We start from the raw sequence: 72089 nt of genomic DNA on the forward strand, positions 1-72089 counted from the left end.
CCCCATGAATCACACTTATTCAGAGAAAACACACCTGCGGTAAAACATTGGAAAATTGTGACTTCTGAGGGTAACACCAGAACTATTTTTTTCTTCTTTTATTCTTTGTAATTAGTAGGGGGGGGGGAAAACCAACACATAGGAAGCTCATGTTAATGCTTATGCATTAACGAAAGGCTGAACAAGCAGCTTTTGTGCCGGTGCACTTCCAGTTGTAAATGCTCCATCATTTAAAATATTCACCACCAGGTTCTACGGTGAACTGTATGCACGGTGTCACACCTTGCTGTCAGAGGAGTTGAAACGACTGAGTGTTTAAATGAAGCTGAAATAATAGTATATGTTAGATGGTGAACTTGTTGAACTAAGCTTAACTCTCACGTGGGGAGGCCGAGGGACTAGCACACCAGACCCCCTGTCTGTCCATCTTGCACTACAACCCTGGCGAGGTTTAGGTCTTCAGCATAACCGCAACAGCCGGACCACTCGTTAGGGCAGTTAGAATCTGCCACAATTCACATTTCACTCTTCACTCATGACATCAACCAGGGGGAGACGCGGAGGCCACCGCACGGCTGAGCCTACTACCCGCTGACGGGCAGCCCCCCCCCTCACAGCGGCCCTGGGGGGATTCCCCGCGTCCCCACAGGCCCAGGCCTTCCCCTCACCCGACCCATCCCCTCTCCCATCGCCCCCAAAAGCCGCTACCGGCCCCGTTTGTTCACCCAGGGCCCCCAGCACCGCCAATCCGGGCCTCCCCCCCACCCCGGCCGGGCCGAGGGCAGGGATGCGGCCACCCCCCACCCCCCCTTCTCCCCCTCCCTCAGGGGGCCTGGCGGAGGAGGCCGCGCGCCCCGCCCCGCGCTGGTCAGCGCGCGCGGTGCAGCGCGCACTCTGATTGGCCAGCTAGGCAGTCACTCGGGTGCGCGCGAGGGGAGGGGGCGGGCTCTCAGCCGACACTACCGGGTTCCGTCGCCTGTTGCCGCGGCGGTTGGGCGTGCGTGCGTGCGTGCGTGCGTGCGTGGGCGGGGCGCGGCGCGGCGCGGCGCGCGGCCCGGCCGTTAGGCGGTGGGCGAGCGGCGCGTGCTGGCGGGGGCCCGCTCCCCCGCCCCGCCTCCCCCGCCGCGGCCCGTCACGTGACGCGGCCTTCGCGTTTACATTCGAAACGGGCGCCCCCGCGGCCCCCCGCCTGCTCCCCTCGCCGCGGTGACCGTTTCGGTTTCATTTCCGGGCGGCTGAGGGCGAGAAGCGGCGGCGCAGAGCCTCCCCGCAGTGCCCCCCCCCCGCCGCCGCGGCCCTCCCCTCCGCCCCTCGCACAGCCCCACCCCCTCGGGCTCGCAGTGAACCGAGATTCCCCTTCCCCTCCCCCGCCCGGCACACACACCCCTCCGCCTCTTCCCCCTCCTGCGCCGAGAGGGAGAGAGAAAGGGAAGGGAAGGGAAGGGAGGCGGCGCCGGGCCTGGGTCTCCCGCACCGAGCTGCCGCGGCACAACATGGAGGAGCTGGTGGTGGAGGTGCGGGGCTCCAACGGGGCCTTCTACAAGGTACCGGGTGCTTGCGGCTGGGTCGGGCTGGGCCTCAGGGGAGGGAGTGGGGCCTGGGACGGGAGGAGGAGGAGGCGGCGGCGGTGGCGGCTCCTCCTCCTCCTACCCGCTCGGAGGGAAAGCGGAGGCCCCGGGGCAGGAAGGAGAAGAGGAGGAGGAGGAAGAGGGGGGCAGGGGTGGAGGCTGTGGCGGGTCCCTCTGGGTGTCTGGGGAGAGGGAGCCTAGCCCTAGGGGTAAGAGGAGCCGGGGGCCGCCGCCGTCGCCACAGGGCTGAGGGAACTCGAGGCCCGGTGAGGAGGGAGAGAGGGAAGACGAGAGAGGGCCCCGGCGTCCGAGGAGGCCTCGGGCCTTCCCCCTATTGTGGGAAGGGGCGGCCCTCGCGCTGCCGGTGTGGGAGAGGAGGCGACGAGAGCCCTGGGCCGCCTTCTCCTTGGCCCTGGAGCGAGGATCAGGGCTGGGGATGGGGCATTAATTGCTAAATCCTCAGCTTTCGTTGCTACTTAAGGAAAGTCTGTCTCGCTCTCTAGGTTTCCAGGAGAGCTGCACTGCTAGTGCACGGCATTTAAGGCGGGGGAGGAGGGGGGGGGGGGGGCTTGTTAAATATACGTTCATGATAAAATGCTGTCGTGGATTCCTGCTGTTAATGCCGTGGCAGGGACACTGCCTACTGATATTAAAGAGAGCATTGGTTGACCAAATATATATGTGCTGAGTTGCTAAATACATTTAATTATCAAATGTACTTCTTACTGAAACTTACTGGCATTCCACGTTTGTTTCCAAGCCCTTGTGCTGGTGCTGAATAAAGCCATCGCTGAGCCTTAAATGTATATACTGAATGCTTAATATTTTCACTGATACTGTCTAGTATTGCTGTGGCTTTGGTGGGTTGGGTTGTATTAATCAGCATGTTAATAGGGTATAATTTGTGGGTTTACCCTCTTCACAGAAAAATAAAATTTGGACACATTGGTTTTGGGCCTACTATCATTGACATGTTATCAACACATGAGAAAGTCATGTATCAGTTTCTGCAAATATACCATCGTTTAAATGTTCCTGGTACTTTAAAAATTGGGCCTAGTTATTGTGCGACATCCAATATTTATGTTAGCAATGAACAGGTAGAATTTCACACTCTGATGTTAGTGTGGTAGGGCATGTTGATATCCAAATGATACAGTTCCAACAGCTGTGAGTGTTTCTAAGAAAAAAGATCTCTTAAAAGCTTATTTTTGAAATGTGATAATTTCTTGTCCTGGAAAAAAATATTTCTTTAAAAAAAAAGTATGTATGAAACGGGTCTGTAAATATGGTAAATAAGCATCCTGTGGGTTTGCAGTGTTGTGGCCAAAGTCCTAGATCTGTATATTCCTTGCTTGAATTAAGTTATTTAGCACTTTCAAAGATACAGTACTCACTTGGAAAGAAACAGAAGCCATAAGAGAACTTTTATGAGGCTTTTATCCCATTATAGGATAGTATGTACACGATCATGCAAAATAGATGATGATAAAAATGTCATTGTGCATTCTTTAGTGACAAATATTATCAAAGAAACCTGGGAGAATTGAAAGCTGCTGTAACTTTCTTGATTACGTTCAGTTTTGACGACATGGATACCTGCACCCCTTTTTTGTCCATAACATACAACATTTCTGGCTGTAGTTTAGGTGAAAATTTCATTAGAGCATATGTTCATGTGAGCTTCTTCATTAATCATGATTTAGTGTATCCAAGTTATAGCACAGACATTGTCTCCAAGTTGCATATTGTGTTTGCCTTTTAAGTTCTAGAAACTTAAACATAGGAATGTTTTTGTCTCCTCTTAATCTCTAACCAAGAGGACTTTGTTAATTTATCTAAGGGGACAAATGGGGCACACAGATTTATTGGTCTTCACCTGTATTACCTGTCTAGGTGGAGCATCACACTAAGATAAATGCAGCAACTTTTAAACTAAAAAAATTTTGAAAACCAGCCAATAAACCCTCATGCAGCTATGTTCAATGTAAATCAGGAATAGCCTGCATTACTTGAATTTGAGGTACAATTTTTTGTTCCATCATAATGTCCAAGTATCACTCTGTTACTAAGTAATTTAAATGTTTTCTCGTGAGTTTTATGCCGTTTTTGGAGATGGAGAATTTGTTTATAAAATGAATTGGTTGACCCAATATAACAATAAGTGTATGATGTCAAGTGCAAATTTAATTGCGAGATGATTTTATTTTTTTCCTTTAAAAAGTTTCTTTAAGCAGCCTCCTGGGAAATGTTTTACAACAGTAACACTGCAAACAAATCAAAACCAAACAATTGTTTAATTCAGTCTCATGGTTTACTGATAACTTGTGGTAATTTCTTTGGCTTTGGATCATTCTGAAGATCTTCATCAGAATATGTAATTGTTTTGGAAAAATACGCCTCTATCTTGCTATTAAGACTTGGAGGGAGGAATATGAGGCTACTAGGGTCATGAAGGGACTGAGTGCACAGGTAGGCCCCTGACTGCCACTTCAGGTTTTCATATCCTTGTCGCTCCCCTTGAGGACCTTATAAATTCAAGTCCCTAAACAGTTTCATTTCTGAGTCTACCCAGCAGCATCTTGATCTTGACAGTACAAAACTGGTGCCTAATTGTCACCTAAGCCCTACTGAGAGTAATAAACCAGTCTGCTCTGCTTGTATTACCTGTGGGACTCCATCCAGAACGCGTTCCTGAGATACATCTAGAGGGATCGTGTTCCACACAAACCATAGGAGGTGGTTTGAGGATGCATTCATACTCAACTGCAAGATTTGAATTAAAATTTCATACTGGCCAGGTGCACTATGTTTCACAGAATACTGGCATGTGTTGGTGTGATTGCTGTAGTGGAGACTCCGTCTTTCTGAATGGTATTAAAATACTGCTTGGTGAATACTTCATACTTTCATGAATTTTTTCTTCTTGGCTAAGATGAATTATTCCATGGAAAGTGCAGTCAGTGAGCATGATTCAGGGATCATTGACAACCTGGAGATGCTTAGTCATGATTTGGTATGTTGCTGGGCCCAGAATCCTTGGAAAGAAAGGATTAGATTGTTACTTATTTTAAGATGACTTGTCCAACAGGGCACCAGAACTGTGAATTCTAAGGAGAGGGAACTGCCTCTTTGCAGCTCACAGCTAAGTAACTGAATCTTGAAGATGTGTGTTATTAGGGCATATCTTTTCACATCTTGTCTTGTATAGATGTAGTAAATCAGGTTTTGAAGTTCTTATCACATTCTCAGAGGATTAATAGACAGTCCTTTGTCTAATCTTTCCGGGACTAGCTTTAGATGTTATTTTCCTCTAAAGGGGAACATGCTGGATGCCTTTCCAGCATGGGATTGATTTTTCTTTTCCAGTTTCTTTTCACAGGGAGTGATTCTCTCTTGTATCCTCTGCTAAAGATGGAAAGCATCCTGTTTATGGGGCAGATAGTTTCGAAATGATGTTTGCTGTTAACATCTGTATGTTGTCTGTAACCAATTTTTGCCACTTCTAGCTCTATAACCTTGTTAAAAATCTTCCACTTTTTATCCCAGTAGTTTCAGCACTTTGCCATTGTTTTATTGATACTTTTTATAGTGTCTATAAAAGTATTGATACTTTTATAGATACTTGACGTTTTTTTGTTGAAGCTGCAATTGACAAAATCATTCATCTTTCTTAGTTCTTTATTACTTCAGGTCTCACTAACAACTGTTCCTTTGGCCTTCTGTTACATTCCGTATCAATTTTTTCTTTTCTTTCATTGTTCCATATAGACATACCCTCAACAAGTATCTCCAGTCTCTTTGTACAAGCCTGCCTACTCAGTCCTTCTGAGGATGATAGCCTGTACCTTTTTCCCTTGTTCAGTTGCCATTTCTGTGATTATTCTTGCCCTGTTCTGTTTCTATGGCCTGTCTTTCTCAGAATTGATTAGCCTTGTCAGTTCCCTTTTGACTTGCTCCTTCCAGCAGGTATGAAATGGTAACAGAACTGTTAGGCAAACAGTAGATGCACATTTGCATCAACATAGATTTTTTTTTTTTTAAATCTTAAAAAGCGTATTTTCCCTACTTTTACTCGTTACAGTTAATCCTCCTTTATTAAAATGGTTGACAATGCTCACATGTGATGATGTGAGCAGACTTTAAAAAAAGCAACAAAACTTCATGGCAGCTGGAGCCTTTATTTGTTCATTTGAAGTGTCTGTCATCCCATTTAGCACAAAAATAACAAATATACTGGTGTTTCCAATAAATCTTATTTTGTATCAAATAATTTGTAAAACCTAGACTGTCTTAAGAATATAACCCTTCTTAGAATGTGAACACTCATGTGTTTGAGAAATGCCATGACATGTCAATGTTGGATTATAAACTTTTTAAATTAATTATGTCTGAAGCAAGGAGAGAAATGTTCATTGCTTATGTAACTGAAAGTCAAATTTGATCTAGAAAACTTAGCACATTTGATTTCTCCCCCTCTCCAATCAGAGAGCAAGAATCAACTTTAGCTATTCTGTTCACAGAAGTAAAAGCAAACCTTTTTCACTGATTTCTTTTTGTGTACTCTTATTTGGTATCTCTGCTCTTAGTGATAACCCAGCTGCTGTAGTCTTTCACTGTCCTGTTCCCTCATTTTACTTCCACCTAGTTTCACTGTGGTCTTGATACTTTTCGTCTATGTGTTCTCATTCATCACAGCCAGTCTTCTTCCCTTCTTGGGCGTGCATTTCAAACTTGCATATATGGACCTTTATGTTTCAATTTGCATGCCCAACTTAGACTCTTTATTGCAGAAAAGACTGATGAATGCTTATTGTACTTTTCATAATACTTTGTGTGAAATCAGTGCCTCTTCTCTGCCTTTACTGACATCTGGAACTGGCTTGTCCTGTGTCTGAACTTGGCTTATGGTGTTAAATGTCTCATTTCTTTTTAGCATTGCATATAATTTTACACATATCACAGAATAAAAAAAACCAAAAACAAACAGTTCTGATAAGCTTTAATTTTGGTTTTCCAAAGGCATTAATGGTTAAGTATTAATTTTTTAAATTAAAATCTAGAAATGTTTCAAAACATTTCTATTTGTACTTAGAAGTGTACAAATACATAGTGCTGTGGAGTCCAAATACGTTTTACTTACTACAGATCTGATTAAATATTTATTCCAGAGGAAAATTGATAAAATGCTATGATACAGACTATGGAGAACTCATGTGAAAAATACCTCTGACATTTTTCTGTGTCACAAGAAACTGAAGAACAAGGAAAGCCACCTTTCTATGAGTAGATGGGATTAGACAACCAAATATTTAGGCCATTTATATATTTTGTCTTAATTGTTTTTTAAGTGTGAATCTCACATGGAGATAGGCAGAAGTGTTTTATATATTGCATGTTTGAAATTAGGTATTTGGTAAGGCACCATTCATTTGTAATTAATTAAAAATTCATTACAGTGAATTTTTGTAGTTTTGTAAGGCTGAAAATTAAAAAGCAGACAACAGTGTTATGACATGAACTTCTTTGGCGAGGCTGCAGTGAAACCCAGGCATTCCATCTGCTTCTATGGTTGAGTGATCTGAACTTGGTATAAGCTAAAGAAATGATGTCAGTGTTATAATTTTCACCAGCAATGTCTGTATTGAAGTTACCTGTGTATGGCCAACAGTTATCCTTAATGTTCCAGGTTTGGGTTCTTTCAGGTCTCTGAGTAGGGAGGGACCAAAGCAGTGTTGAAGACCTGTTTAAGGAGAGAATAGCTCAATACTACCTAAACTAGCTGTGTCCCAAGTTTTACTTTTTCCAAATGACAAAAGTACTCGACTGTTTAAAGGTTTTAGGCTAGTCTTCAACTTCATAACTTACATCTATCTATGTCACCATCTGGTTTACTTATCAATGGTAGGTTTTAGCATTAGTACCACTAGCTCTGTATATTGCTGTAGTCACGAGAATTCTACTCAGATGACTTGGATGTTAGGAGGTATCAGATCTGAATGAATTATAGTCTTGCTCTTTGCTTGTGTGCTTGTGTATTTTTCTCTAACTTTTAAGACCGTCTTTTGGTGTTTTCAACACCATAGGGGGGATAAATTCCTCTCCAGAAGTGTCTTTCATAGAAGTGATTTTTTTACTCTCTTATGAATATGAGAAAATTAAGTATCAACAAATTGTTTCTCAGGGCATTGTCTTGTGTTACTCTTACCTGTTTTCCTCACAGTGTTCTTCTTTGGATTTGCTTTATAAAATAATCTCTGCTTTTGCATACTCAAGTGTTGCTAATAATACTAAGTCCTGTTCTTTTCCATTTGGTGGCGTGGAGGAGTCATACCAAATACTTGGAAGTAGTTAGAGTATTTTTCAGGTATAAAAGGCATCTATTTCTGCTACATCTATAAGAATAGGTGCTTCAGAGTTACATGTGACAAATGTTGGAAGCAATGTGGGTGGAGCCTTTGAAGGTGATTTGTGTAATGTTGCAAAGTGAGTCAGGACTACCATAGTATTTGTCAATTGCATGTCCAGTTCTTGAATAATTTTACAGAAGACACAGCAATATGAAACATTACATCTGTATCTGGAATGATCAACCGGGAATTCTGTTGCCTCTTTATATAAATAGCATTTCTGTACTGCTATCAACATGATCCTGAGATGTGGTCTTAAATCTGCTTTGTATCAAGTTATTAAAAAATATCAACTATGCTTGTAATCCCCTTGGAAGAAGTATCTTGGAATTTTGAAATATGTAATTAGGTAAATACTATTAGAGACTTTTTTAAATCTCCTTTGGATACTAGCGATAATTAAGTTCCTGGTAACCTCCTTCTTAAAGTATTGAGAGGCAAGGAAGGTATAAAACCATTTTTTGCTGTTTTCATTGTGGCTTTGCTTTGATTTCTGTTGAAGGTGGCATTGGTTACTTTCAGATTAACTAGCATTGCACTGCTGTCTTGTACCGAATGTTTGAGTAACAACACTTGTGCACATGTACTACTTAATTTTAATATAACCAGTTCTCGGAGCTCTGTATCAGTCATCAGGTATTGCTCTTTGTTACTGAGATACTGCTGCAACTCAGGAAATACTTTGAAATACTTTACAAAGGAAAAATATCACAAGAATTGTTTAAAACCATTTAGGTTCCATATGAGAAAGAAACTCTTGCCTTCTTAGATGAGCTGTTCTTGTCTTGGAAACTTGAAGTGTGAGGGCAAGTTCCACAGTTCATTAACTAATTCTTCTTCAAAGTGGTAGTTACTACTAAATTATTTTCAATTTGCTGATAATTTTTTAATCTACTAAGATGGATCTCCATTGGTAGATCAGAATTTTTTGCTCAGTCTTGCTCATGGGCTTTCATCTACCTACCTTGCAAGGACATAGAATATATGGACAAATATTAGTGGAATACTCAGCAGTTCACCAACGTTTATCCATTTCAGACATTCATAGAGATTTTTTTTAAAAAAAGGAAACAAACACACACCCTCCCAATATTTTAATCCCTGGTTGTCCCATGACCTCCATCATTTGAGGCTATGAAAAATATTTTCATTGGTAAATCTCAAAGCTCTTTGAGTATTGACCTTGCTGTTCTGTAGATGGAGGGGGATGTTTGGGCTCAAAACTGAAAACTGATCCAACATCAGTCAGTTGAGTATGTGAGGCAGGAAAAGCCTCCTTGGTGCTCTGTACTTGGCTTTGTGGTTGTATGGGAGACTTTGTACAACTGCTACCCATCCCAGAAGAAAAGTGAAGGGGATTGCAGGGCATTTGTCTTAAGTTTGTGCACTACGGAAATGTGATGAAGTAAAGAAGGGGAAAACTGTGCTGAAATGAATACAGATATGAATACAGATGAGTTCTGCTAGAGTGATACTCATACTTGCCCTGAGGTAGAAGAGAGGATTTTTTTATTTTAAGGAGTACTGTTGTGGTCTAAATAATACACCTGTCAAAAGACAAAGTGTGATTATAAAATCAAACATTTTAAACTTTTATTATAAAATTATTCAGAATGATCTTGTCATTTGTTAGTAACATCTCACATTACTTCTAAAAAAAGTAGGAAGAATGGGTGTATAGCTTGGGCATTCTGTCAGTGTATCAGTACACTGGCAGTCCTGACCCCAAGGAAGTTATCAGCTTTCAGTATGCATTTTATACAAGTCTATTGCAAAATTTAAAAGGCTGACTTGAAAGCATTCTTAAATTTTGAATTTCATCAATATCTGTGAAAGGAGGACATTGTACAGGTGCAAAATTATTTTTTAAAATATCCCTAAGCATACCATAATTATACCTCTTTTTCTACCCAGGCATTTGTAAAGGATGTGCATGAAGATTCTATAACAGTTGCATTTGAAAACAAGTAAGTGTATTGCTGTTATACCTACAAATGATAGAGTATCAGCCTTGCATTTGATTAACCTAAATATAACTTAATAATGTAGAGTAGCATCTTTTAGCTGCTCTAAGCTTGCTGCTAGCATGTTTTAGAATTATGTTTGATATTTACTGTGTTGTGACATTTCTATATAAATGCTTTTAATTGTTAAAATATTTTAAAGTACAAAACTATAGTAACATGGATTTTGTTGGAAGATAAGCATGTTGTTGAATTTATGTGACGACAACCCATGTTTGCATGAATCAGCAGTGGTACTATGATTGCCTTTTTCTCATATGAATGTCTTATTTTAGATTTAGCAGATTACATTATTACAAAATTTGTTTTATAGATAAGTGATAAGTACCAGTTTGTTAAGCTAGAAGTGAAGTGATGATCCTTTCCTATCATTTAGGGACATAAAAAGTTAACCTTCCGTTATACCATTTAGTTCAGGTTTCATTTTTATCAGGAAGGAAATAAAGCACTACTATATACTTTTTCCTGTATATCTTTGTTATGGCATCATCTGTTGTATTCTGGAAATTGTTTTCTAGTTTCTTTAAAAATAGTCTTTTCTTGTCATGCACGTTTTATCTAGTCTCTATTAAAGAAACTTAAAATTAAAACTATTTACACTGAATCCCGATCAAGTTTTCAGAATTTATAGTAGAACCGGAGAAGAAGAAACAGGCGTGTTTTGAAGGAAGTGTGCAACTGTTTTATGAAATGTGTTTTAACCTGTGTTTCTAATGTTGGGGTTAAAACCTTTAACTGTAAATAGAATAAAAACTGCTAGAAGATTTCAAAACAGTGCAGGTAGCATCAGGGATAAATTTAAGATCTTAATGGTCACTTAGGTGTGTTTCTTCTTATACAGTGGATCACATTATCTTTAATATGTATATGCACAAAAGCTCCACAAAATTTGAAAATGTAAAATTAATGGATTGAAAGTGTTTCTGATATCTATTCACAAAGAAGGTGAGAATGTTTAGGCCATTCACTGTATTTTACTTGTAGCTGGCAACCAGAGAGACAGATACCATTCCATGATGTGAGGTTTCCACCACCTGCAGGCTATAATAAAGATATAAACGAAAGTGATGAAGTAGAGGTACGTATGCTCCACTAACAATGTTTGTCTGAAGTGAGGGAAGACAGGGTGAAAAATATCAGCCAAGCCAGTGGAAGGTTTGCTTACATGTTGTGTGCTGTCACCTTTTTTGATTCCAAGTACTGCATAAAGCATGGTGTCCAGCATGTCATCAAAAAGAGATTTTAGCAGTTGTAAACCATACAGCTGTATGGGAGTTCCATGTACTATGACCTGCATACTGGTTTACAAACATAATTGGTGTTTCTTGGATTGTAGCACAGTTCTTTATCAGAACTGAATTAATCTAGAAATAGGTGCTGGATTGTAGCTCTTCAGTTGTAGGCTAATAATGTCTATATTACTGAAACTTCAAGCTGGAAGAGATAATTTGCATTATATGTGTGTGTACATAAAATATAAAAATATGTGTACATGTAAATACTTACATATATGTAGAGAGACTGGCTTTTATATAGCACATTCCTAAAAGTTCCTTATTTTATAATTTTTTTTATAATTACTTTTCAAAAAGAACTTTCAAGATTTACATTTTGCTTGCATGCCATTTAAGTTTCTTTTGATTTGAAAGAGAAGAAAATGGCAAACTTCTTTGGTGTGGATGTGTCTGGTATCATATATGTGCTAAACAAGTGTAGATACATGTCCTCTCCCTTCCACCCACTGGTAGAGACTCATTAGACCTACACACAATTAGAAATACTGTTGATTAAATATTAGCAGATGTAAAAAGCTCAATTACCTCTCTTCTGACTGTATGGAAAATTGAAGCAACTAATGCCAGTATACTGGGTCCTTTTTTTATTTATCTGTACAATCTTATATGCATGATTTTATATCCTACCTGTATTTGCAATAGCTGTTACATCCTTGCTATGTAGTGCTTAGATTAGAGACTTTAGGTACCAATATATTTTGCTGATTTTGTTCGTATAGCAGAGTTCCTGATCATAATCGTTACTGTCAGTTTTTGTGGTGTCTTTGGAGAATGCTACAGATATGTAATGTGTATGTATTTTGTTCAGGTTTATTCCAGGGCAAATGAAAAAGAACCCTGCTGTTGGTGGTTGGCTAAAGTGAGAATGATAAAGGGTGAGGTAGGAATATGCATATATATATACATTTTTTATATTTATTTATACTTTCTTTTTCTTATGTTGTTTTCTATATTGATGTGCACGGTGTTTTTAACTTGTTCCCCTTCATTTTAAAAGAGTTTCTTGATTAGGACTGTGGCAATTACCATTAACCTCAGTCTGAAAAGTTAAAATTTTATTTGTACAGTTAATAAAAGCGCCTTTCACTTAATAGCATAATGCTCACTCTTGTCATAAAATGTGTAGCTTGGATGATTTTATTATTTTTATATCAGTTCTACGTAATAGAATATGCAGCCTGTGATGCTACATACAACGAAATTGTCACAATTGAGCGTTTGAGATCTGTGAACCCCAATAAACCCGCAACAAAAGATACTTTTCATAAAATCAAACTGGCAGTTCCGGAAGATTTAAGGCAAATGTAAGTACAAGCATTTCTTTATATCTTGTTTTAAAATGTGGGTAACTTACTGATTCTGAAACAAGAAGGAATAAAAATTGCTTTTTACTGCTCTAAATTAACTTTTAAAGTTATAATATAAGAATGTAAACAATACAAATGTGGACATGCTCATACTTCAGAAATAGAAAAGATGACTTCTGAAATGCAGTTTAGTCCTGGAGGAGGAAATAATTTCTTCAAGGATATAAGGTTTGTGTGCAGTATAGATTAAGATTTTTATTCTTACAGTTGTTCAGTGATGTGCACAGATTAATCTGTGCACATTCTTTGTCAACATTGATAATTTTCAAGTGGTCACTCTTTCACTGATAGAGTATTTGACACTGTGCAAGTTGGTATTTAATGACAAAAGAAAAATCTGCCTTATTGTAGGGTATAAGGTGTTTTGATGATGGCTGAGGGAACAGTTGTGTAATAATCAAACCTCCTGTAGTATGATACAGAAACAGCTAGTCGTCTTCTAGAACACGGACATGTCGTTCTCATGTAAATATAATCCTAAAACTCAGATTAAAACAGAGTCCTCTTTTTTTTTTTTAGCTTCAGATCACTTTCTGCTTTTTTGATAGATATTATTGCCTCAATAAGCTATAAATTTAGGAATAAGCTATAAAAATTCACATTAAACTAAATTTCTGAAGTTAATTTATAGTACACAAGTTCACTAAGTAGCAGGTGGACAGAAGACACCTGGAGATGCAAAATACAGCACGAGATGAGCATAAGGTCATTAGAATGTTCCAGTGGTTACGGTCAAGTCACCCATCATACTAGTTACTGTAATGATTATAGCTTTTGATGTGGTATTGCTTAACTGCTTTGCCCTTTCTGAAATGCTTCTAGTCCTACTCATGTGAAGACAAGGAAAATGAGTAAATGATGTCAAGAGAATAAAATAACACCTGCATTAAAGAGGAGGACTTGGATATATTTATTTAGATTCTTTGTATTAAGAAATCAGTCTTTTTGGCTGTGAACCATAAATGCAGCAGTTACTGTTTTTAACTTTGTAGTGGTTTTATTCCTAGGTGTGCCAAAGAATCTGCACATAAAGACTTCAAAAAGGCAGTTGGAGCTTTTTCTGTAACATATGATTCTGAAAACCACCAGCTTATTATTTTGGTAAGTACAAATGTCTAACCATACCATTGGCAGTGGTTTGCTTCAAAAGTTTGTGTGTAAACCATTGTGTTTTCTTTATTAATAATTTAGTCAATCAATGATGTAACAACAAAGCGGGCAAATATGCTGATTGATATGCACTTTCGGAGTCTTCGTACCAAGTTATCCCTGATACTGAGAAATGAAGAAGCTAGCAAACAGCTGGAGGTATGTTGTTGTTTTTCCATTAAGTATTTTGAGTTTAAAAAAAAATGAAAAGAAAACCCAACCCAAAACCAACCTCTTGCATTTCTTAGGTGGTAGGACTTGGCATTGGAATGAAAGTAATTATTATGTACTGATGCTATTCTTGGTGTTAAAAAGAGGCAGATGGAGATGTAACCCAACAAAGTAGTTACAGTTAAAGAGCCTGTTATTGCAAAGACTCATTTTTATCTAATCCCATTTTATTCAGCAGGATTTTGTGTGGGATTAAATACAAATATATATATATATATACACACACATTTCTTTCATAGTTTGAAGCATAAAATAATTAGCCATTGTTGCACAAATAGTGCCACATATTTGATAGCTTTGAATTACTGTTTTTAAAAATAAATAGGAGTGAATATGGCATGGTACTGAGATGGACTAGAACTTGCAAAACAACACAGTGAAAATGAGAGATGGAAGGGGAGAGACTCATATTGGTAGGATCTATGAAGGAATGGGTTTGCCTATAGATAAAATGTTAGGAAATCATCTTACAGCAGATACAGCTTCTGATATTCCTGTGACTGGAGAGTGGGTGTTGACTGGCAAGAAGCTTGACTCATACTTGTCCATGGGAGAAGAAAAAAAAAGAGTAGGCTAGAAAATGAGGGGATCTTTATACAGTAGAATTAACATTTATTCATGGGTTTTCTCCTATCTACAAATCAGAAAAAATAGCAACGTTTTGAAAAATTCTTTTAGATTCACTGTCAAGAACTGGAGGTACCCCTCAAACTGTTGTAGTTCAATTTTACATAGGCTTATACCAGCTCTGTTACTTTAGAACCAGGTTTCATTCTCCCTCACCCCAAGGGTTAAATCTGTTTGACTGTAGTTTGCAGTGGGATCTGGTGTAGTAGTTCAGGCCTCTTGTATCCAGTAGGTGTACTCACTGTTAAAAGGTCTCTCTTCTGTTCTCTTCTTGGTCTTTTGATTGCTGTATTTCAGAGCTGTAATCCAAGTTTGTTTGGGTCTTGATTTTTCTCAAAACCAAGAAAGGACCAGTTTCTTATTGGTGTTCCTTCTTGAGTACCCCACTGTAGCTCTTCAGTAATCCATTCTTCTCTGTCTGCCTCCAGAACTGACAATTGTGTGGGCAGTTTACCTCTTGAAGTGCAAAGTATTATTTTGGAGGTGGGAAGAACAACAGCCTCTCTAGAGCTAATTCTCTTTACATGCCCCCACAAATGCATGCACCAACAGCTGTTGTCATTGATTCCTTTCCCAAACTAATCTTGGATTCTTGCTGTTGTAAGGCTGAGCAAGTCCTGTGAAGGACTTGCGAACTTGATTTGGTTCTCACTAGAAAACCATTACTGGTCTTCAGTTGCTACCTGAGCAGTACTTAAGTGAAGGTCGCGAGATAAATATATATGATTGTGGTTTGCATGACAAGAATTGGCTGGTGTTTTTCATGTTGACACTTCAGGAATCAACTTCAAACCTGAAAAGAAAAGCTTCAGATAGTAAAGATCATACTAATGATTTCTGCTGAGACACTGACATACAAACAGACTGCACATGTCCATCTGCAGAAGAAATATTTAGTGAATGCTTTGGGCTTTACTGCATTAACAGTTCACTTTTTTCATCAGATAAACTCTTTTCTGTGTCTTATACTCTCTGAACTTTAGATGTCTGCCACTTTTTTCCTTCTAGCAGTTTTACCATTCCTGCTCTGAGCCATAATCACTAGACCAGCTTCTCTTTTTGTTTGGTTGTTTTTTTCTTTCCATTTGTTGTACCTTCTTTCTTTTCTGCATATTAGCTTCTTGACTTGCATGACTCTACTTCTCAAATGCGGCTTTTAGAACATCAAATAAAATGACCAATTACTTTTTGTGTTCTTTAACAGTAGTTGTGTCTTAGTTGTTATTCTGACATACTAAAAAGCCTTTTAACAAGTGTAAAAAGAATTTACAAGTCTACTTCTGTATTCTGGTTTGTATTTTATTCTATCTAAATGCAATTCAGTCATGACCTCTAAGTAGGTCTTAATACATTATTTGCATAGTTGTTTCTTACTAATTTATTGTAAGGACGTAGAATACAGAATTTCCTATGTTTAAATAAAATACGTCTTGTATACGTAATTTACGGAAAGGTTAATATTTTAGTACAAGCAATGTAACTACAGTTTGACTGTCATAGCCAAGGTGCCTAGTGATGGCGTAGCTTCATCTTTTCTACATGTTGTAGATAGTTGTGTTAATACCTGATCATTGACTTGATTATCCTGTTCTCTACTCTCATGTGGCAGTCCATAACAGATGTCAACTAGTAAATCAGTGTTTGGATTATCTGTTAGAATGTGCATCTGTAAGCATTTAAAATAATAGTTGATTTCTGAGTTGTCTGTAATCTAGTTAATAAAGTGCTTGATAGAGATCTCTGAGTATATGAAGTACTTCATCACACTTGGATCTACTGTAGCTGATGCTCTGTGACAGTGATTTAGCAGACAGGATCTTTATCAACAGCTTGGAGCAGGAGCAGGTCAGATAACAGTAGCAGTTTAGCTGGGACAGAGCAGGGCTTACCATGGGCACTTTCTTGATGTTTTCTCAAACTCCGTAGGGTCTCGTGTTCCTGATGTTAAACTGCTAATTTAAAGTGTGCTTGTGTGTCTTCACAGTAGTTACAGCTTTGAGATGCTGAAGCATGTACAGGATTACGTATCTTGGCTCTGGAAAGATAATATACAGCTTTATCTTCCTCCTTCCTTGCAAAACACTCTTTCCATTTTACTTAATAGATTATCACAGTTGGAAATTCTCTTATCTTGCCTCAATGCATTAAACTTTCCTGTGTTCTGTTATGCTCAGATGCTTGAGGGTAGTGTCCACGTTTTTATGTAGGAATTTTACTCACTAGGGTATATAATGACTTTTTTACACATTTTATATTTGCTCTTCTCCGTAGATTTAAGTACTATAACTTCCTTTAAATATGACAGCTTCATTACCATAAATAATATAGATTTTGTTCTGTATGTTTATATCTTACTGATTTCTCTCCATATGTTTCTTCTAGTTCTCAGGGTGACCAAATTTAGTGCTATCTTCCTGCTTCATATAGCACAAGCATCCTGTAAGAAAACTGTGTTGAAAGTATGAAGAGGCTGTGTAGGAGAAACTTACCAGTCATTGTTTTAGTCTTTTTAAACATGTGGTTTTGTTTTTGAAAAAAATGTGTCCACTTATCTTTAACAGGTTCTGAACTGCATGCAATTCGGTATTTCCCAAGTGTTTTTCCTTGCACTCATGGGGTTTGTTCATGCTAATAATCTGAGCCACCTGGGATTGACAGAGGCTGTTCATATCAATGCAGCTTTGTATGGGTGTTGATGTAATTTAGGTTTCCTGTGTGTTTGAGTATTTCCAGCACCATCCAATGCCCCAGTGTGCTACAAGATACTTTTCAAAAAAAGCTTTCTTCTGTTCCCAGCTCCCTTCTGCATGCTTGCTGTGTAGTGGAAGCTTTGTACAATTAAGAAAATATTGAAACTGTGTTTTACATGTGGGCATGTATATGCATACTTGTGCATCAAGTCAGAGCTGACTAACATACTTCTCTTGGAAGCTCAGGACTGCTTTAGGAAATAATTTACTATGGTTATTGGAGTTATAGTTTGTTTTTTTCCTCCATTTCGTATATTTTTTGCAAGTTTTATCCAGGTTTCTAGCGATACCTTTTTCCCAGTTATTTTGAAAATCCCCTTCCAGATCCAAAAGTTGGTTGTTTTTTTGCTGTTTTTTCTTTTTCTTTCTTGGTATCTTATTTGATATAGGAGATCCTTATTAAGATTCGGTAAGCCATTTCGTGTTGTTTTGTTACACCATAGCAGTTGTATGCAAAGGTGATGAAAATTGCAAAACAGTAACCAGGTGTTTTCATTCAAGAGTAACTGAGCCTCAAATGTGTCATTGAAAGTCGTTTTTTGTAATAGTATAGTCTTTAGTCATCGTTACTGCCCTGCTGAAGCAAGGAATTTTGTCTTGATAGCATGTGACAGTCTCAAGTTCTGAGATTCACATTTCTACCAAGACAAAAGGGTCATTCCTGGATGAAATTCTTAATGTACTTGTTCTCTAAATTCAAGCAATGTATTGAAGTTATACCTTAATTTTGTGTTATCTTGCATAGGCATGGATTCTTCATTTTATTATTTTAAGTGCAGTAGATATCCATAGTTACTGTTTTCTGTATAAATTTTGTGTTCAGCAATTGAGTTATTGCTGTTTCCCTCACCTGTTGAAATGAGTGCAGTTTTTTTCTCGAAAATCATAGGGTTTGCTTTAATCATCACAACTTCTATTTGACTAAGTTGCACAAATACTGTCTTACATAGTAACACTTGATAGTTGTAAGATATTCAGTGGTAATTCAAAACAGGTGTCAACGCAGCTAGTGGCTAGTCTTATGTTAGTATTTAAAAGGTGACATTAGGACTTCGAAATAAGACTCTTCAGTGTTTTTGAAGTGAAAATGAATGTGTTAAAAGGACTGATTAAAATAAAAAGGAGGCTAAGTACCCAATTAAGGAATTGGCTCTAAATTTATCTTGGTTTCTTTGTTTGGTGTACTAAAAATCAAGGTAAGATATCATTGTATTTTTCTCCAGAGTTCTAGACAACTTGCATCACGATTTCATGAACAGTTTGTTGTACGTGAAGACCTAATGGGTTTGGCCATTGGCACTCATGGTGCTAATATTCAGCAAGCCAGAAAAGTCCCTGGTGTGACTGCTATTGATCTTGATGAAGATACTTGCACATTCCATATTTATGGAGAGGTAAGTTTCCTTCTTTAGCCTTTTAAAAAAACAACCAACCAACACCAAAAAAATGTGGGGAAAATGGATCTTGTTTCTCATGCATGTGTCTGTTTTAGGATCAAGATGCAGTGAAAAAGGCAAGAAGTTACCTTGAATTTGCTGAAGATGTCATACAAGTCCCAAGAAATTTAGTAGGTATGTCAATTCTGAAGGGTAACTGCAATAGTAAGGAAAAATGCCTTCCAAGAATTGTTTCTTACTTTCGGAAGGTTGGCAGGGTAAAAGTCTGAAGCAGTTCTCTTTGTGTTGGGATTTGGGACTTCTTTGTTTGGTTTTCCAGCTCCATGCAGAATTTTTACAGACATGTTGTCCTTGAGTACACTGTAAGAAATTACCTCCTGGTTTGCAGTTCACAGGTATCTTAAACTAGAAGCAATGTACAGATGTTTAAATACAAAGTAGAATAGCTTCTGGATTGAGCCAAAGAAGTGACTTCTGCCAGAGGTGTCCAGAGATCAGTGTGGCTATCAACAGATGAATCTGAAGTCTCATATTTTCCTAGTAGATTTTAAATTATTTCTTCAACTTGTATTTGTCTCTTTTCCTGTCCTTTTGCATCTGAAACACATTTTGTTTAGAAGCAGCATGGGGGGCCAAACTGAATCCGTAGTTAAGGTACCCAGTGATCAAGCAAATACCATAAAGACAATAGATTTCCATTATCAAACACGCTGAAAAAAGTCCTCAAGTGTGCATGCAGCCCTTGTGCATGGGGCGAAATGTTTTAATGAGCTTTTGATGCTACAAAGCAACATAAAAATATATGGCTTAATTCAGTAGATAAGAAAGGAACAGGGGGACATACTATGCAGTATGACATACCTCTAAACCAAATAATGTTAATTGGTTGTCAAGCAGTGTGTATGAAAGCTAGTGTTGAAGCAGTGTGAAATTCTGCAATGGGACAAGTATTTACAAATGTGGCACCTCATCTCTGGAATTAGTTTAAAAACAGTAGTTTTCCATTCTCCACTCCCTCCTGATTCTACTGATAAGTAAAAATTATAAGATGTCATCATTATTTCAACTTGAGGTTTTAATTTCTTTGTTTCTGTTTTTTGTTTAGAACTTTTCAATTATTTCTGGTCTGGCAGGTTTTAATTTCTATTCTGCTTCTTGGCCTGCATCCTTTAGAATATAAAATTGGCTGAACCATATGTTACATCCCAAATAAGCTATGTTTGATAATTTGCTTTCTTAAAGTTCTAATAATTTCCCAGAAAATGAAATAATTTGCTTTTAAAAGGCAGAAGGCTTTTTCCTTTTACTATATTCTTGATACGTGGAATTTTTTTTCTGAAGAAAATGCAAACATCTGTCTTTTTCTACTTAATTATTCTTAAAAAAAAATTAGACCAAGGAAAACCAGAACAACAACAGAAAAACCCCACCGAAGGTGTTGCTTTCTTTTAAAGGCTATATGGAAATTTTTAAGCTGAAACATAGGTTACGAATATATGCATACAGTCCTTAGTTATTTTTAAAGATTTTTATGTATCTTGCCAAATTCTAACTAAAACCGAATACTTAAAAAGAGGTATTTCTTTCATTTGGACAACCAATGTAAGGTTTGTTCTTTTTCCCTTTTTTTTTTTGTGTTTGGATTACCTGAGATTTTTAAATCACTACCAAGACTCTTTTACATTTATTAGTAAGCTGCTGTTACATTTCCAGTGATTTATAATAGAATAAAGTACTTGGAAGAAGCTTTTGACTCTCAGAACAGTCTTTGTTATCAAGGAAGAACTTATTGGCTATCTTTTGTTATTTTTTTTTACAAGCATGTAGCAATTAAAAATTCACGGTAGAAAAATTTAAACACAGAAATGAAAATTTATTTAGTTTTGAAAAACAGGAACGTGTAATTAAAAGTAGATTTTAATTTGCTCTTCATGGACTAATTTTATCAGCAAAACAATAGCTGTCATGGACTCAGTATTATTTACTTTTATTTCAGTGATGTGCCTGGGGAAAAAAATATGCTGCAAGTTTTCCAGCAGTTCTCTGTAAAAAAACCCTCAAAAAAAAAAAAAAACCAACCCAACAAACAAACCCTCCCCCCAAACCTCAAAAAACCCCCACAAAAACCCAAAACAAAAAAAAAGCCAACCCCAACAACAGCAAAACTTCATTACATGCAGAAAATCATGTTTTACATGACTCTTTCAAGCTTTTCTTCAATGCAGTGACTGGAGGATATGGCCTTTCCTCATTACCCCCAGGCAGCTCAGTTTTCCTTGTAATTTTCAGACCACAGGTTATTTTGCTGAGGTTAGGGAGAACTAAACTTTTCATTTTCATTGTCTTAAATCAGAATGCCTGGTTCCTGAGATCAGTGTATGCATTACTGGCATCCTACATATAATTTATTTCCATTTTTGGTTTTGACTTTTTAATTAATTTGAAAACAGCTTATATCATCTCTAAAAAAGCTCAGTTTTGGTGAAGAGAATTTTACATCTGGCTCAAAAGCTATCTTCAGTAGTATGAGAAGACATCGTCAACTACAATTTTTTGTGAATGAACTAAGTTTTGCTTTGTTCTTTGCCTAAAAGGTAGTTAGTTACAGGAAATGTTCTGACACTCTAAAAGGGTGTTTTGATTTTGTTTTAAATGCAGCCAGCAATGTTTATTTGTAAATCACAGACTTTATTTTACACCTGCCAAAGTAAAGCCAAATAAGCATGCAAGATACTGAATATTTCTGTAATTGAGATGTGTAATTTAAAATAATTTTATACAAAGGTAAGGCACTTGTGATTGAATTTCCTTTGTTCTCTTACAGAAGCCTTGAAAAAGAAGGAAGCTATACTCAGTAACAAACTTTCCTAATAAAGTACCTCTCTTCCTGTATGCTGCAGTGGTTGCTTTGGAACATTACCAAAGTTAACACCCCAAGCTTACTTGGACGTTTTAGTTCATGGCTCGTTAACTAAATCTTTGTTGTGGAGTATTAAGTCATTTAAGTTCTTGCACTGGTACTAAATACTCTTGTTTAATTAAAGTATAATAATACTCTCAGGTTTGGGGGAAAACACTAAAAGTAGAATGTTCTATATGTTCTTTCCGTAGGAAAAGTAATAGGAAAAAATGGCAAACTGATTCAAGAGATAGTGGACAAATCTGGTGTTGTAAGAGTGAGAATTGAGGCTGAAAATGACAAAAATATTCCACAAGAAGAGGTATGTTTTCAGTTAATATGATTTCTCTGTGTGTTAATTGGTGGTTATATTCTACCCAGTGATGAATTCTTCCTTGTGTTTTCATAGTGGTAAAATAAAGGTTTGATTAATATGTGTTTTTCTGATAGTATCTATATTTCCCCTTTAATGCTGAGGAGCATTTTCTTATAAACTTGGCTTGTTATCTGTGTTTGAAAAATGTTTTGTGAAATTTTTTGGTAATGCACCTTAGAGATTTCATTTTATTCATGTTCGAAGCAGTGACACCGATTCCCACCGCTTGCTAAGCTGTAAATCAGTATATATGAAACTCACTGTTGCCATTCATTAATTTGCTTTGAGTTTGATCTCTTAGGATTTTTATCTGGTTTAAATTTTTATTAGTAATTTCTTATATTGTAATGAAAAGCTTGTGCTTTATGTGTAAACCTCTCTTTTTTTAAATACTACCTAAATGCACAGTAACCTGTAAATCGTAACCTAAAGAAAAAACGGGCATGAACAATGTGAAACTCCAGGTTTGCACAGAAAGCAATCAGCCTTGTAAAGAGCCTTAATGAAGTCTTGAACTTTGTAATTTGAGGTGCTTTTATGTGGGGCTGTGTTGAGGGGAAAGGTTGCAAGTTTGTAAGGAAAGCTTCAGGCATGAAGCTTTTAACATCTCAATGCAAAAAGATTCCCTACAATTTCAAATGTGAATGTGCTTGTAGAAAACTGAACCGTCTCTAATTTACCTGGAAGTCTAAGTATGTGCCAGGTAAGGAACCTTTGCTACTTTGAGTAAGATACAAAATGCATTTCTGCAACCTTTACATTATTGCTTGAGTAGTGATTTCGTCTATTGTATTATCACTATAAAACTACTAAAGACCCACAATCCAATTTTTATCTTTCTGTAAATGATGGCTAAGCAATTGTATCGGGTGTTTTTTACTACTTTACTAGTCTTACGTATATCTGAAAAGTTAAAATACTCAGTGTTTAAAGGATTCACTCCTATGTCATATTTCCATTTCAAATGTTAAGTTCTTGCAGCATAATTCTTGAACTAGCTTAATAAATAAGAGGGTGCTATTATTGTTGCAGGCTAAAATTTTCAACATTTTTAATGTTGGCCTACAGAACAATAGAAGGGTAAAAGAGTAAGTAGTCATGGCGGCAATTAGTATGTCAAGTTTTCTTTTTTTCTTCTGACTTGAAAAAGCTTATTTGTTGACATTCTTCAATCCAAAATGCAGCTTTTAAAGATTAACTTGAAAGCCTTTTTTACCTGCCAAGCTCTGCATTTATGCTCTGTGTTACTTGTTAATGACATTGCTAACACTGGCATTGCTTTCGCTGCTTCATGTGTTAGTTGTGTCGTACCAGGAGCAACACAGAAACCTGAGGTGCTATCTTGGCAGGTAGGAGTTAGTTCTTGTAAGTTTATTTGTATTTCACATTTGAAATAAATGTGTGTTAATCTTCCCGTGTATGAACTTGGATATTACAGCCCTTCTTTTTGTAAAGAACAGTCAGTTTCACATTTTAATACATCATTGGGTTCTTATGACTGAGATGTTAGAATACTGCCCGTAAACTTCAGGTGCAATTTCATAACTCCTGTAATACTATAACAGGATCTTTAGGTTTTTTATCTTTTAAAAATGAGATGTTTGTTATAGTAGTATATATTATTTTTATCTCTGAATTTCTTATGTGCATAGGTCTGCTCAGTATTCACAACTGAAACTAAGTTGAAGATTGGTACTTTTGTTTTAAGGTAGAAATAGGTTCAATAAATAAGCACTTCGATGCTTTTGTATGGTTGAAATTACTTGACATCATTACCAGCTCATATTCTTAATAGTTGGCTTTGCTATACCTAAAATCCACTGCTAAAAGCAACAAGCCATTTCCTTAAATGCATTTAAGTTAGTTGCCTTGTGATCTTTTAATAATAGATACTATGTTCTAGTTAATGCCAGTTTAGTAGAAATTTCATTGTTCTTTATCAGGTTGCATTAAATATTTATGAAACTTAAAATACCCCAGATAATAAAACACTTCAGTCAGTGATGCCTGTGGCTAAAGGATTTCTTAGCATTAGGTTTCTTAGCATTAGAGGACTGTGTAATTTTTTTCCTTCTATTTAATGCACATGTGTAAGAACGAACAAAAGTTGTTTGTGTGTAAAAGAAAAAAAAAAGGGGAAAAAAAAAAACCCAGAGACACGTTATAGACTTGCCACTGTTAGGGAACCTCAGCATGTATTAAACCTGTGCCTGTATTTTTAAAGACATTTGTGTCTCAAATCACTTCACTTCTGAAAAAACCCTTCCCTTGGAATGCAGTCCTGTAAAGGGTATTTGTGCAGTGAAAATTAAAGGTGTCTTTAGAGGTCATGATGATTTACCAAAAAAAAAATTTAAATTAATTCAGTAGGTGTAGCCAAGTTCTGGGTCTGCAATGGCAGAGGTTTCAGCAGCTGAGTGTTTATTAGACTTCCAGGTTGACTTATGTAGTCCACAGAGAAGCTTACACTGCCATGGTGAGGCTGCAGCTGGTACAAGTAGTTTAAAGTCAAGTGGTTTAAAGGTAGCTCATCGGATCTGCGTGGGCTGCAATCACACCTCTGAAATTCGACTTGGACCTATTTTAGTGTCAGAAATTCTAGTGTGGAAATTATCCTTGCATCTGCTAAAGTTTAGTTGTTTTCAGCACTCAGGGGGGCCTTTTAGGTAGATTTCTTAGCCTGCCTTGGCCACCTAGGTTAGTCTTTAGATATTTTATCTCCAAGTGTCATAATTTCAGGCATTAGAATTTCCAGCTTTACATTTTTCAGTTATTGCATCACTTAAACAAAATGCTTGAAAGGTAAAAGAAATGTAAGTTAGCAATCATTACCTGAAGTACTATTTCTTGAATATGTTTTTGTTTGCCTTTTACAAATCAAGAACTCCTTGTTTTATGACACGGTGTTAATTTGATCTACTTTTTTTTAAAAGATCAAAGGTTTCTTTATTGACATGTAACCTGAAAGTAACCTCATGTGAGAGAGTAGATGTGTGATCGGCAAAGGTGGTATTAATATTGAAGGGAGGAAACCTGAAGTGTTTTTAATTTACTCTTTGTACTTATTCATAGAAAAAAATTGACATTGTGATGCATACAGTCTAAATTTTCTTATTAAAGCTCTGCATAAAGGGAAGTGATCTACGTGATCTAGTCAACATCAGAATTTAAATATGCTGTTGTCCCATTTTTTTAAATTATGCTTGTCCATGTTGTAAAAACGGTTTTCAAGTTTTACAGTGATGTTTCATTCTCTTCAGTAGCTGATGCTTAATCAGTAACCGTAGGACTTTTGTTATTATGTTTTAGGGAATGGTACCATTTGTGTTTGTGGGAACCAAGGATAGCATCACTAATGCAACTGTTCTTCTGGATTATCATCTTAATTATTTAAAGGTGAGGAAAACGATGCTGCTTGACCCCTGAAATTTTGCTAGCATTACTTAAGATTGTAACAATAAGGTGATGATCAAAATCTGTTTGGGCCCCAAAGGCTGTTGAAAAATTTCTTTTCAGTCTAAAAAGACTTCTTGTAAAAGCCATGTTTTATTAAAGAATCATTTATCTGAAGGATAGGATGAAAAAATAATTTTATTCAGAATGCAGAATACAAAGGAATGAGCAATTTTTTGAAAATCTATCTCAAAAAATGCTGACAACTTTGTATATAAGGAATAGTCAGTCCCTCACACAACTGCAAAGCAAGCAGCATTCTATGCAGAGATATTGTATATGGTGGGCGTTTTACTCTAAAACTCTAAACTTCTTTTTCTGTAGTTAATTGACATTTCATACTTGAGGATGTTCTGTGGGCGATTCAGCTTTGGGTTGTGTTTGTCTCTTGGCTCCGTAAGTTCTCCAGCAGTCTGCAGTGTTGGTTGACTGTTATAGGGAGCAAAAAACGCTCTGCATTATTGCTTATAGTTACTTTTGCTGATGGTTATTATGGCCAGGTGCTCAGTCTTTGATGGCAGGGCCAGATGCTAACAGTAGGGACTGCTTTGAGTTCATTTAATTAAATAATGTTCTTGCATCTCTTGAAACCTCCAGACCATTCAGAATTTGCTACATGTTCAGTCTGTGGAGTAGCTGTCACTGAATCTTCTAGAATGCTAAAATTTCTGTATACCTAAAAGAAACTTCTCAGTACAGGTATGAGAGGAGTTTGAAGAAATGACTTGTTCCCTTACCTACTCAATAGCTGTACCTTGTAATTCTGCTTGTGGAGCACTTGGATTTATCCATGTTTTGGAGCAGAGATACAGCAGCTCTGCAGCTGTTGGGTAGTAGAGGTAGAGAAAGGACCACGTGAAAACTAGTACTAAAAATCAAGCTTCTTTCTTGCATGCTCACTGTTATTTCAGAAGATATTTTTGGTTTTACTTTGGCCACCTTAAATGGGTATTTGCATGTGAGTTGTTACTTAAATGGGTACTGCCATGTGGAAGGTGCTTAACAGCCCGGCAATTTTTTTTAGTTTCTTCAGTTCATTGTCAGTTAGGGTCACTACCTCTTAGTACTGTCCTTCTAATCTTTCTGAACAGAAGGGCACGTACAACAGTGTTCATCAGTCTGTATAACAGCTAGAGGATAGATTCTTACCTTGGAGGTTTTGATCTCAGCCTTCTCATCCCATTTAATGTACACACAAAATGTCATCATCTTAGTGGCCTGTTGCCTTATGGTTCAGTTCCAGAATAATGGCCTCTAGTTCACGAACGAGAAGTGGAACTGACTCGTTCCTTTAAGATTTTCTGTCTTTCTATGCCTCCAGGCAAAGTTTAATAAGGAAACTTTTTGTAAAAGATACCCAATAGGGCATTGACATCGAATGTGCTACATGAACTCAAAGTAGTGAATTTCTCTATAAAAGAAGAAAGCAGACTTGCCTGGAGTGACTGTTATGTAGTGAAGTTTCAGGATCCTGAGAGGAAGAAGAAATACTAGTATGAGGATCACAGCCCCAGACTACAGGCGAGTGGACTTTGGCCTGTTCAGGGTTTTGCTTGAAGGAATCCCATGGGATGCATTCCTGTAAAGAAAACAGGTCCAGGAGATCTGGCTGATATTTAAAGAGTTGCCTTCTCCAAGCTCAAGAATAGTCCCAACCTGATATGCAGGCAGTCACACAAAAATAGCAGGAGGCCTGCATGGATGAACAAGGACCTTCTGACAAAATTGAAACACGAAAAGGAATCATTTGAGGGGTGGAAGTAAGGACAGGTGATACAGGAGGAATATAAAGACATGATCTGACTGTGCAGGGGTGAGTTTGGGAAAGCTGAAGTCCATCAAGAGTTGAAAATGGCAAGGCATGTGAAGGGCGGCAAGAAGGGCTTCTTACAGGTATGTTGGCAGCAAGGAACACTACAGAAAATGCAGGTCTGCAGCTGAACAGAGTAGGGAACTTGATCACAAAGTGAAAGGATGAGGTGCTGGATGTCATTGTCACTTTGTTTTTTTCATGGATACGTCCTAAGAGATTCCAGACCCCTGAAACTAATGGGAGAGTCTGGAGCAATGAAGACTGACATGTCCTAAAGGAAGATTGAGTTAGGAAACATCTGAAAAGAAAAAAGGGACATACACAAATCAGCAGGACCTGATGGGATGCATCCCTGAGTGCTGAGGCATCTTGTCAAAGTCTGGGGTGACCTACAGAGATCCCTTCCAATATCACACTGAAACTTCCATAAACAGCTTTTTCCCTGAATTTTTTTTTAGGGAAAAAAAGATGGTTGCAACTTTTTGATGATAGCTAGACAACATCTCAAACTGACAAAAGTACTCTTCTGCATTATAATGAAGTAGAATTTAACAGCAGTATAACCTCTAGTCCTTTCTATGAAGCCATACTATTACATCATAATTGTTTAATAATTTCGATACTTGCAACATGCAGCAGTATAAGAAGCCTGGGTTGGAATCTAAAATGCTTAAATTATGCTATGAATGGATGATATTATTGTTTTCAAAAATAATGTTAATTTCTCTGTTTAAAGAATGTTTAGCTTCCTTAACTATTCTTCACTATTAAATGTGAGATCTTTAAATGTATCTCCTGAAAACAGTTGATCTGAGAGATCTATTTAAACAAACCTAAACTTGCCAACTGTGCCACAGGGAGAACTGTATTGGTAACAGATTTGAACATTCATAAGGTTTTTTTCAGTAAACAAATTATTCTCAAAGCTGAGTTACTATTTCAGTTTAAATAGATTATTAGCTACAATACTTAAGCATTCTTCCTTTCTGAGAACTGCATGTCTCTATCTTCAGATGATTAAATAGTGCTTACATATGACTTGCTATGCTTGTGTTTGTGTAGGAAGTGGACCAGCTGCGTTTGGAAAGATTGCAAATTGATGAGCAGCTTCGACAGATTGGAGCTACTTCTAGGCCACCACCAAATCGTACAGATAAGGAAAAAGGGTACATGACTGATGATGGTCCAGGACTCGGACGTGGTAGTCGACCTTACAGAAACAGAGGGCACAGCAGGCGTGGTCCAGGCTATGCTTCAGGTAGGTAACTAGAAGTACACTTACTTTAAAGAGTGACCTATTGGTCTTTTGATTTCTTGAAAAAGACTAGACTTGGAAACAGCTGTTAAAACAGAAATCCAGTTAACATTGAATATTAGTATTTGAAGATTAGTGAGCTGTATGCTGTAGAAAATGCTTTGAAGTAAAATGTAGTGCTATGTAATCTAAACTTATTTCCATGCAGTTCCTATCTCTTACAGCATGCTTATGTCTTCTACATTATGAACTCTTTAGGGCGAGGTTTGTTATTTTATCTATATTTTGAACAATTCCTAATAATAAAGCCTCAGTTTTCGTTTGAGCCTGTAAGAGACTACTTTAATATAAACACTTATAGGTGAAAATACTGCATAGCTAAATTTGCAGAAAGGCTGTCGTTTTCATATTGAATTGAACCACTGTGTTTTCACTGGAAGAGCATAGTCACCAAAATATAATGTAATTCTTTAAAACTGTGTGTAACTCATTAATGAATAGTTTTCAGGGTTGTGCTTCTTCAGAGCAATCTCTTCCTTTATTATCCATAATGTAGATCAGCTGGTGTTTGTCCTGACTGAAAGGCCTGTAGTAGGAGTTTGATAAGACAGTCTTAGCTTACATTCTACATAATACAAAATTGATGTTTTTCTGCTGAAGCCCTTTTACCATTTTTAGAATATGTGAGCTCACTTGCTAGTAAGAGGGCTACTGGGAAAAGAACCAGCTTTTATTAGTGAAGGTGATCTGTTAACTGGAAAAATTGTAATGGCCAGTTATTTTGGATATGGTACGTGTCTAGCATTCTAACTTTTTTCTCTGTTTTTGTCGTGTGTGTTACAGATTCTGTCATGATGGAATTTTTTTCTTTTCAGAGAGGAGTTGCAGTGGTGAGGGGAGATAGGACAGGTTATGTTCAGAACTTCCAGTTTTAGAAATAGAAAGTCTAGTTTATTAGACTTTCTAAGTTTTATCAGACTGATTACATTCGCATAGTAGATTCAATAATATGTGGATAGGCTGATAACACTGAGTAACTATAAACCTGTGGTGCCCTTAAATAATTAACCTTAAACACGCTTCTAACTCTTATGTCTGCCTTGACTTTTTGAAGAAGTTTTATACACATTTCTGTATTACATAAATTACAGAGGCTGGGAGACAAAAAAAATCCCAGAACTGTTTGTTAACACAAAAAAACCCAAAAGAAAACTTTAAAAGATACACTCTTTTCATTCTATTATAGTATTTTCATGCTACACTACACTGGCATGTTTGGATTCTTTTTTTTATCCTCCTGATAGGAACTAATTCTGAAGCATCAAATGCTTCTGAAACAGAATCTGATCACAGAGATGAACTTAGTGACTGGTCAGCAGCCCCAGCAGAAGAGGAGCGAGACAACTACCTTCGTAGAGGAGATGGGCGAAGACGTGGAGGTGGCGCAAGAGGACAAGGAGGGAGGGGTCGTGGAGGATTCAAAGGTAAATGTAGGCTTAATTTTGAAAGAGAGGTCAGTGTTAGAATTCATAAGCAAACTCACTTCTGTCAGCTTCTTGTTTTATCATCTTCTCCAGCATCCTAGCCATCCTGGTTGGCTTTCCTGAATTCTCTCCACTTTGTCAGTCTCTTGAGGATTTTATTACAGGTGTGTTGCACATTGAGCAGGGGGAAATATTCCCTTCTCACCGGCTGGCCACACTCCTACTAACACAGCCCATTATTCAGTTGGCTGTCATTGTTGCAAGAGCACACTCATGCCTTACTCAAGTTGTTGTCCACCAGGACAGCTCCTTTTGTGTGGAGCTGCGGCATACACAGTCAGTCCACAGGGTGTGCTACTGCATGGGGTTATGCTGCTGAAGCTGTGGGACTTGAGATTCATCTTTAAAGCTAGTGAGTTTTGTGTCAGCCTGTTCCTTCAGCTTGTTGAGGTCCTTGTGATGAGCAGCCCTGACCCTCCAGTATATCAAACCATTTCCCACAGTTTGGTGTCATCTGCAGAATTGCTGAGGAGGCATCCCATGCCAGTGTCTGTACATTATATAAAGCCTCTCTGCTATATAAATAAATTGGGATAGCATTCTCAGTCATTTGCTTTCCTAGTGTGCATCCTGACTCAAGTTTCTGGGCTGTGCCATCACACATGGAGGTCAAGGGATCAAATTCTAGTTTGTTAGTGGATGTAGCAAAATCCTTTATAATCTGTTACTCATTCATCTGTCCATATTCCCACCTTCTTGTATTTGTTTTTCATGCACCAGCATTATATAAGGTTGTTAATTCTTGCAGGAAATGATGAACAGTCACGAACAGATAACCGTCAGCGTAACTCAAGAGATGCAAAAGGGAGAACAGCAGATGGATCTCTTGAGGTAATTTTTCTTTTATTGGAAGTCTGCACTGTTTAAAATTGCATTGTGTCGTACACTGACTTTAGAGTTCAAAACTGCAAGCGACACAGTAGCCTTCTGGTTCCTTATATCCTAATTCCCTAATTAGTTCTATGAGAGTTCTGTGTCATTTTGTAACATATGCAGAAATCTCAATATATCAAGCTGTGTTAAGACGCAACTTTATAATGTTAGCTTAGCTCTCAGTTTGGTTGGAACTCTTATCATGAGTCCCAGGGATTTACTAACTGGCTTGATTTCAGTGTTTGTTCTTACTAGGTTTTTGTTTTTAGCTTTTCTTTCTTGCTGCGTTGTGTGTTGTTATCTGTCACCTCTGTACCCGAGGGAGGAGAATCCTTAAGGCTTTATAGAAAGAGAAAGTGTGTTGTAGCCAGAATCTACAGAGTAACAAAGATTAAACTTCAGAAACTACCTTCACCACTAAATGAAACATTTGCAATTGAAGGCTATGCAATCTAGAAAGTAAGTTAAAAATGCACCTCGAGAAACTCTTCAAGTCATACTTTGAAATATTCTATAACCTTAAATATTTTATAGCCTTTTATAAGCTATTTCTACAATTTTTTTCAAATATGTTTTGTTGCATAAAGTTATTCAGGTTATTTTAAAGATATATGTGAAGTTTCCCCACATGGAAACCATTCTTGCTTCGAATGGTAACATGCAAACCTTTTACCATCTATTATCACACAGGATGAGTTATGTTGGGAGGAAGAAATAATTAGCAGCTGGAAGCTGCTGCCTTCTGTGTGGTGCTACCAGGAGTCATGGTTCCAGGGGAGAATGAGATGACTCTTGGTTTGGCCTGTTTAAGAAAGGAAGGGGAAAAAATGGAACAAGTGACCAAATGCTTAGTTTTTCCAGTTGGAGTGCTGAACTTGAAGGTGTAGTACCTGAATACACATCAGAAATGCAAATAATTAACATGTAAAAAAAAAAAAATTATGGCCACAAAACTCCTGTAGTTAATCTAATTAACATACAAAGTTTGAAGTGGAGAACTGTGGTGCTGAAAGAGAAACTAAGGCACTTAAGTCATGATTTTTTTTTTTCCTGTTGCTCTCCGATTTGGATGAGATAATTTTCTATATGAAAATATGTACTTGCATATTGTTGAAACCTGACTTAAAATTAAGACCTGAATTAAAAATTGTAAACATTTTTCATAATTTAGGCTTAACCCCTTTACAAACATTAGAATTTTGCCTTCAGAATGTTTTTTTGATTTTTTTTTTTTTTTTTTTTTTTGTGACCACTTAAAAAGGCACAGAAACCTTTTTGGTGGGTTAAATGAAACTTCAAATTCTAAAGGTTGCTGAGTAGATCTTTTTTTGAGTGTTAGTATCATTTCATGGCAGCTTTTCTATGTTTTTTTTTTTTATGTTTGTATATTACAAGTAGAAAGCTGAATTACGGAAAGTGAAATGATGTTTCAAAGTTCCATCTGCTCTTAGTTTTTCAACTTTCTCTTAACAAAGGAAAACAATTTTTTTACTTTCCAAGGCTAGGTAGATGGGAGGTTGGTTGTTTTTATTTTTAGTCACGAGTGTGTGACATTTTTGAACCGGAAAGGATTCTGTTTCAGCTGGGCACATTTAACAAAGCTGTAAGGGTATGGCACTATTTGTGTCTTCTGACTGTTTAATAAATAGCGCTCCTCCCAGGCTGGTAAGGTAGTGAATACGTAAGGGGTGGATGAAAGGAAGAGAATGCTTTATATAACTCTGACTTGTTCCAGATCAGAATTGACTGCAATAATGAAAGGAGTGTCCACACTAAAACATTACAGAATACCTCCAGTGAAGGTAGTCGGCTGCGCACGGGTAAAGAACGTAATCAGAAGAAAGAGAAAACGGACAGCGCAGATGGTCAACAGCCGCTGGTGAATGGAGTACCCTAAACTGCATAATTCTAAAGTCATACTTCCTATACTGTTTCAGTAATTCCTATTCCATGTTAGAGAAACTTGTTAGGCCAAAGACAAATAGTAGGCAAGATGGCGCAGGGCATGAAATGAACATATGTTCTCTGTTAGCCTTTTTTAACATCAACAGTATGCAGTTGTTTTCAGAATAAGAAGTTACACAAATATTTGCATAAAAATACCTGAATTTCCGAAAATTGCTTTCAAGTACATATTGCAGTTCCAACAATGAAAGATTCTTTTCTGTTTGTTTTAAAAATACTGAGCTGTGCATTGGTAAACTTTCTGTTCAGTTGTACCATTTTAACACATCGGGTCAAATTCACTGCTCAATTTCAATTTTCAGAATAAATAGTGTTTGCAGTAATCAAATTGGCTTCTGTTTTCAATCTAACTTACAAGTTCTTCATGAAATGCTATGTCGTTTTATGTCCTGTGTCAGTTCACATTCTGGTCCACCTTTTTCAATATTTTAGTGGACCCTGAAATATGTGTGATGTAACAGTTGTCATTTTCATTAGCAAAAAAGTTGTATGATCTGTGCCTTTTTTATATCTTGGCAGGTAGGAATATTATATTTGGATGCAGAAATCAGGGAAGATGAGTTGGTAACACTAAATGTAAAATATATGTAGCAATCCTTGTCAGACATTAGTACTTTATAGACAAGTGCATGCTTTCCATAATTTTTTCCTTACATAAACATTGAGTTAGGCAGTTATAAGAATAGGAAATTTATTTTGCACTGAAGATTTGGCAAATAGTGTTATTGAAAAAGGGGTGTAATTTTTTTCTTTGTAGGCAGTACAGAAGCTTTTTTTTTAAAAAAAAAAAAATTAAAAAAAAACCTTTCCGTTGAGGAAAACTAAAAAAACTCATTGTTACTGAGGGAACAAGTGTAACGTGTTCACAAGCTAGTAATGTGTGCCTGCTATTTGGCCAGATGACCAGTTCAAAGCGCTGATGTTTTTCATCCTCCCCAAATTTTTTTACTTGATTATTTTAATTCGGGGTCTATCTCAGGAGAGGTAGGAAGAAAATCACCATGTGTAATGCCCTGGAAAGTACAGATTATAATCGTTGGGAGATCCTGGAGGTAGAACAAAAATTCATATTTTGAGGTACAAGGTCTGAATTACCAGCCAACCTGAAGGTGTCGCAGAATCTGATCCAAAGTACAGCTGTACACCAGGGAAGGGTGGGAAGCGGTGGGAGGAACTGTGCTTTCATTTATTTCTGATCACACATTAAACTTACTGGGCAAAACTGTATAAGGACCTTCATTTTAAACCATTTTTATTCAGATTACTCCAGAAGGAGAGCCACTGTTTATGTACAGAGTTGTACAAACTTGACCTTGCCTCTGATGTATTTTGTGAGTTTTGTTTCCTTGCTTTTTTCATTCTTTTTTTTCCTTGCATACAGGTGAGCATACTAAAAACGGCAACGAACTGCACATGATTTAACAAATATAAAAATGTCTTAAAAAGTATTGCCAAACATTAATGTTGATTTCTAGTTATTTATTTTGGGAATGTATAGTATTTGAAAACAGAAATTGGTACCTTGCACACATCATCTGTAAGCTGTTTGGTTTAAAATACTGTAGATAATTAACCAAGGTAGACTGACCTTGTAATGTAACTGCTCTTGGGCAATATTCTCTGTACATATTAGCTACAACAGATTGGATTTTATGTTGACATTTGTTTGGTTATAGTGCAATATATTTTGTATGCAAGCAGTTTCAATAAAGTTTGATCTTCCTCTGCTAACTGATGTTGATGCAATCCTTATAAATGATTGCTTTTAAAAATCTCACCTTACAAAAATGTAGAGATGAAGTATTTCTTTGTTTAGACTTTAGCTGTAGCCATTGTTTATTTACACGTTTTAGAAGACGTCTAAAATAATACCGGTTTTCAAAAATATGGCACATAATGCTCAAGAAAACGCAATCTCATTATGAAATGGTACAGTACCTGTTGAGTTGTCACAGTACATGCACTGTATTTCTTGCATTCAGTGGTTGAGTTCACTAAGGTGCTAACTAGGTTAAATGTGAAATTACTAAACTACAGTCTGACTAATTAGCTGCATTCCATTTTCAAGTGCATTTTGGGGTTATGACCTTTTTCAGTATTTGTGTGCTTAACATGTATCCCTTTCAATTCAAATTCCAGTGTTTTTAAATGTTATTAAATTTCAACAAATTAAACTGTGAATCTAAATGTACAATTTTATTTTGAAAAGTCATGTTGTTACAAAACTTGAAAGTGCAACGAATGTCTGATGCTTGAGTCCAGGTCCATCCTCTTGGTAACTTAAAAAGTATGGTCTAATGAATTAAAATTATTTTTAAAATAAAGTTCTTTAAAAAGAGTGAGAGGTATTTGTGAATGATGGCAAAGTCTAAATTCAGTAGGGTTAAGATTAAACTACGAATTAACAAATGCTTATGAAAACAGAAAGTTTCTGTTTCTTTACTAAATGCATTTTTGTTAATGATGGTGGGAAGTCAAGATTTTTGAAGTTAGTATAAAACTTTATCAAAGAAAAAAGTCCTTTTACACAGCTTTTTTGAAGCATAGATAAAAATCTCTGAGCATTCATGAGTTCAAGAAGCAAATAGGTTTAGTTTCTTGAATACAGAAATTATTTAAATTACTTATAGATGAGCTTTTTCAGCTCTTTTTGTCTCTAAAATCAAATATTGTGTACCATGCTTCCTTTCAACAATCCAGAAACAAAATTAAATACTGCATGATACTGAGTGTAGACTCTGTGTTCTTTGTAGGAGCACTTACTCTGAAATACAACTTATTTTCCTGAATTGCAGTTTCTCTGCAGAACCCTTCAGTATTGAATATTAAAAGAGAATAGATTGATTAGCTCCCAGTGAGTTTTCCTCAGTCACCTCAGGAGCTCTGCTCTGTAGTGCTGGTGAACAGTGTTCTGTGTTACTTTGTAATGGTGTTCTCCAAGAGGAAAGGTGGGTCCTTTTTTCTTTATCCTGTGTCTTGTTAAAGATTTTGTCTGTTTCCAGAAACAGCAAGACTTGCAGTGGAACACCTGTGTTGAGGGGTGGGAGGAGATGTCGATACTGGCTCTGGTGGCTACTTCAAACAATTTTTTAAAAAGTGACAAGGCTTAGTTTGATGTAGTTTTTGTGGTAGTGTGTAATAAGCTTGTTCATTGTCCACTTGAACTTGTAACCGTACTCGTTTCATCCTAAAAAACACTAGTCAAGGAGCCTTCCACCTGTATTTATCCATGAAAATCGGTGACTAGAAGAACAACATTTAATACCTTAACAGTGTAAGACAGCTTTTATATATATATTATGAAAAGTGAGGTTAGTTCCTCTAAGTGTTCTGAATAGGTTGCAGTTTGTTCTGCAGGGTTCTCTTTGCCAGAGTTTCACGAGGCTTCAGCACATTGTAGCTTTCACATCACATTTTTTTTTAATGCTGTTTTCACAGTGAAAGGGTTAGATTTACTACAATAGCTTTTTACTCTTCAGCAGTGTGAGTCTCTTAGAGCGGCCTGTGGATCTTTTCCCTGCATTAGGGGATGGGTCTTTTTTCTACTTCACATTTTTTTGATGTATCTCGCATCTGCCACTCCTGCTTTTTGTGATTATGAAGATCATCTGTCTCGAGCAAGCAGTGTTGGAGGTAAATAATTAATAATAAATATTAATTAGTTGCCACTATTACTTTTTTATGTTTAAAAATGTCTTTACAGTAGGCTTCAAAGTAGTAATTTTTGTGTGCTTTGAGTGCTGTATAGAAGTGGATAATAAAAAAAGCAGAGATGATTGTTTTGTGTTTCTACTGAGGGTTCAACAGGACAAGTCTTTCTTAAATGTTTGCACTGAATATAAGAAACTGGTTTCCAATAAAAGGTTTAATTTAAAGCAAAAAAAAAAAAATCCCATGGGTGTAGTCTGTACAAATAACTAGGACCTTGACTGTTGCAGAAATGGTATAGCAAAAATTGGGGTGGTTTGGGATGCTGGAGGTGCTTTTTTTGGCTAGTGGACTCAGGGTGAGCCTTAGGTGTAGACTACAGCTGCAGCAAGGAGAGTCAGCAGTTCTAAATTTAATAAAAAGAAAATCAAGTGGTCAGTTTAAAATGTGGAGTCAGTGTTCTTGGATTCTTAGCAGTCTGACAAGTCCCATATTGGTGCATCAGAAACTCATCACCCTATCTGCAGTGTTCCATGAGAGAAGTCAACATGGAAAATCTTAATTGCGTGTGAAATCACATGCTTCAGGAAACGAAGAATGTTTGTTCTGCATTAGACATTTCTAAGTATCTCCTGCACTATTGAGAGTGGCTGTGTCTAGTCTGATTATAGAACGAAACAATGGAATTGAGGATACTGTATATCGTTGCTTATATTAGCAAGCTAATGCTGCATACAAATTAGGTAAGAGTCACCTTTTAATCTCATTACTCAATTAACTGAAATAAAAAACCCACAACATTTGCATGTGAATATACAACTTTTTTCAAGATCAGTTACCTGTTCAGATGGCTGTTGTAGCATGTGGTTTTTTTCTAAAACATAACAAATAGCTTTAGGCAGCTCAGCTCTGGAGTACTGATTTGGGGGCATCTGCATTTACCTCAAGTTTCTGTATTTTTTTTAAAACACTTCCTAGTTTATTCAAAGAGCCTTTCCTTAATAAAAGGAATGGAAATGTTGAAAAGATTTATATCAGATTTTTGCTTCAAGTGTTGTATATATTTGAATCTGTGGGATGATCCTGTTACCTAATTAATTCACATTTAATGGATGATTGGGAAGCTCTAACTTAATCACTCTGGCCAAACTTTGTCTGTTTTGATTATATTTTGATGTCTTGAGGCATCTGTTACCTGGTCTGCCCCGTTTGGTGGTTCTGTGTTACACACTGAAGTGTGGTTGATAAATAGCATAAACTAGGTTTTTAACTTAGTGAATTAGAAGACTAAGAGGCTTTGCAACAGTCTTTGGGGGAGCTGATTTTTTTCAAACTGTGTATACGGCTTTTTTCTGGCTCCCCTGTTGATGCAGTTTGATCACATCTGTACATCTGTTTACTGAGATGCGTCCTAGTAACGGAGCCCGTGGTGATGCGCTTGGATTCCGCATTGTTGTGCGTAACCAACAAGCCCGTCGTTGCAGTAACCTGCTCAGCTGTAGCCTTCCTGTTCTGACAGCAGCAGGCAAGTCAGCAAAGCAAGTATGTAATGGGGAAAACTGGAATTGTCTCTATCTCCCTTGTTTTCCTTCTCCCGGGAAGTGGTTTCCTCTTCCCAATTTGTCCTGGATGGCATTAGATTTTAATAGGTATCTTGGAAAACATGATTCCTATCAAGAAATAATTTCACATTTAACTGCCAAAGCAATGTCTCTGTGGGACAGAAGGTGTCTGTATGTTACTCTACAGAGCAGGTACCTTCTAACCTCCGGAAGGCTTTGCTCATTTAGCAGCAGGAGGGCGGGGAGAACAGACCCTTCAAAGGCTAATACCTGTATGAAATGCAGTCTTGCTTTTCCCTGTATAGCACTTCAGAATATAGGGTTCTCCTCCCTTACCAATACTAACAAAATCTCGAGGCTTAAGCTGTTCTAGTATATGTGGTAAAAAGTGAAAAAGACCTTTTTTAGGGTATCAACAGGAGCAGCAGGCAAAGTGAAATATAGCACCTGGCAAAGTAATATTCAGGGATTGGTTGGAGGCAGTAAACCTAGCTTAAACCTCATGTTAAATCACTATGAATGACTCGGGGATTTCTAAAAGTATTTTTATCTATAATAATTTTGAACCACCTTTTTGAAACGTTTTTGTCAAAAGCATCTCACAGACTGATTGTGAAAAGCTTGAAGAGTTCAGTGAGCTAAACTAGAATTCAGTAGTAAGCTTCTAACAACTTGTAGTTCTTCAGTCCTGATCCTGCTCATTAAACACGGATTAAAATTTTTAGCTAAAAGTTATCTTTTTAAGGTGTCAGGTGTCCAGCTCTAGGACACTTCAGAAAGATCATTTTTTAACTAGCCTCTGTTAAAAAGAGGCCTCCCTTTAAGCTCTCTTTAAATGACAAATTTCTTCAGAATTGCTTATTGCAAAAAAAATATTTCACTGTTTGGCCTGCTCCTTACTGAAAAAAAAAAAAAAAAGGCAGTGCTGCTCTGTGCAGCAATCTGCTGTCATGTTTGTTCTAATCCATAAATATGAAGTTAAGATCAATTTTTTTTTTCATGCATAACCACATACCTGTTATTACATTTGGTTTTATTGCAGTAATGCTGCTAATTGGCACCCATCTAGCGTGGAACTATGTGGTACTCGTACTGCTTTGTACCGTCAATTCAAGTGAGTATTGGAAGTAGAAAAGCATTTTCACAAAAGCAGCGAGTACTTTTACTAGCAAGAAGTTAAGTTTACAATTTTGTTGTCTTGGTAATGATTGAAAAATACTGAAAAATATTGCAAACAGATAATTACTCCAGATGGGACTGATCAGTCCTGACAAATACAGCAGGGTATGTTTTTTCCACTAACTATAGTTCCCATTTCCCTCTGTGCATCTGTATGTGAAACACATGCTGCTTGTTTTATCCCTGGCAGTGTATCTTGCTTTTATTTTACCTTTAATTATAGATTATTCGTTTTTTTTCCCCACTTTGACTTTTTATTTTTTCCCATGTACAGTTAATGGTGTTTTTAAAATCTGTTGAGACTTGATGTATTTGCTTACTACAGCAGGTGGCTCAAAACAATAAGCAAAGATTTTTGGCTGATAACTTGCACTCACACCAGAAGTTAAATTTGGTCACATGACACATGTAAAGGATCAGCCCACACATTAATCATGATTTGATCCAATGCATTGAGAAACCAAACTGCAGAGACTTACCTTTACAGATCCTGGTGAACTGTCAGCTGTCGGTTGCTGTGTCGTTGTAAAAAGCAGCTGCACTATCTGGATGAGAAAGTAATTCTGTCTAAAAAAAAAAAAAAAAAAAAAAAAAGGCAAAAACATTTTTCCAGGGTGTAGATGTTTGTGAGCTCTAACGTAGATGTAAATGTGATTCATAAATATGTGACGCAGCTTGTATTGCTCGGCAGTGCCCATTAAATGTAGGTATATGGCTTGTGTCTCTTTAAACTCATATAGGAGTCATGTGTAGGACAGCCAAGGACATGTTTTTGGATGATTCTTACCAAACGCTGGATACCTCATCTCATGAACTTCCTCTGAAATCATTATGAAATCTTTTAAATTTTCTGTTCTTCTATCTTGATTATTGGTGGGGAGGGAGACTGTGACATAACTATTAGTGTGAACTTTGCTGGTCACATTTCTGTTATACCTGGGTTTCTCTGTTTTGACATGTGTTCACTTCTTCCTACTCTGATGCTTCTTTTTCCCAAGGGATTTTTGTGTGGCACAGAAGAGGCAAGTTGTGCCCCAGGACAAATAGAGAATTTATGCTCCTGATGCTGCTAGCTGAAGAATCATTCAAAGACTAAAGTTGTTCAATACCTTAGTTTTTGGTTAGGCCATGATCTCACTTCTGTTCACAAGGAACTATAAAACCAGGAAACAGCTTTCAATAAATTCCATCACTGAAAGCTATTCAAGTTGTGCTGGTGTAAGTTTCTCGTATGGAAGGAAAACAGGCAAGCAAATAGGAATACTGGGTTTCTTTTTTTTTTTTCCCCTCGTTGTGGAGTGGTTGATTCCAGTGGAGTCCCACTGTGATTTGCACTTCTGGCTTAATGAAAAAGAGATGTAGTGAGGCAGCAAGGTTTACTGATGCCACATTTTTGGGGGTAACATAAATGAAAAGTGATTGGGAAGTCCCAGATCCACAAATCAGTATGGTTTGGAAAATACTCCTGTACCTCTATATTCAGGGATGTTTTGCTCTTCTGCATGACTGCTACAGATCACTGTCTGAAACATGATTTTGGGATAGATGCATGTTTGGTTGTATCTGATACAGCTGCCTTTCAGCATGTTTCTGTGTTTCAGTTGGGGTCTGATCTTTAACTAAAACAAAGGCTGAAAGTCCTGCTTGCATACATAAGAGAAATAGGAGTTTTCATGTAACCTGGACCTTATAGGTGAATAGCAAGGCTTTTTATCTTGACAATTTCCACCTGAATGGATTCTTTAATTTAAATTTCACAGCTTTAGTTCTTTACTTATTGTGGTTCATGAAGCAATTGGAAGAAATATAAGTGAATTCAACAGAAAGACATCTATGCTTAACCTTGCTAGCCATCAGTAGTTGCAATTCATAATGACTATAAATGCCTTCATAATGAAAGATAATGAGTATGAAAATGTCATTGCATTTAATTACAGATATTTTGATGGTAATGAGTTAATCATTATGAGCTTTCAGGTTTTGCACCAACAACTCAGCATGTTATAGAAAAAAGTGAAGTGGCACCAAGAAAACTTAACGTGAAGCTGAAAGATGCGTATGAATCTGTCTTAAGCTTCTTCAGGCCAGTGAGTAAGTGTCACTTCATCACTGCAGTATTGTTATTCTTCCCTTTCCCCTTCAGCCTCACTTCCAGGCCACTCTCCCACCCCTACCCATCAGCATTTAGTGTATTTAAAACTCTTAGTCTGATACTGTAAAACTCACTAGATCTCTTCAAAATAGTATTTTTAAATGCCCCTTTGGAACAATCATAAATTTGCTTCCACTGCATTACTACCCACTTCAAAACCCTTCGTTGTCTGTGATGTGACTGATTATGCTAGAAATGCTGGACAGTTTGGTGTGGGACCCACCTTGCCTAGCTTTGTTGTATCTGATCAGAACAGTTTTCTAGTCTTCCCATGTACACATAGGAAGAAAGGAGCAACTTGGCACATCCTAAGTGAGGAAGGATTTTGCCCCACAGTGCTGTCTTTTCCACTTCTACTGGCTAGGGAAGGCCCCAGGGCCGTTAGCTTAGACCAAGCCACTCACTGAACCGCTGAAGTTAGATGACAAGAACTACATTCTTTCATAAAATTGTTGAGAAGGAAATTGCAATGCTAATTTGCTAATGTCAATAAGAAAAATTATATCTATGAATACAGAAAGGGCTTGGCATGTACAAAAATTGCAAGCCCAGTTTCGTAACTGGATCACAGACAAACAGGAGAAGCAGAAATACCACTTTTCACTTACTATGGCAATGCAGAAGCATACTAACAGTGTACTTCCACTGCTATTACTGCCACCTAGCCCTAAGTAAACACAGAGGTCTCATAAAGTACCTGATCCTCCATTTAATAAACTGTATTTGGCTGCCAGTAATTATGATAAACATGAGACTGACAATGCAGCCAATCTTGGAAGTGGTGTTGGAACCAAATGATGCTTTTCAGCTGCTGTGAAAGTGTCACATTAGGGATGTGATACCAAATTTTACAGGAATTAAATATATAGACATCTGCTGTTCATAACTATTTAATACATTTAAGTCCTTCCCACAGAAGATCTCATAATTATCAATAAATCTGTTATTAAATAGCAAATTTTAAAAATTCTTTAAATACTTTGTTCAATAACTGGATATCTTGGAAGTTTGTTCCTAACAGCTGATTTTCAGCTGCTTGTAGAAACATGCAATTAATGCCGAACAGAGTTGGTTAGTTACAATATATTCTGTGCTGGATCCCTCAAAAAAAAAAAAAAGTCTCAAATTTCTGTTTTCATTTTTTTTAATTAGAAACAGTCCAGTCTGAAAATTTAGTTTGTCTTTCCCGCTTACTTTACAAACCTAAGTACAAAAAGGTGGCACAGTGGTGGTTAGATTTGGTTTTGTAAAGGTTTCTTACTGAAACAAAGCAAATTACTTAAGATTTTGTATGACATGAGTTTGACTTTTCTGTTAATGTAATATAAAGATTGATTAGTTTTGGGGAAATAACATACGTGAAAGTCAATGATACTGTTTTCTAACAGACACACCCTATCAAAACATACTAGGGACAGCAAAATGATAACTTCCCTCTACTTGAGCATTGCTCCTGGAATAGAGATCTTACATATTATTTCTTTTTTTAAAGCATGCCATTACAGAGACGACAAAACCTTAACTCCTTGTCATGTAGGAGAGCGCCTTAACACAACTGAATGCTTGGAAAATAAATGTTGTCCTTCCAAAAACAGTCATGAACTGAAATGTTACATGCCATTTAAAGACAGTAAGTATATTCTGTACATTACTTCCTCAGCCAAATGCTGCTTCTGGTCAGACGACGTGATTTTAATTTCTGTTTCTTTCTTTAGTTTCTCAGGTCACTCTCTTCAAACTGTAAGCTTGCATTTATTTCTGCATATATATTAATACAGAAAACAATTCATTGATAAAGAATTGACTGGATATCTTGTCAACCTCAGCACAAGCAGAGCAAGTGTTGTGATACAAATAAATGTAGTGATGTATATTAGTACAAAGAATGGAGTGAAGGCTTTATTTGTGGAAAGGGGGTCTTAATCCAAAGTCGTAGTGACTCTGTGAAAGTATTGTGAAGAACAGTTGAAGGAGATGGATATATTTAATGTGGTGAAGAGGAGGCTTATTGGTTATTTAATAACTACTGAAGCCTGTTTAGAAGGGCAGTTACTAAGATCAGGGAGCTACAAATTATTCTGTGTAGAACCAGAGGGCGTAACAAGTGGGAATTACCATTAATTGACGCTTGGGAAATTTAACTTGGACATTAGGGGGGAAATTCTTTAGGAAAGCAGCACAGCTCTAGAGCAAGTCATCAGAAAGGTTGTGGAATCACCATCCTTGGCAGTTTTGAAGACTTGGACAAAGACAAACTTCACTTGGTTTCATGTTGATGGTAGCCTTGCTTCAGGAGGAAGTTTGGTCTACATGATCTGCAGAAGTCTCTTACAACCAGAATTTGTGTGGTTCTGTGTTCTCAAATTCAACCTTAACATAATATTCTACCTTCCTTTTTTCCTTTGAGCAAAGACTAGGTGTGCATGATTATTTTTATTTTTTTTTCTCTCATATGAAAGAACACAGTAAACTATTTTTGTATGTCCTACCTTTTCACATAGCTCTGTGGAAATCTCTGCTTTACTGAAAGTGTATCAAATCTTAATGTTTGTCCTAAATCTTTGCTTTGTAGAGTGAGTTGTTGCTTTTCACAGTGAAGTTGCTTCAAAAAACTGAAAAATGCAAAAATCTTAGACACATTTTATTAGACACAGAGTTACTGGGTGTGGAAGGGATGTCTCAAGAACATACAGTCCCATACAATCCTCCCTGCTAAGGCAGGGTCAGCCACAACAGGTTTCCCAGGGCTGTGTCCAGCCAAGTTTTGAATATGTCCAAGGACAGAGACTCCACAACCTCTCTGGGCAACCGGTTCCAGTGTTCATAGTTTTTACAAAAAACAAAAAGAAACGCCCCCAAAACCCAAACCAGTATAAGATTCTTACATTCAGATGGAAAATTGTGTCCTATGTGCCTTATGCCCTGACACTAGATATGTATCTCATGACATTGTTCTTGACAGAAAACCAAGATATTAGTGATGTTTGGAGGTTCATCAAAAACCTAAATAGGAACAGAGCCAAATATTACCACTTTTTTTCTATCACAACAATTCCTGTTACACTGTTTTTTTCACCAAAAGCTAAAGAGGAAGAGTTCTCAGACACAGGCAATCATGCCAAACATGCATGTTGGTAAAAAGAAATCATAATCTAGAACTTGATGGTTTAGGTCTTCCTGATACAATTCAGCATACATCCACTGATTTCAGAGATGACATCCAGTTTTCAGGAAAAGCTGACTTAATGCTGATATGAAACCCTAAGGGAATACTTGTAAGCTAACATGAATTCACTTTCTGCTTGCTTGTGCTTGCTCAGAAGCAAGCGGAGGTCAGGATCAAACTTTAAATTTTTTCTTGTAGTTGAGCAGCTCCACATTCCAGTGCTAGGGCAGCTGTAATTACTACGAGCTGGGTAACACTTGGTAGGAGAAAGTGCCACTCAACGTGAGGCCATCAGAATCTGTTTGTTAGTTAGGGGCCTGCACAAATGAAATGTTTCAATAATATTCATTCCCCACTTGAGCCCTTTCATTATATATAAAAGACACTTCACTATAGCAAGAAGAAAAGCTGTGCAGTGAAAATTTTGCTCATTTTTAGGACGCGTACTCAAGCAAATGTTAAAATTAAATATGCTTGTCCAACTGTGACTGCTTGATTCCTCATTCCAGTTAAGCTTTTGTTGTTTGGACATAAATATCAAGGGCTGACTATTTTACAGAATTATTTGTTCATAGATTAATTATCTACTTGAATGCTCCTGGATGTACAACATATGTCCAAAGAAAATACAAACACTTACTGCCCCGGGAGCACATGCTGTTTGCCTTATAGCAATCTGTTGACAAAATAGAAGCACTTAGCAGATATTAGATTCATGGCACTTGCATTTCTGTAAGATGGTCACAGGCTGTGTACTTGAATGGTTCTTATCTGGGAGTTTTGTCTTGAATTTCACTAGGAATAAAATGAGGCTTTAAGAAAATGTTGCAGAAGTTGTGAACTGAAACATATAAATAGCATTCATTTGCATGATTTTGTCTCCATTCATAGAGAAGCTTCTAGAGGACTTTGATTTCCACCCCCCTCCGTGTCCTGGGCTCACTCAAACCCCAGGTGCTTCTAAAACTAAGTAAACACTTGGGCTATGAGAACTCAGATCAAATTTGAGACTTGATCTTTCTCATTTGAGCTCTTTTCTAACACCTACTCTTTTCCATTGTGTTGCTGGCTGAGATACATACATGTCTGTCTTAGAGGCTAATCTCTGTCATCTACACCTCGATGTACATCTCAGAATGATTCATAACTAATGCAAACTTCTGCTGACTCTACAGATCTGCAACTGGCATTTCGAGTGCTTGTCCTTGTGGCAGGAGGATTTTTGATTTTGGGGTGTCTACCATTCTGTTGCTGTGCCTTTTTGCAGAGGAGGTAAGCATTAGAGCATGACCAGGTCAAATTTATGATGTACTACTTCTAAACGTAGAAAATATGGACAACTGACGTGTTTGAAGTCAGTGAGGGGAGAAAAAACGGGGGGAAAAGGCAAGAAACTCATGTGCAAACCTGAAAAATGAATCCTGCTTTGAAGCTACATAAAACACAGTCAATCTGGCTTAAGGAAAAAAAGTTTGATCATGCCTCAGTACTCTTTCTAAAGACCCAGCTATAAAGGACTTGGACCTAATCTTATTTCCCTTGCTTGGGAAGTTGCATGTAAAGCACAAAGGCACACTGCCTGCAGCTTGGGGAAGAAGTCTGCGCATAAAACCCTGAATGGGGCTTGAGCAGTGTGGTGCCTGCACTTGAGTGCAGCTCCTCAGGAAGCAGATTCTCTCCTGGGCCTATATGCTGAGATATGGAAGACCAGACTTTTGTTGCTGCCTTGACTGTCCAGTTAGCATCCCCCACTTTCTGCCCCTGCTCCCACCAAAGGCTGATATATCCATACATGGGAATAGAAACCAAGTTCCTTTAACTTTGGCAGGAAAGCAACACCAACAACTGCCAACTCCAAGTCAAAAACATGGCAAATGAGACTTAAGAGCAAATCAAGCTATTGGCAGCCTGCAACGCTACACAGAGTCCATCCTGTTCCACCCAGAATAGGTTCATAGGACAGTGTCCTGAGTGCAAAGAAACCTCCGAAAAACAGTAAAAAAGAAATGGAAAGTTTTGAGGAAAAGTTAATTTCACTTTGTAACATAAGTTTAAAGAGAAACAAGTGACAAAACTTCCTGTCACTTGCTTTAGCTCTCAGAAATCACAGGGAGAAGGGAGACAGAAAGAGTTTTTACCACTGCCTTCAAAAGCACCTCTACAAAAGTGTCGTTGCCTGCGGTAAATAATTGACTGCTGTGCAGGAAATGACATGTGCAAGCAGGAATGAATTAACTGAAAGATAATAGGGAAAAAGGAATGAGAAAAAGCGGTTTGTAAAGAACAAAATGGAGAAACGTTTCTGTGTGGGATGGACCTAGAGTTGTGCAGTAAGACACAGAAGAACACAGTAGTAGGTCTGAATAGAATAAGAGAGATGGACTGGGAGTGTGCTTGGGAGAAAAACAAATTATCTGTAATGCTTTTAATGTGTAGTGAGATCTTTTTAATGTATAGGGCACATTGCAGCCTGTGTGTGCTATTCAAGCAGTTTAGCATTTGATACTGTCAAGAGTTTTGGCATGTGTGTATGTTCTTATGTTGGGAAAATATAAGCTCCACAACATCAAAATCATTAAACTAAGATAGAATGTATTAATGTAACTGTGCTTTATTTTTCTAAGGTGGTAGTTCATATTGAATGGGTAATGCTATAGCTTGGTTAACATGACAGAATTGTCTTTTTTGTGAAGATTCCCCCCCCCCCCCCAGTGTTAAACTTTTGCTTTACTAAGATATTAGTAGTCTGTGTGGGATCGTATACATGCGCATACACACACACGTAGACTTTACTAATGTGGCTGCTTAGCAGATGGCTATTTGCTATGGAGTTCCACATTTAGACAAAACCTGCTGTGAAAATCTCCACATTACATCTTACACTGTGCTCAACAGCTGATGTTCAGCATACAGATAGCTGCACTGAGTCATCAGTGACTCTGAAAACAGAAGGCAAAGAATTAACATGAAATTATCATAAATTTTCTGGAAAATGAATTAATATGTGTTCGTTTTGAGAGAATTCACATTAATGTTTAAATGATCATTTCTGTGTTTTTTCATAGCCAGTGAAACTAGGAATATTGCTGTTCTGCTATGACTTGTTTTTTGCTTTGTTTTTTAATGCAGTGATTAACCAGATGCTAAATGGTTTTAATTTCCAACATCATACATTTGAGTTCTTGGAAAGGAGCAATTCTATAACATAGTAACTTTGAGTTTTACCAGTTTTAGAGACAGTTGATGGAGGATATGGCTTTGAAAAGCATACCTTTAGCGAGCCTAAAACCTTCACTCTGGATGGAAATTCTTTTGTTTTCAACGTTGTATAGTCATTGGTGAGAGGGTCCTATGTACAATGCCAAAGCTGTACTGCAATGGACATGTAACAGAGTAAAATTGTTCTCTAAAGTTGTCAAAAAATAAAAGGGCTTGTGCTGAAGAAATTAGGGATAATTATTTCCACTGGGCCTCTTTTAAAGGAAAATCCAAGGTTTCCCATAGGAGTCTGTATTCATATTTAAAAAAAAAAAAAGGGAGACAGACACCAAACCTGGGTGACTGGCCCTGGAAAACTTTTGCGGGCACTTGTGCTATGTGGCTAAGGGCGGCTGTTTGTCAAGAGATGCCCAAGACTAGGACAGCAGAGGTAATCCCATAATATGGCCAGACTACGAACGTGTAGGGACATGGAATTCCTGTAAAATTGATAGCTGAGTACTCCTCTTGCCACACTTGATCAGCACTAGTAATTTCCCGAGTCAGTGAGGCTTTGTTACTTCCATATCCCCACTGATGAACTCTGTTTGCCTCCTTCCAACGTTTTTTTTCATGCAGGAAGCAGAATCTAAATGTGCCAGTGCCCTGGTAACAGTCACTTTCTCTCGTGTGCTGTCAACATAGTGTATCTCTTTTTGAGCTGTGTTCTCTGACACTTCTGCTATGTCCATAACTCTGCTATCCTATCTTATTTCGCTCAGTTTTGTTAATCTTCATTAACAACCACATGCAATGGTGGGTAAGTTAAGACACTAAAGGTCAGGAAGCTGCAGGTGCACTTAACTAGTGCTGTATTTGAATAATGTGTACATTTTATAAATAGAGTAAGAATTAGAAAAGTCTTGATTTCATTCTGCTGAATTCCTAGTACAGTTGTGAGTAGCAGGCCATAGAATTTGGTTGACCAGCTACTGGGGAAATTTCTGGTCATGGTTGCATTGTATGAATCAGAAGGTGAGCTGAAATTTATGAAGAAAATACAAGAGATGGGAAAAACTTATTGAAATGCTTTTCTTAGCCTTAATCTGTCTGTGTTCAAGTGATGAAATCTTGTGATGGCCCCTGAAATCAACTGTAGCTTTGTAGTGTTTTTTTTTACTGGAACTAGTATTTCATGGCTAAAGTATTAGGTGATGTTGTCTAAATCCTTTCTTTGAAAGTCAAACAATTTCAGCTGTTATTTTAATATGTTGCAGTCAATGCTTCAATCCTTTACGAAGTGCAAACAAGAAAATAAAGAAAATTGTTAGGAAGAAAAGAGAACGTGGTGATGATGTTCATGACCCTTTACTGGACTGACTTAAGAAAGACTCTAAGGACCCTAAGAACAAAGAGAAAGGTAAACTAACCTTGGAGTATTCTTTTGTTCTTTCAGTTTAGGATCGTTATCTTATATTGGTTCTGTATAGAATACTAAACACATGCAGTACTAAATGTCTGTTGTGTCCCAGTCCAGTAAACTTTGTCAGGGATCACCTTCAATTTCTATTGTGAGAGAAGTAATGAGTCTGCAAGAACTTGATTGCTGTCCTGTGATGCTATCAGGGCAAGCCATGGACAGTATTACAGTCCTAGGTTTAAGTCCTCTGCCATTTCAGTGTTCCTTATCCCATGTGCAAACCGCTGCATGGGAAAGTGGAAAAGCAACGTAAGGTTTTGCTGCTTTCAGGAGGTGCAGATCCATTTCCAGGCACTGAGAAATCCATCCTTCTGTACAGATAGGGGTATTTTACAGCTGACATGGTCATGTAGCTCCATGTCTTGGCATTCTTTTTCTATGCTGAAGAGCAGTTGACTGCTGAAATAAATGTAATATGAGAGTGAAATGCTATTTACTCCACAAACTATAGCCTACTAAAGGTGATGATGAAATAAAAAAGTGAGGTCATTAGACAAAAAGGAGATATTTCAGGGAGAGTATTGATTTGGCAAAAAATGTAAAGATGTCCCTAAATGTAATTATACTGATGTTTATTTTTGCTTGTTTGTTGTTATTTTTTTCTTCCCCTTTGGTGTAGAGGAACATCCACCTGATCTAGAAGATCTCAAGCAGAAGGAGACCAGGATTACTTGAATATGCCCTAGAAAATGAGATGTTTTGTTATAGTATCAAAGTAATACAGTGTTGTCAACCCTTAATAAAGCTATTGATTTTGCTCATTCTGTATTTCCTATACGAAAAAGCTGGTAACACTGAAAGTGAAAACTGCTTGTGGCAACTCCTGAATAATAATGCCAGTCTTCTCATATTAATACGGCATTCCAGGGGAGGGATATAAAGATACTGGTTACATGCCCATCTCACTTTAGAGGTCAGTCTTAGAATATTATCTGGATTAAGAAGAGAGTGTTGTAATGCATGAAACTGGTAGTGAGTGGCAAGCTGACTCTGTTTCAGTACTGGGTGGTGCCATAGCACAGCAGTGCTACTCTTACTGAGGAGGATGGCTAATTCCCTACCAGGCTGCAGAGGACTGGGGAAAATCTGTTGTTGGGCAGTTGCTTTAAAGATATGCTTGACAAAAATACAAACTGCTTGAGGAAACTGTGGTAGTGTTTTCTCTGGCGTTGTTTCTCTCTGCAGTGTATCACTGCACCACAGACTCACTCTCTGTGATCTTTAGATGACCTGCCTCCCAAGGTAGGTGATTTCATAATGCAATTTCACTCTGTTTCCCTGTAGTGTAACAAAAATAAAACAAACAAACATCTAACAGTTTTCAGCAGCTAAGTGCAAAGTGAGAGTGAGGAGCTAAAAGAATGTCAACAGAAATCAGTATCACCCATAATAATGCAATCACTGGTCATTTTCTTCTGGGGCTGTGAAGTCCATGTAGAAGAATTTCCAAGAGCTACAACTGGGAGGACTGGAACTTTGCTCCTGAACTAGAGAATAAATATTATGAGTTTCTACTGTGTACTTTCAGGATCCCGCATTTTTCTTAATTTCATTAGTCCTAAAAAAGGTTTCACTTAAAATCCAAGTGTATTAGGAGCATGGACATGGGCGATCTCATGAATTGCCGAAGTACTTACTGATGGTCAGATATAACTATATGCAGGAGCTTTAAAGCCTGACTTTGTAACCATTGCAAGCAGCATTGTATTACAGATTAATTGGTTATCATTTTGTAAGTAAAAGTATTATGATATTTTTGATGTGGAGCAGCAGAATGATCGAGACTGAGTAGAGCTCTCTTTGCTTTCCAAATCTGATGTGTATTTGCTGTTTCTTGATAGTATTTTTATGAATAGTGAAGTTATGTATATAGACATTTTAACAAAGATAAAAACAGCTTCCTGCTACATGAATTTAGGGGCGCTGTCACAGCTGAAATGTGCATGTGACAGATCACATAGATCCTCGTGGCTGATGGTGATTATGGAGAGAGCTGTGCTCTGGAGAAAGTTAGGCTTTCATATGGTGCTTCATGATTTTGATTTGAAGGGTAATAAATTCCTTCCATCTCTGTGTCATTGACAGCACAGCTGCTTTCAGTGTCACATAACGTTCTAACAAAGGGATACATACTGATAAAACAACTGTATTTAACAGTAAGCAGTCAATGCATCTGCAGTAACTGTATCTGGCAGCACCAGAACAAGATGAGCATAAGCAAAGTATAAGACTGTAAGAGGAGGAGCTGAGATGAAAAAGAGACAGCAAGGGTTATATTCTACCGAGTGGGACAGTGGTCAAGAGCACAGTGCATGGATTTGGGCCCTGTCCCTTTTCCATGTAGCAGTTTTGTTGTAAAGATGTTCTAAAAAGCTGGAAGTTTTGTTTTTCCGTTGGAGAAGAGACAGAAGCTCTGGTTTTAAATTTTAATTTCTATAGTAGCCTGACAGGTCATTGAATCAATAGCTGTCAAGCATGGATATTGCACAAATAACTGCTATCTGTGCCTAAAATGTTATAACAGCTATTTCATTATTATTGAAGGTCAAGGTTATTACCTTAGGGTCAAATCACAGATATTCATTCAGAGGCCTGTGTGTGATGCTAACTGCACTGACTTTGTCACATAAACGTGGATGTTTTGATCAGCTGATTGGCTGCTTATTTCCACTAGTAAATACTTAGATCCCTTTGATAATAATTGTTTGTTTGTTTTTGTACTCCTAGACTTTAGCATCCTACAGAAAAATTTCAGCACGGGATTACCCGAGACCTACCTGTAACATGTCTTTTCCCTAATGTCTAAACTGCTGGTGTGTATCATATACCCAAGCTGCATGTTGCTGAGCCAAACTCATTTTTCCTTTCTTCTTTCTATCCCTTCAAAAATCTCGGTTAGGGCCCAGGTCAGCTAGAAGGCGGCACAGGGATTCATTCTTACAGGACTCCTCACAGTGCACTTGTGGCTAGTGAAAGCATCTGCTCAGGGCTGGGTGCGGTTCCCAATCTGCAGAGCAGACCTTCCACCTTCCAGACCCAGGGAGAGGGAGAGATACCTTCGGTACTAAAATCAGGGGCCACAAGATGGTGCTGCAGGAAAACATTTTTCCCTCGGTGGTTTTGGTTTCTGGAGAGCTTTATTGATTTCTACCTTTTACAATGTGGTTCATCAAGTCACAAAAAGGCAGATAGTGTACAATAGAGCAATGGTCACTCAGTAAAAAAGACAACATAATACAGAATATGATGACAAGGCTTTAGAAGACTTACAAGATATACAAACCATTGCTTGTGGCTTTAGATCTGCTCTCTCTCCCATTGAACTGATACAGAGTGAAACAAAAGAGCTCTCAGTGAAACATCCCTCTTTATCTTCACAAAGATTAAATAAGTACAAGGCTAAACAACCTGCCCCAACGCACAATAGCTGTGTGTCTGAGGGTGGTTGCTGCTATCCTGGAGACAGGAGCTATGACAGGGCTTCGGCAGTAGTACAGCTCTTTCATCACATCACCCGGAGCCTCCACCATGTCTAATGGCAAAGGGTTTCTCTCACCTTCTGGTTCCTCTCAAACCTAACCCACACCTTTAACCACATTCCGAAGATGAAGAGAAAGAGTCAAGATGATTTTTGGAAAGGTTTAAAGCAACATGAAATGAATGCATTACACTGCAGGCAATTGCAGCAATACCTGGTACTTCTCTCCATCTGACCTTTAGAAAGCTTTCAAAGTCATGAGAACCGAACTTAAAAAATAAAAACAACAGAATGAAACCCAAGCTTCTCAGAGTTATAGCAAGAGAACAGATTTGAACCATAAAGCTCAAAAATCCAAAGCCAAATACAAATTTGTGTTTAAGCAAAATTCCTGTGACTGGGGAACTAGTCTCATATTTTTGAAGTCTTGAGGTTCAGTTCTGAGGCCTGTTTTACCCAGCTGAGATTCGTGCAATGCCAGGTAGTGCAGATCTAGGAGAGAATGTACTTCATTGCTCAACAAATGTTTTCCTTTGGCTCCATGTAAGAGATGAAATTTTGAAACGTTACGGTGGTTCTGATCCTTTGCCGACCTGGGCTTGGATGCACATCTAAAATGAAGTGCAAAGGTCTCCCTGGAAAAAGTGTTTCATGTTCTCCTGCAAGGTCCCAGTGGAGCAACTGGTTCTGTCCAGCTCAGTTTTTCTTCTCATCTTTGTGCTCCAAAACTTATTTGTTCTTGCAACACACTGGAAAAAAAAAAACAAACAAAACATGGTTTCTGCCAGGTGAGAGTGAAAACCTGTCCACAGCTGTACTCTTCTAGCCTTCTAGGTTTTGTTGTACTGCTTCCAAGTCCATTCACAAAAGGTCTGTTGGTTACTGCACTGCTTCCTTGCAGAATCCACTATCCTGTATGTATCTCCTATCCAAGCAGATAAATCTTTGAGTGTGTGTGTTCCATTCTGTGTACAGGTAAGTGGAATAGAGCTTCATTCTGCAAGAGCTGTTTTTCTGTAGCACCAACCACCATCATTACCCTGCTCGCCTTGTGGGTTTGGTTGTGGCAGCTGACATTCAGGCAGTGTGGGAAGGATGATGGCCATTCTGCAAAGAGCTGCCCTCTAAAAGGGACTGTGGCTACAGATGGTATGGACATGCAGCATCCTTGTTGTTTAAACCCAGCAGCAGCCAAGCACCACCCTTACCCCACCCAGGGGCTGGGGGATAGAACTGGGGGGGTAAAGGGAAGGAGACTTGTAGGTTGAGATAAAACCGATTTAATAATTGAAGTAAAATAATAATATTAAATACAAACAGGTAATATGCAGTATTGTTGCTCACCAGCTGCCCAACCCGTTCCCAGCTAGCAAACCCAGAGAACAGATCCCAAAACTTCAATCTCAGAAGCGAGAGCGCGCCCCTGCCATCCCAGCTGACCCTTCTCTAAATACTGAGCAGGACGTTATATAATATGGAAAAGCTGATTGGACAGTTTGGGTCCGGTGCTCTGGCTCTGCTCCCTCCCAGCTTCTTGTGCACCTGCACATGGGCAGGACATGGGAAGCTGAAAAGTCCTTGATTTCTTAGCAACAACTGAAAACATCAGTATATTATCAACATTCTTCTCATCTACCAACATCTTCTCATTATCAACTTCATCACATACTGAATCCAAAACACAGCACTATTCTAGATACTAAGAAGAAAAATCAACTCCATCCCAGCTGAAACCAGGACAATCTTATCTTCCTGATTTTCCAGTATGTGATTTTTTTTTTTCAGTCTGTAAGGCTGCAGATCATTGGCTGCGTTAAGGAATTTTCTGATGCATCTGATTGGCCTGCCATTTAGCACAGCACTCTTGCCCAACCTCCCAAGTTTTTTACTGACACTCCAAGCTTTTACCGTTTTCTTGCTCAGGTACTTGATCCAGCACTAACATGCATCATCAAAATGTGGAATGGAGGAACTAAGCCCACAAAGGGGACAGATAACATCCTGTGCTTGGGGCTCATGGCACAGTTAGGATATCTGGGGAGATAATACACAGATATAAAGTGTTCTCACATACATTTCCTAATAGGAAAGCCCTGCCTCAGTTAAATGCACCAGGTAGGTAGTACTGAAAAGCAATTTCTTCAATTAAACATTATGAATTGCAGTAGCTAAGCATATAAGAATTGTTGTTGGCTATGTGATGCATCTTTTACCATCATCCTCGAGGAAGGGCAGGAAAAAGTTCATTCCTATTCTTAACATTGGGTGCACTGTTAGCTGATATTTCAAGTTATATTCTCAGGTACCAAACTGCTAACTTCAAAGAATGACAGAGCTTGGTGTGAAGGAGAGGGAGCTCTTATGGGCTGTATGAACAACTATCAGAAGGAAGGAAACCTGAGAGCCTGGGGAAAAGCTGTTATTGGTATGGTGTTGACCAGTTATTTTGGTGATACGGTAGGTGACCAAGATCTAGCTTTTGAATAGCAGATAAGCATGGCAAATTACTGTTATGGTCCTCCTTATTCATAACAGTCCTACAATGCTCTAAAATGACTATGGTTAAACCGTGAAACATCTGGGGTTGGAACACAAGTAAAGGCCAGGCTGTGCAAGCTGGAAAGGAAGAGAAGGAAGATCATGGGAAAAATGACCTTGTGAAAAATGATGTGGAACGTTTTACCAGGATGCAACAGAATCTTATTCCCATTTGGCTTTTGCAATTTATTTTTGTTAGTGTGATCACATATAAAAGTCTGTCACAGCAACTGCTACAAGCATTTATCTTAATCTTTTATCAAGAAGCTTGCTTGTTGGTTTTTTTTTTTTTTTTTTTTTTAAAAAAAGCATAATTACAATTAATCATAACTCATCAGTGCAGCTATCTAGGAAGCAAAAGGTTAACAGCAAATTCTGTTTTACTGGTTAAAGATGCTACTTGCAGCATTTGCTCAAATGGTTGTTTTACACATGCAGTGGCATCATCCAGTTTAAATCCTGCTGTGTTTCTTTGCCAACAACTGCTAGTGAACATTTGCCCACCTTCCCTGCTGCTGAGTAGTATCAGGATTAGATGCAGGGAGGCGAGCAGGCTTACAACTTCATCTGTTGGCACCACAGGAATGCAGGAGCAGAACAGCATGGCAATAGGGAAAACTTTCAAAATCATCAATTTTAAGGTCTTACCTCAAAATGGCTATTTCCTGGCTGGGGGGAAGGGTATCTTTCCCCAAATGTGCAAGGAAAAAGAAAAAGAAAAAAGCAGCAAGAATAAAATCTCTCTCAAATAAAGGCATGATGTGCATTTATTTATTATCCAACCTAGCAGGCAGGTGGATGTCTGCAAAACTGTACTGGGAAGTAGATTCTGACATGGGAGCAGTGCTTGTCAAGAAAACACTGGTCTTATCTGGCTCTGTTGGGAATAAAAATTTGGGGAGCTTTAGTACATCTTGGACTTTTTAAAGATGATGGATAGCTTGCAGCAACAGGCGCTTTCCTCCCCTCACCAAAGGAAGCCACTTTTCCCTCAGTACTTAGCAAAAGTCTCTTTGAATGACATGATTATAGAGAATCACATTCTGAGCAAAGAGACTGATAGAGACAGACGGATGGGTTTTCTGAGCATTTGTATTAGCTTTTGCCTGCACTTAAGAACAGCTGAAATCTACTTCCTGAACTCCATACATTTCTTATCTGCAAAGTTATGTGCCTATATCTGACCTTCTCAACCACTTATATGTACTTACAGGGCAGGGGAAAGGGAATGTAATGTGCCAAAGGGCCAAAAGACAGGAGTCACTCCTCTCATTGAGTTCCTGTTCTGCAAGCTCTCAACATGCTGGTTAGATCTAAACGGTGTTGCTACAATGGATGAACTGGGCTGCACCCCCTTTCCCAGCAGAGCTTTCTCAGCTGGCTGTCAGAAGACAGCTGAGCTGGGAAGTGGGGGCAACAAGCAGATACAGCTTTTTAACTATAAGTGTAGGATTAATGGTTCCTCGTAGGTTTTTAAAGTAGCTGAGTACAGAGTTAAACATCCCGTCCTGTCTCTTCTCATTGTTTGTCCTCTGTAAACACATGGCAAGCATCTCCTTTATTAACTTTGAATTTGAGTCCCCTGTGATTTGTCTGATGATAACGCCGCCTGTGCTTCATAGTTGCTTTAGTATTTCACCTCCCATCCTCAAACAATGCTCAGCGATGGCACCAAACAATCAGTTTAAATTGCACGTTGGCAACTACAAAGTAATTGAGATTTTTTTTTCAGATTAAAATAGATTGTGACAAACTAGGCTGACAGCTCCAAAGCAGCTGTTATGGTCTACAGTAAGCGTGGTGTGCATTAAAGAGCTCTTGACCACCTATTTTTTCAAGAGACCTAATAGCTCTAAATGACCTGTTATGATCTATCAATTAAGTAATATATACTGTTAAGAAAGCAAGGATAAACCCAAAGGAATTATAATCTACTGCAGCAATTTTCATATTATTATACTTCAACAAGCATTTTTTCTTTGAACAATTGCTTTCTATTTGCTTAATGCTGTTAATAAGAAGCATACAGCCAATACTGAATGACATGCTTAGAATTTTCAAAGTCTGCACAAAACACTACAGTAAATTTAAAACATCATCTGTAGCTCATCTTGACAGGTTAGAGTTGTTACAGCATGAGTCTCACATTTATTTGCAACAGTAGCAAGAGGCATAACAAGTAACTGAATTTTCCTTGTTTTGTGATCATATCTTCACCGTCCTGAGGATTGTTACTGTGATCTCCCCATGGGCTGATGTTCAGAGCAGGATTTCAGGTCCTAGCACTAGTTTTGTGGGTAGAATAGCTACTCTAACACTTACCTGCTCCAGCTATTTTACTGTTTCAGCACTAATTCTAGTTTTACAGCTGACCTGGTTCTACTGGCAAGACCAGTCCTTTGGATTTCCAAACTTTTTGATCATGCACCCTTATCCATAAAATATTTTTGAGCCTGTACCCCTACTACTGTACTAATATATTATGTACCTTGTAAAATATACACAAAAATTAAGATTTAAAAAGGATGATATAGAGATGGAATTAGCACTGGGTTTAATTATTTTTCATTGTATTGATGGTATGAAAAGTATTTTCTTCCTTCCAATGGATTATCTCGTATACTCCATGCACCCTACTTAGGAGACCACTGCTTTAGTGTAATGCAAGGACAGACCTCACTCCTCTCTTCTTTAAATATAATCTTCTGTACTTTATTTTTCTCTCCATTACTCAGTTCTCCCCACATAGACATCCTAGTCAATATAGGAAGCGAAGGCCAATGAGACAGGTATATGACTTTTTCTTTCCCATTCACTCTTCACCTCGTTATTAAGCCTGTTACAGATATAACAGCTTAGTGACTACTGTGAATAAGATGGGGAGATTGTAATTATTCTTAGTACATCATGTGGTCTGACTGCTTTAGTAAACCCCTATAATCTGTAATAAAATTTGGTTTTACTCGTCATTACAGGGTAGGAAAGGAATTCTCTAGTCCTGGCCTGAAATTACCTATGCACTCAGCTGCAGAGTCTAGTTGTTTGCTCCTTCCCTTTATTTTAAGGAGAATTTACTCATGCTTCCTAGTGAACGGGAAGGGCCCTTACCTGAACCAGGTGGCATGCTGGCAGGCACCACACCCCTCCAACCAGTGCCTTTCCCAGCTGCATCTCACTGTTAATTGTCTTCTAGCACCTGAACTTGATCATCCACACAGATGTTTGCCTCCTCCTAGCTGTCACCTTCCTGAGCTCAAGGATTCCAGTTAACTGAAAGTACTTAGGCCCTTAAGAGACCAGTGGTTTCTGTCACAGGCTAAAGTGAAGAGAGGTAGAGCTTCCCCTACAGCCAAGTCTCCTAAAGCAGCAAAACTGCTCAGACCTGTTTTACTCATATTTACTTCTGCTGAGCAAGTGGAGAATTCTGCCAATCTGTCCGAGTTTAGTCTTGGAGGAAAGAATAATTATTTCTTGATTCATTCAGACAACCAGCTGAAAAGGGTTTTGTCTCCTTTCAGATTTGATTGTCTTCTTACAAATGCTGTGGACCTGTTGACAGCAGTGTAGGCAAACCTACTATTAATATATTTCTCTGGGTTTGTGACAGCCTCCTCCTTCTATCCCAGTCATGGTTTGATAGATTGGAAGAGTTTGGAACTGATGCTTTGGAGGAAAAGAAACCACATGCCAGCTCTAGAAAAAGCCAGTATTGAATTAAGGCTTTATGGAATTTCTGGATACTACATATAATCTTAGGTTACTCAACATGTTCTTCTTTTCTGTATTAATCCTTGGTACCTTGTCTCTGAAGGAATATTGATTATGTAGAAGTATTCTTGAAATAAGAGGTTTTAAGAAATATCTTGGAGGAAGAACTTGAGATTACAGAATCACAGAATCGTCTAGGTTGGAAAAGACCTTGAAGATCATCCAGTCCAACCATCAACCCAACATTAACATTTCCCAACTACACCAGATTCCTCAACCCTACTCTTAAACCCCTCCAGGGATGGGGACTCCACCACCTCCCTGGGCAGCCCATTCCAACGCCCAACAACCCCTTCTGGAAAGAAATACTTCCTGATATCCAGTCTAAACCTTCCCTGGTGCAACTTAAGGCCATTCCCTCTTGTCCTATCGCTTGTTACTTGGTTCAAGAGGCTCAGCCCCAGCTCTCTGCACCCTCCTTTCAGGTAGCTGTAGAGGGTGATAAGGTCTCCCCTCAGCCTCCTCTTCTCCAGACTAAACAATCCCAGTTCCCTCAGCTGCTCCTCGTATGACCTGTGCTCCAGAGCCTTCATCAGCTCCATTGCCCTTCTCTGGACACACTCGAGTCATTCAATGTCCTTTTTGTAGTGAGGGGCCCAAAACTGAACACAGTGATCAAGGTGCGGCCTCACCAGTGCTGAGAACAAGGGCGAGATCCCTTCCCTGTCCCTGCTGGCCACGCTATTGCTGACACAAGCCAGGATGCCATTGGCCTTCTTGGCCACCTGGGCACACTGCTGGCTCCTGTTCAGCTAGCTGTCAATCAACACCCCCCCCCCCCCCCCCCAGTCCCTCTCTGACTGGCTATTCCATGATTGCTGCATGGAAAACATTTGCCAGCAGCCATTTACTCTCTAGTGGCTGATGGTTAAGCCACTGCACCTGAGTGAAAAGAAAGTAGAGAACAAGATAGGAGAGCAGAAACAGCATGGATTGTGCAAAGCTAGTAAGGAAGACAAGTGATACACCATGATGGTCAAGGTAGGGGGGTGTGTGTGATAGAAATATGTTCTTCTGTATCTCATAAAGTTTGAAACCTGCATTTAGGATCTGTTGGAGTGCGTATAGCATAGCTGGTGAAGAGGGGAGAGAATGGGGCTGTTTCTTCTGCTCAGTGATTAGACTGTGAGGAGGAGGAGGAGAATAACCTGAATGAGTTTATATTGCCTAGCTCAGCCATGTACTTCCCTATAGTCTTTATTATTTGTTTGTGGTGTAACTTGTTACTTGCTTTATCTCCTTTGCCATTTCACAAAGAGGAAAGGGCAGCTTGGTTACTATTAGCTAATTTGTGTGGCTGGTCTCCTTGACAGAGCAAGTAACAGTGGGAAGAAAACTAACGGTTGGTGGGAAGAGTGAGAGATCCCCCCCTTGCTGGAGGATGTGGCCAGGGAAGGGGTGTACCAGGAACTGCAGAGGATGGACTATTGTGGTGTTGGCTCTTGTGCAGGGTAGATCTCTATAGGAAGAGATCTCTTGGCTCACTTTTGTACAAAGGTGGAGTGTTATGTCTATGTTACAGAGACCTCTCCTATGGATAAAATGGGAATGTTGGTTGTGTATCTAGAGAACAATGAGCAGATTTGAGGGGGCTTGTAGTCCTGCTCTTGGTTCCCTTGTGTCAGTTAGTGAGCTCGGTGGTGTAACACAAACCAGTTTGTGACTACAGCAAACAGGGATTGGGGAAGTCAGCTGTCCTCATCTGTGATTCAGGATATCTTAGCGTTTCCGTAAGTGGCCTTCCAGGATACCTGATGCTTTCTGGACTGTGACATGTAACTCTGAGACTAAAATAAATTTAAGGGGAAATCTGAGAAGGTATGATATGGGGAAGGAAAGAAGTATTTGCGTTTCTATCATAATCCAAGCAAAAATACTAGACTATAAGTAAAGGTTTGTGAATATCTACTTCTGCTGTTAGTCATTACCATCGGTCCCTTTGTTTAAAAAGGTGGGGCCTGGGCTCTGAGACTGCAAGGGTCTGTGTTCAAACCATGCAAACAAGTATCATCCTGAAGTACTAAATTCTGTAACAACATATGTCATTCATCTAACTGGGAGAGGGTTTCGTAAAGACTATTTTAAAAAAGTAGACCATCAAAGCTGTTGCAATTAGGGTTTGGCTCTAGATCCAAAATATTTATGAATTGACACTGTCGTTGTAAGTCTCTTATGAAACATTCATTCACAAGTTTGATTATTAAAAAAATGTCATTTACAGAAGAAATAAGTTATGAAGGAATCAAATTTCATACAAGAAACCCTGGAAAACAAGACCACAAATGACAAAACATACTATTTAGAGCCCAGATGGTTGCATAAAATAAATAGCCGTTTCCTCAGTGGAAGCATAGGCAATTTGGCTGTGTGAAGCTACAATTCCAGCAGAGATCCTTGAAACAGATGTTAATATTGCTTGTGCGTGGAAACTTTAGTAAAAAGCAAGATGTTCAGGTAACATGAATGTAATGACTGACGACCTCAGATTTCTTTGTCTGTAGGAGATATGCACTTAAAACCATAATGTGACTGTTGTAGAGCCTGGAACATAAATATCTATATGCACGTTATGATGAGCTAACAGATGTGGCTGCCTAGGATGTTTGAGATGTTTTGGTAATTTTCCTTTTGTTGTAACTGGTAGCCTAGTGAAAGACTTTTAAAACAAGAAGAACAATTCAAGCTGAACCTAAATATAAATAGGTAGGGATATGTAGATATAGGCACAGATAGATATAAAGGTATAATGTCTCTGCTTGTCTAGAGTAGAAACAAAATAATGATTTATCATCTTCGTGTCAGATTAACTTAAAACTCTCCTGTGTTAATGTGTCTGTCTTTAACAAGCCTGTATTATCATTTCTGATCCACCTGGTCAGGCTAAGTAACCCCCTAATTTTAGTAGGAGCAAGCCCTACTCATCTTTTCCTTAGGTGGTTATATTAATGACTCAAGCTTATCCTAAGAAATGTGAATGACAGAAGTACATTTTCTGGAGGCAATTCTAAGAGTTTCTCAGTAGAATGTGTTTTTTCCATACAGTAAGAAAGAAGAGTGACAATTTTGCAAAATCTGTGGTTCCAGTTCTTCTTCAAAAGTTCTCTTGATTTCCGTTTAGTAAGTGTGTCACAACAGTTTGACAGTAGTAAGGCACATCTCATATGGTTTGCACTTGTGTAACGTTCTGTTGGTTGTTCCAGTGGAAATCTATTCCACGGAGACTGTAAATGCAGAACTTGCACAATGACTTACTCTGTCCTTGAGTGGCTAATGGGAGTGCTGTCGTTAGCTCCAGTGCATGCCAGAGCAGGGGGCAAGGTCCTTGTTTTGAAGCGGCAAGGAACTGCAAAGTTTACATCACCTACAGAACAAGCAAAAATTTAACATGTCTACATTAATTCTACTGGGACCAAGGCAAAGACTGTCATTTACTCCGTAAACTTTGGGTGAGCTGTTTAGAGAGCAGTGGGTAGTGGTGAAGTCTGACAACACATTGTTTCCACCCTTCCTCTGTTTGAAAGTATATCCAGAAGAAGAGGTTCTGAGAAGAGGGCTTTACACAAAAGCCAGCACATACCTGGACCATGAGAGTCTTGCAGGCAGTTTTCTGCTCAGCCTGAGGTGATTCAGCTCACAGTGGGCTATACTGAAACATGGGTGTTCTGGGGGAATCTGGCAGCTGCATGGTTGTGCTTAGAATTTGATGAGGAAACACTGGAGTTCATTGCAGTAGGGTCAGCATTCATGCTAGTGTTAAAATGTAGCCTACTCCAAGGTTTAGTCAGTAAGAATTTAGTGTTCTTGGATGTGAAGAAAACTGTTTATGGAGGAAGTCATTATATCCATGACAGTAGCCCAGTGTGCTCATTGTCATGATTTTCTGAGGCTTACTCTTAACCTCCCAAGATTTGGGCTGATCTCGAGGTCCCTGAGGCAAAGCAAATGCAAAGCATTTAGCAGTTCTCTGGGTAAAAGATTTCCTCATTTCCTCTCCCCTCAGAAAGAAGAATATGAAATCCTAGGTCCAAATTTTTATTAATCTGTACTGAAACAATTTCAGTAGAAGACAATTTTGTCTTTACTACATGGTTCAGAGGAACAGATTTGTTACTCAAGTGTGTTCACTGACAATACTGACTAGATAGCCTAGTAATCTCTCGCATCAGGCTAAGCTAACTTATAAAAAGGAAAAAGATAAAATGCTCTGTAAAGATTCAAGGTACTTTCACCCTTATACTTGAAGAGAGATTAACAGAATATGTAAACTATTGTAAGAGTTTTGATAACGTGTGGCAGGGAGCTACTGTTCTCTCTGCTGGATGGTGTTGGAACTGCTCAATTTGAAACCCTATCCTCAATTGTTTGTGTTGAGCAGCCTCTCCCCTGAACAAGCAGTAGACACAGGCTCCCTTGGTAAAGGAGGTTCTGGAATCTGCCCCTGCCTTACAGCCTGAGTCGCCCTGTTGTTCAGCTCAGTGACAGCTAGTGAGCTCTGAAAGGGTACCACTTACTGCAACAGTGAAAGAGAGCAAATGGCCTTTGTATTCCAAGGCTTTGTGTCTCTTGGTTAGAGCAGGGGAATGGGAGTAGAGCATCATAATACGGAATCCTAAATCATTCACTTGGCTGCTCTTCTTCTGAGTAGCTCCATCACTGCTACATTTTCCCCATCTGTAATAACAGACATATGCCTGTGCAGGAAACTGATACCTTCAACCAAAAGTCTAGTATAAAATATACATGTTCTAAGAAAGCATCAGAAACCTTTCCAAAAAGAAATAGCTTTACTTTATGCTAAATTGCAGTGCCTCTACTGTCGTATGATACTGCTTCCCTAACACACCTAAGTCAGCTGAGTCAACAAGCTAAACACCACACATCCCTGTATTAATTTCAGCAATCTTGACACCTCTGTATCATGGTGTTACACTTCATAACTCAGCTGTCAGCCTGCAGTAAATGTGGTGGTACTGTCAGTCCACACAGACTAGGGCTTAGTATCACGAGGAGAGTGTTTCATACGCTCGCTGTGAGAAATTCCATTTTTATACACTTTCTACATTTACAGTAACAATAGGCTGGATTCGCCACTCTTTTCATTTTATGTCTAGTGCTAATACTATAATAAACAAATATTTGTTCGCTGGTTCTTCCTCTCTAAAGAATCCCTTTGATATAGGACCAAAAAGGTCTGAAGTCGTTCCTTCAGTTTCAGAGGAAACGCACATCTACTGGTAACTCCTGCAACTGGGACACCTGTTAGTCTGACCGATGAGACAATAAAATCAGACTCAAATTGCTTTATTCAGTAAAGATAAGTAGATAAAATCACAGAAAATAAAGTCACAGTAAAGTAAATTCTTGCTCCATTCACAGCTGTTAGTTTAATGGAATTGCCTTTCTCATGAAAAGCACAGCTGCTCCAGGCCTGCCTGCAGCAGGCACGTCGGCATCGGCCGCGAGGGGCTCTGGAGCTGCAGCAAGGCTTGTCCTCAGCTCCCAGGGCTCCTTGCAAACCGACCTGAATCTGGACGTGCATCTAGAACTAGAGCAAGCCACTGAACATTTTGACCAAACCACACTGGTGCCCATTTAGTTGGAAGCTCAGCTGAGCCTTGGTTTGTAAACTGCTGAGCGCGTCTGCTGTCAGGCCACCCTCTGCCGGGCTGTGGTAGATGTGGTGCAGCTTTCTGTATTCTGCCCCTTAGTAACGTCGCTCTGTTTCCTTGCTACAAGTGAGCATGTGTCCTCACAAGCTGGTAGAGCTTTTCAAACAAGACCGTTAGGCTTGGTGCGCAAGTGTTACCGGCATCTTGTGTCTGCAGACAATGGGCAGGTAATCTCTGCAGGTTCAACTACTTGTGTGTAGAAATGCAGTGCTGGACATGGGTCCAATTCTCCAATTTGTGAGTGTGGTCAGTAGTTAAACATACAGGGCTGTTGTCCTCCCCTGTACTCACGACATTTACTTTAGAACCCCTCCTTCAGCTTCTGCCACACACAAAATAGGACTCTATGCCTTAGTTTGCCATTTCTAAATGAGAATAAACCCACTTAACTCACAGACAAATTGTGAAAATAAGTCAATTAGTGTATTGGAAACGGTCTGATACTGCACTGGCAAACACAGAAACAATGCTGGTTTTAGAACTTGGTCTAAACAGTATGCAAAAAAATAAGGCTCTAGACTCCTAATAAACAGTGACAGAAGGAGAAATTATTGAATCTTTGCTCATTTAGTGAACGTGATTCCTGCTGTGCACTGGATAAAATTGGCCCTGTGGGGAAAATAGAAAGACTAGGATAATTCTTACAAAAAGAGGAATGACTTATGGTTGCAGAGATGAGCTTAAATTTAGCATTTCCTCAGTTTTACATGATAAGTGTGGCCATCCAAAGGCACTTCAGAAAATAGTGTGTGGGTATTTGATTTGGGTGATTTTCTAGCTTTCGTAGAGAACTGAATATGTAGCAATGCTGTCCTGAGGCATTGTCCTAATACCTTCTGGAGGGATCAGTTGATTGAAAGTGCTGAAGTGCCCAAAACTCACAGATATCTCCCTTATTTCAGCTAAGAGAAGTTGCCAGGTGGTATTCTATCACCCACTGCATGGGGAAATGCCGTGGGGACATAGAGCTCTGTCAAGGGCAAACGAAGCTTCTCACCTGGTGGAAGAGGGAGCCTATAGTAGAAGTTGTTGTACCTGGGTGGACAGTCAGCAGTATCCCCATCTGCATTCTTTCTCAATTTTAGCTTGTTGCAATTAAGAAATGAAGCTGAAAGACTTCGTCCGCCTTTGATGAATAAATTGATTTGTGAAGAACATAATGGATTATAACTTCTTAAATGCCAGTGGATTTTCACAGGGGCAGCATGAAGTAGCCTTCCCAGATTTCAAACCTTTTCCAAAATATGTTTTCTGGAATGGATTAACTTGATTTTTTTTATTTTTGTAATGTTCAAGAAGCAATTCCTAGAATTTCTTGACACAGATAAAATACTTGATTTCCCCTTATCTCATCCTTGGAAAAAGAAGAAATTATTTGTCTGAAATTCTCTAAAATGCCCACTGTGAAAACTTAATCCCAAACAGTTATAACTGACATAAATTGTAAACAATTGAACACAGGATCATCTAATGAGAAGTGTCAGGGTATATTAATAATAGATGTTATTTCCAGCCATGCCTGTAATAATACTTGATAGGATATTTAAGGTAAAGAGATGCAAGTGTAAAGTGAGGCAAATGTATGTACTCATCTTTTACATTTTAATGGAACTAATTAATGAGGCTGGCATGCTTTTGAAAATGCTTTAATTTATTCTTTGATTAAAAAGTAGAAGTCTCTCATTAGTACAAAAATATCTTTTCTGAGTTATACTTCTGGAGTGTATAAAACAGATCAGTGCTGATATAAACTGGGAATTTCAAAATTATTGTTTACATTGCTTACTATTTCTGCAACATTCATTGTGGATTTACATCATAATTAGTTTGCTCTGTTTTCCCTGCAGTGAGCTTGACTTGGAACGGGAAATTCCTCTGGATTTAACTGTTGCACCTGATTGCTTTTTTACTTTCAGACATTGGCCATAAGGCATTTATTTTAATCTTTATTTCTGTGAGAAGGAGAAAAAAAAAAAATCTGTTTCTGTGTTTGATTTATCAAATGACTTCTTTTCAGTTTTGCTTGGTTTTATGTAAGGTGACCTTTGCATTTGTGGGATGATATTTTGATTATAAAACGCTGCTTTGGCTAGCTCAGAGTTTTGTGAATATACCTTAATTTACATTATTCCTCTGCAGTCCTCATTTGGGGAAAGAAGATCTAGTGCAGCAGTTCCTCTTCAATGCCACGTTCTGTAATTAGTATCCTCCTTCTACTTTCTCACCATTTTGGTAAAATATTAATTGGTATTTCACAGTGTGAGTGTGTAGGGTGTGGGGGGGTGTTCCCGAACTGAAGCTGCATTCATGGAAAAAACAGGGGATGGCTCCAGAGGGGGAACGTAGTTGTACCTTTGGATAAATGCGTGATTCTGATGCTTCTCTGCCTCACTTTGATGGATGAAATTCTCCCCGGGCTGGAGGGTTTATGAGGTCTTTACATTACTAAAACATCCTTGAGCTAAAGCTAAAATCCTGCCAGCTTTCAAGAATTTTGTCTAGATAGTAAAGGATTTGAATGTGTTCCTCTGGCATAGGGCAGTGCTGTAGCTCCTACGTCAGCCCCTGTCCTTCCACAGGTTGTTGTCCCTCAGCCAGAGCAGGGCTGTCCTGGGTCACAACTTGCTCTTCTCACCCCGCTACTCGCCAGCCCTCACCTCACCTTTATGCCTGGCATTTGCAAAGTAGCGGGCGAGGGAAATCGTGGTGCAGGCTGACAGATTCCTGCTTTCTGCCGACCCGCTCGGCTCCTGTGTGTCATCCTTCCCTGTATCCCTTGAAACTGGCAGAGGAGTGAGGAGGATGATGTGTGGTTACCCGCTGTAGAGCACTGAGCTCAACCTGAAAGGAGCTGAAGCTGCTGCAAACCAAACGGTGGCTTATTGCTTTTAGGCACTCCTTTTTCAGCCTTCTGCTACAAAAGGTTCAGCCTCTGAAATGAAGTTGCAGCCTTCCCTGCCCCTGCTTACCCCTTTGGTGGGGCTGGGAAGATGGTTGTGACAAGGGAGGAGGATTTTCCTTCTAGAAAAGCAGGATAAGATCTGGAGCATCTTGTTGGCTAAGTAGAACAGATGGGAAGCATACCGCTTTGCCCTCCTCAGCAGGTTAAAATCTGGCGGCTTGTGTGTGAGATTTAATGTGGATATGAATAAATAATAGAGAGATGGGAAAGAAATATTTGCTCAAAACAGAGTTTACAGAATGATATGCTCTACCAATAAATCAGTCCAAAAGTACTTCCTTGTCGAGACTCATTTTTCAGCTCCCTTGGCAGCAGCTAGTGTCCCAGTTTGGAGGGCGCTCTGTGGATTTCAGTGCCACCATTCCTCCCTTTCCCAGCAATGTCACATCTCCCAGTTTTACTAATACAAAGCTCTTCCTTGTGTAAGGAAAATAGATTAGCCGTTTAGAAAGGTTGTCCAGAGACAACTCATCAAAGAAGAATCCAGAGCTGTGTGAGTGGCAGCACTATCTTACAAGTCCTATAAATAGTTGGTGTCACCCCATGCACATCTTCCTTGGATTTTGCATTTATTTCTCCCTGCATTATACACCAACATGGGTAGCAAAATATGAAAAAGAGGAGACAGCAAAGATTAGGGGCTGGAAACATTTTCACAGCAGTATCTTGTCAGCTTTCCAGCACACTCTGACTTATCGAGATCCAAACACTCACAGCTGGTGCATATTTTAATGCCAAATGACTGGCATGGCTGAAATTGGAATTCACAGTCTCTCAATGCACCGTACTAGCGCATTTAGTCAGCACATTGCTTTTGTGTGACTCTTTTAAAGTTAAGTTACACTTCAATGAGGGTATTTTTATGGAGGCACTGTGAACTTGCACGGAAGAGTGTGTGGCTTGGTGTGCCAAGTGGCTGTATGTCTGATTAAAATTAGAAGTAAAACAACATGAAAAACCCTGCTAATTTACTGCCCTAAAATTGTCAATTAGAGCAGTGCCAAGCAGTCTGGCAAGAGCTACAGTTCTTCCAAAAGGCAGAAGAGCAGTGCCAATTCTGAAGCAAAGGAAAGAGAGGAAATATTTGTCAACTCTATCCAATAACTGGTCACGTAATAATTGGGCAGTAAATTCTCCAACCTGAGTTGTTTGGCTAATGGTTGTAACAATGCCTGGTTTTGTGGGGGCTTTTTGGGTTGGGTTGTTTTGTGTGGGTTTTTTTAAAATTTTTAAAATTTTCCATCAGTGTGTTCTTTTTAATTTGTATTGTGATGGGTTGCTGTCTAACTCAGTGCTGAGCTGCATGCTCTACATTGCCATGTTTCCTGAACAGCTCAGTATATAATGTGGCATTGTCTATGAAATTTGAAATAATCATCAGTTTCTTACAATGGCACTAGAGGAAAGAAGTGTTTTGGGACAAGCTGCTTCAACAGGGTGATAGGTGGTGTATATCAGTCCTCTGAAATTCAGTGGCCAGAAAGATGAAGGCCATTTCCCTTCTAGGAAGTGCGGTTCAATTCTGTAGTAAGATCTTGCCTTGATTTTGATTCCCTGACCACTGCTAAGAGTACCACTGGGGTGTAAGGGGCCACCCAAAGAGGGGTCCTCTAGCCCAGCTACCGAGACTGCCAGCTGTAGGGGGGCATCTTTGGGATCATCCTTCTAACGGTACTGCTGGAAGGGGTTTTGTCACACAACAGGGTGGTGCTTGGGGATAGGTTCTCACAGCTTAAGGTCGCAAACATTGTCTAAATTATTCTAGAGTCATGGGGCAGCTCAGATTTTGTTCATTAAAATTCTTACTAGACTATGAAATGAATTGAATCCAATTCAATGGAAGCAAGATCCCATAATGAGAGACGTTTTGGAACTCTCCAGACCTACAAGAGTGTTCTGTTTTTTTTTTTTTGTTTTTTTTTTTTTTTCATGTGATCCATATGTTTGCAAACAATTATCACACTGGATTAATTTGACACAGAGGGAGGCAACAAATCAACCAGTACTTCTATTATAACTCAAATTTTATGGGACTTTATTTTGTGACCTGCTTTCTCTGCTTTTTCTTTTTTTTTTTTTCAACCCTAAGTTTCAGCTTATATTAATGACTGCAATAGATGAACAAAACAAAATATAGTATGTGCACCAGTGTTAAAAATTGGTTAATTAAACTTTTAGCAAAAAAACCTTGGGGAAACAATACAGAAGGTAAGTTATGACTCTGTAAAGAAGTAGAGCTAAGCCTGAGCAATTATTGAAGAACATGTGGAAAACAAAATGAGCAACAGGTGGCATAGGACACCGAGAGGAACAACAGGGGTATCCAGGCCAACACTCACATGCTGCACTGGACAGGGTGAATGACCCCTGCTATTAACTTCTATCCCTCCTTGTGCAAACCTGTGCCAGGACAGAGTCGTTTCAAAGAGTGACGGGAAGATACGGTCAGACACTGAATTAAGTAGGAAAAGGAGACAAAGGGAAAGGACTTCAACTTGTCTCAAAAAAAAAAAAAAAAAAAAAAGAAAAGAAAAGCTGGGGTTTGGTTTGCTGCTTTTTTTTTTTTTTTTTTTTTTTAATTTGGAGGCTGATCTGAGATAAATGAAAACCAGATCAGCTGGCATTTGTGCCTGGTCTATGTCAAGAGCTCTTGTCTCAGGAGCTAGTGAGGTTCAAAGCTAGGACCTCAGCAAGACCAAAGTCTGCCTACTCTGTAACTTGAAAGAGAAAAACCAAACCTAGTGTCTTATTTTTTTTTTCCTGAGGTTCAGAGCACATACACCTCCTGGTGGTCTTAAGAGGAGTTTCACTACTACCTTCAGTGGAAGCAAGATCAGACTGTGAACAGTGTATTTTACTGTTATTATCAAGTGTGTTACATATATGCATAGGGAAAAGAAAAATGCTAGTGCTCTAGTGTGTAGTACTTAGCTTACGTTACAGGCTTAGTGCTTTCCAGTACTACGAAACAATTTCAGGTATGAAATTGTGAGAAGAAATCGAATTATTTTGCACCCAGTAGTTGTAATTAAAAAAAGAAACAAAACCAAACAAAACTCAAATTTAAGAACAAATTCGAGTTTTTTCACAAAGACATCTCTGGTTGTCAAGAAAAGCTGAAGTAGCACAAGGACCAGACTGTTCATGTTCTTCACTTGCAGTCAATGTGTTTAGTTCTTGCAAGTCCCATCCTGGTTGAGTGCAGAAAGAATTATTTATGTTCAAAAGACCAGGCCCCTACCAAATAATCTAGAACAGCTGCATGTTTTGGTATTAAATTCAATGGGAGCAGGAATAGGGCCGTGATGGGTCAATATAAAGTGAAATGCTCTTTTGGCTCAAGCACTTGCATTTTACTCTTCATTTCAGATCCATGTTGCCTTCTTAAGGCTCTCATTCCTGCATGGACTCAAAGATAGGATACACGCCAGCTGTGGTTCTTTACATGTCTCTGGTACTGCAGATACTTAATGAGCTTTAACATAATTTATTACCAGTAGAGAGCAGTCTGAGATTAGAATTAATATTGGTCATTGCACGAGGAAAATATCATGGTTGAGCCATACAGACAGTACACAGTGCACAATTAAACGGATGAATTTTTAAGCATACACCGTAGCTTATTTTTGCCAGTTGGGTCTTTAAAAAGCAAATGTTTGAAACTTTTGAATATAACCTAAAATGAAAGAAAACATGGTAGTATTTTTGACAGTTTAAATGTAAAAGATGTGATTGTTGGAGGTCTATTTCTGTCTTTCCCTTACCTTGTTTAAAACCAGATCTGTTGTAAATAGTAGTTACAGTTCATGGTTTTCCTTAGTATCCCTTGATGATCCGTGAGTAGAGCATTACATTGATACCTTCATTTCAGTTTGCTTAAATTACTTTTATTATTTTTCAAATGACAAACATAAAGCCTGTTTTTCATTAGTAACTTCATACACAGTGTTTCATTCATACTGTTAAAAGATGTAAGAAATACAAATCATTGCCAAAATCAATAAACTGAAGTATTGACTTTCAATCCTGTCCTGTTTAGAAGGCATTAATCTACATACTAAATCATGTCATCATTACAATTCTGTCCATCTTGCAGTTTTCATCATTTTTTGTACCATGTCTTCTACCACTCTTTTTTACTTGAAGGACTTTTTTCCAAATGCTGTTTTGTTTTTTGTTTCACCCTATAACATAGACAAAGCTCTAATGTTACTGCATGATCCAGCAGACAGATGGGGCCATTAAGGGTAAACCTCCAGAATCTTTAACTCCTGAGTTTAGTTTCTCTGTAGG

The 72089-nt window shown here is 38.5% G+C and overlaps 2 protein-coding genes across 5 annotated transcripts; both read left to right on the plus strand.

Moving 5' to 3' along the window:
• The first annotated feature begins 1065 nt into the window (after positions 1-1065).
• FMR1 (fragile X messenger ribonucleoprotein 1) lies at positions 1066-33324 on the plus strand. 4 transcript variants are annotated; one of them, XM_074914963.1, is made up of 15 exons: positions 1066-1544; positions 9893-9945; positions 10987-11080; positions 12106-12177; positions 12453-12601; positions 13672-13765; positions 13856-13972; positions 18645-18815; positions 18914-18992; positions 21930-22039; positions 25403-25489; positions 28422-28617; positions 29994-30098; positions 30907-30989; positions 32767-33324. In XM_074914963.1, exons 1-15 carry the CDS (start codon positions 1494-1496, stop codon positions 32926-32928), a joined length of 1623 nt encoding a protein of 540 aa, XP_074771064.1. In that variant the 5' UTR covers positions 1066-1493; the 3' UTR covers positions 32929-33324. The 4 variants fall into 4 exon arrangements, with proteins under 4 accessions (XP_074771064.1, XP_074771063.1, XP_074771065.1 ...); XM_074914962.1 differs by having other exon boundaries at positions 1068-1544; positions 29919-30098; positions 32818-33324; XM_074914964.1 differs by having other exon boundaries at positions 1068-1544; positions 29919-30098; positions 32772-32886.
• A 4724-nt stretch (positions 33325-38048) lies between these two features.
• On the plus strand, positions 38049-50063 carry LOC141964757 (fmr1 neighbor protein-like). The gene is made up of 7 exons (XM_074915459.1): positions 38049-38169; positions 39249-39320; positions 41363-41476; positions 43030-43167; positions 45879-45975; positions 49179-49321; positions 50001-50063. The coding sequence occupies exons 1-6, from the start codon at positions 38049-38051 to the stop codon at positions 49279-49281; spliced, it is 645 nt and encodes a 214-aa protein (XP_074771560.1). The 3' UTR covers positions 49282-49321; positions 50001-50063.
• Positions 50064-72089: the final 22026 nt, after the last annotated feature.

The sequence above is a fragment of the Athene noctua genome, chromosome 11 (assembly GCF_965140245.1).
Source record: "Athene noctua chromosome 11, bAthNoc1.hap1.1, whole genome shotgun sequence".
NCBI lineage: Eukaryota > Metazoa > Chordata > Aves > Strigiformes > Strigidae > Athene > Athene noctua.

Coding starts and splice junctions, on each gene's coding strand:
- FMR1 (XM_074914961.1), top strand. CDS start 1,494: ATGGAGGAGCTGGTGGTGGAGGTGCGGGGCTCCAACGGGGCCTTCTAC. Junction 12,602..13,671: donor CCGGAAGATTTAAGGCAAAT/GTAAGTACAAGC, acceptor TTTTATTCCTAG/GTGTGCCAAAGAATCTGCAC. Junction 22,040..25,402: donor AAAATATTCCACAAGAAGAG/GTATGTTTTCAG, acceptor ATTATGTTTTAG/GGAATGGTACCATTTGTGTT.
- LOC141964757 (XM_074915459.1), top strand. CDS start 38,049: ATGCGTCCTAGTAACGGAGCCCGTGGTGATGCGCTTGGATTCCGCATT. Junction 43,168..45,878: donor TTACATGCCATTTAAAGACA/GTAAGTATATTC, acceptor CTGACTCTACAG/ATCTGCAACTGGCATTTCGA. Junction 45,976..49,178: donor TGTGCCTTTTTGCAGAGGAG/GTAAGCATTAGA, acceptor AATATGTTGCAG/TCAATGCTTCAATCCTTTAC.